Genomic DNA, 72,089 nt, shown 5'->3' on the forward strand with positions numbered 1-72,089 from the left:
AAATCATGAAGGATCTGACATCTATGTGTCAATCAAGTTCATCCTGTGACACCAGTCCTAAAAATAGCAAGAGTTACAATGATTCACCAGGGAAGGGTCCAGGGCAACTTCTACCACATGTTTTTTCCCAAACCTAAAATAAACTACCTATCTGAAAATCATTCACCTGCTAGTGTTCATACTCCATCAAAAGTTGATGTTGCTACAGAAATGACAGAGATGGATAACTGCACCAGAATCTCACTCCAAATAGATTTCCCTGATCTCTCTGGCTTAGCTGAGACACAGGTACAATGGAGAAGCATACATGGACAATATTTTTTAAATACAAAGAACACTATCAAATATAATTTCCAGAATCTGTTATAAATCGAAGATCATGTTTCAGGGTTGTGAGGGTCTGAAGAGCTGTTCTGAGTGCTTTAAAAATGTTCTGTTTAGACCTGACAGACTGAGACAGCAAAATAAAAATTAACCTTGAAAGAACACATACGCTTTATTACAAAATTTTATTTACATGTGCAGACATAACTAAATAAAGCTGCAATTTGAAAAAAGACAAAAAAAATCCTGGGTGTCTAGATGGCCTCTTAACCTTGAGCTTGATCAGAAAATGTAAATTCTTGCTTTAAGTCTGATAGAACACTCAAACTGTATTCTAATTGACTTAAGGTTATGAAATAAATATTTACCCACAGGGAAAAAGTCTTCACAAGAGTAAGAGAAAACAGCTGGAATTTGTATGGCATTTCAAATACACATTTATTTAATGCTTTACTTGTTTAAGAGTTGACTCTCAGCCCTTTTGAAGTGCAGGTCATATTTCCACTTGACTTTTATGAAAACTGAACCAGCACTTCAAATATCAAAGGAAAAAAAAAACTGAGGTACAAACAATGAATAAGAACAAAATCAAATTTGTAAAGTTAATGAAGCAGAAACTGAAGTTTTCTTGCACTCAAAGCAAAGGGCTATACTGCAAAATCTCAGGTAGAATGAAGCACCTCTTCTGCTTAATATATTACAGAAATTAGACATTTAGGATAGGGTTCAGTAAAATGTATTAATTTGTTCAGATTTCATGCTGCAAATGTTCAGTAAATGAGTGCTTAATATTTAAAGGAGCCATTCTGTCTCCTTTCAGGGAGGGGAAGGTACTGTTTTAGTACAAATGCAAGTAACAACATCATCAGTTAAATATATATCATGTTTTAAAAATCTGAATACCAAAATCTTTATCCTCAACTTCATGAAAGAATAAGAAAAGTTTGTGAGCTTGCATACATAATTAAATTCCAGAACTATGCATATGTATTTATTTTTATAATATGCTAGAATGCTACTTTGAATAACTCCTGCTATTTCTAATATATCTCCCTCTTTCTTTAAAAGGCGTTGCATGAGTTTACCTCACTTTGCTAAAGGAGTTTGAGGAGGTAATTTTCCCTTCAGAGAAAAAAAAAAATCAAATAGGATATCTCTGCCTCTGACACATACTGCTGTTACAAACTTTCATCCTCAAAAATTCCTACAAATGTGGGTGTGAATCCTTTTAACATAGAAGTAGGTTCAGTGTAACACTTGGTGTATGTTAGAAAGATGCCACTGCCTTCTCAATTATATAGTCCCATGATGAAACATTCACTTTGATGATCCCCAAGAGCAATACTCCCCATTTAGTTAATTTTTCTCTTTGGAATCACTTTGTTTTATTTTCTGAACCTTTCTGGTTTATGTCCTGTTGTATATATCAGCATTTAAAGTTAAAAGGAAGATATGAATCTCTGTACTTTTCAAACAATCCACCCTTACTACAAGAAAAGCTTTGGGTTTTTTTCATGTTCTCTTTCCTTTGGATTTGTCTTTTCTTGTTATTCAAAATTTACCAGTTTAAAATTTTTAAGAGCCTAACAGTAGTATTAAAATCAAAGTAAAAATTTACAAATTAAATAAATATTATGAGGCCACTTTGAGAATTCTAGTTTAAAAAAAAAGGTTTTTTATCAGGAAAAAAATATTAATAGCTTTGTCAGTAAATATATAGTTTTTGGTTTTGGTTTTGTGGGTTTTTTTTTTTTGTTTGGTTTGGTTTTTTTTTTGTTGTTGGGTTTGGGTTTTGTTGTTGTTGTTGTTGTTGTTGTTGGGGGGGGGGGGGGTGGGGTGGGGGGGGGTGGGTGGTTCTCCAGAACCCTACCTGATGCTCTTCTGCATCTTTTAAAAGCAGGTATAATTATTTGCTTACTTAGAAAAATGCAGACAATTCTTGTTCAAGTATTTTAAAGATCACTGGATTGTTCAAAAAAAGTAACATTACATCTTTACAAATTTGTCCAGTCAGTTTATCAGAAATAGTAAGAGTCAATTGTTGTCTTCCATTTTTCCTAACTCAGTAACAGAAAAACAGTCATTATCTCAGTAAGCGACAGGGATAAACAATGTTTTTCTGTTCAAGCATTACAGTCCTGAAATATTTTTTTCAAAACCCAGCCAAACCTGCAGCACTGAGACCCTACTCCTGCATGGAGTTGGATCCACTGAACTGGCTCCTCATGCCTGATTCACACAAACTACCTTTTCTTTTAGCTGAAGGGGGGAAGAAAAAAAAAAAACCTCAGCATTTTAGCTGAGCTACAGCCAACTGTTCTCCACTTTATCAAATTCAAATAGCAGTACTCTACACTGCACTGGTGCGGCTCCACCTCCAGTACTGTGTGCAGTTTTGGGCACCTCAATATAAGGACTTCATACTATTAGAGTGTGCCCAGAGGAGGGCAACCAAGATGGTGAAAGGCCTTGAGGGCAAGACTTAAAAGGAGCAGCTGAGGTCACTTGTTTGTTCAGCTTGGAGAAGAGAAGGCTGAGGGGTGCCCTCATCGCAGCCTGCACCTTCCTCAAGGGCAGCAGCAGAGGTGCTGATCTCCTCTCTCTGATGACCAGTGACAGGACACAAGGAAATGGAATGAAGCTATGTCAGAAGTTCAGATTGCACATTAGGAAAAGGTTCTTCTCCGAGAGGGTGGTCGGTCAGCGGAACAGGCTCCCCAGGGAAGTGGTCATGGCACCAAGCCTTTCAAGAGTTCAAGGAGAGCCTGGACAACACTCTTAGTCATATGGTTTAGTTTTAGGTAGTCCTGTGAGGAGCAGGGAGTTGGACTTGATGGTCCTTATGGGTCCCTTCCAACTGGAGATATTCTGTGACTCTCTACTCTTCATAGCTTTTTTGCAGTTCACCAGTTAGCGCGCTCTGACCAAAGCTCTGGATAGTGGTAATGAGTTCCTGAACCATCAGACTGCATGGTAACATATACAATACAGAAGCTGAAATAAAAGTGATTTGGTGTGGGGTTTTTGTTTTGGTTTAGTTTTTTGTGGTTTTTTCTTTTTTCTTTTAAAACTAGTCTTACTTGCAACATTTCTCAAATTCTAAACCACTGAAACTTTAAATCTTTACTATATAAGGAATTTTACAAAGAACATGCTTTCACAGTTAAACCACTTCAGAAACTAACTGTAATTTTCAACACATAAATCTCAGATTTTCCAATATTCTTCTTCAAGGAAGTGAAGTGATCAGAAATACTTAGGCATTTAGAACAATGAGACATAGGCACCTACCCAGTGCTGTAATGAACTTAAATCCTACCATGCACACTTCTTCATTTTCAGTTCTACTCTTCTCCCTCGACCTTTTTTACAGTGGTTGTTATCTCCAATGCCTTTATTCTTTAATACCCTATTAGGTTTGTTAAGTGTCTTTTTAGCTATTAAGAGATGAACCCCCCCATTAAAATAAGACCACCAAAACAGATAAGCAAATTAAGAAGCACCCTGATACTGCAATAATCCATGTGGAAGCTGATTTATTAAATGTTTCCTCTGCGATCTGCTGTGCAGCCTGCACATACCTTCAGCTACTTAAGAAAATGAGTTAGTTCAGGAACACTCTGCCTGAAGCAGCATGGACTTCTGCAAGACAGTTTCTCGGACTACTTGGCACAGCTCTGCAACCTGAACTGCGGACACAAAGCTTTGAGCCGTTTTGTTCAACTGATAATTGATCAAAGGATACACTATTATAAAATAATTTAATCACTGGCCAGACAATTTTACATGAGTACCTGTACAAGGCAGTCACCAACGGGGCAATAAAGACACACACAGGAAGCATCCAAGTAACAAAACTTGCCATACAAAGGACAAGACAAGCACAATGGTCTGCGAATAGGCAGCATATCCACCTAGAGACAAAAGATGACTAATAGGAGGAAAGAAAACAGGATATGCAGCATATAGGCAAAGCAGAGGAGACTCCCATCCCCTTTTGGAGGGGGACAACAGCATAAAAACAGAAGACACTAGCGTAGATTATCCAAGAAGAAAGATGAGAAGACCACTGCAGTGCTGCCTTCTCTCAAACAGTTCTCAAGCCTGTCACCTTAACCTCAGCAGCTACGAACCATTAAAGACCATAAGCCATCAGCACTAACTATACAGGAGCTCCCAATCATTAGCTCCATCATACAGTATACTCGCAGCTAACTTAGAATGCAATTATTAAAACACTTATGTACATTGTGATGATGATTAATATAAAGAATTGACTACTAGCAAGATGTACTATTAATTAATAAATTTAAAAGTGGCCCAATTTGTCAGTCTTCTGAACATTCCCATCACAACAATTTCCAGTTCCCTGATATTGATATATGTATGTGTGGTACGTGTATTTTATATGTGCAAATATCTATCTATCTGCATAAGTTATCCCATATATTCAGGTACAACAGCAACATGGTGCTCTTCAAAATCCTGAACAAATGGATATCCTGCTTAATCATGAAAAGACCAGAAAGCAGAGACACACCTCACAGCAGAGAGGTCAGCAGTAAATGGGAACTTGATTAAAAAACAGTTCGAGTTAAATGCATCTGTTTCCAGGTATGAACTTTGCTGGACTCCCTCTCTCTTCACTGCAAAGCCCTTGATCTTTAGATGGTCCTCTGATTACTTTCTTCAACTTATCATCATAATAAGCCTCAGCTGGAGAATGCTCTCTCAATCCTTCTCCCATGAGTGGGAAGGTGTAGAGTAACCAGCTATCAAGCTACTGACAACCAGAATCTCTCCTTTAGGCAATGAAAGCATATCATTTGCACTGGCATTCACATTTTATGATCATTTTAGTCCTTGAACAATAGTTTTAGTGAAGCTCACAAGACCAGAGATATAGGCAAAAGTGTGGCAAATTTTCCTTTATTCTCTAAGCTATTTCATAACTTAGTATTTAAATTTTAAGAACATCCCAGAGTAATTAATTACTATTGGAGAGATAATTTGCATGCATCATCATATTTACACATCAAAAATAAAACCTAATTTGCTAAAGGAAGTCTTATACAGTGCATTTTGCAACATTACAGGCACTAGAATTAATTAGATCTTGTTTAAAATCCTCAGAGTCTTTTCCTTCACACCTTTTTGAAAAAAAGTTATGCTATTTTTTGTTTTGTCTTCCACTGGGATGAGGAAAACGCTTCAGCACTCTACAATCATTTTGTAGAGTATAAACTAGCAATAAGTGTCAAATGATGATCTGAATATTTATGATGTGATGTATAGAGAGCAATTTAGAACATTTACATTGCAAATATTTGAAAATAGAAGTCAAAATAGAAATTATGCTATCTAATTAGACAGGTCTTACAATTAATTCAAACTTTGCTTAGCAGTCTGGGAGTCCTCTTTCAAGGTACCTTGATCAGGTTAATTGGATTCTGAAGAACATGACAGAAACCCCTTGGTAAAACCAGTGTTTGAAAGTTTAAAAGTTGAGACATTGTTATAGGACTGGTGAGCAAAGTGGCCACTAAAGCATACTCCGCAGAGATGGAGCAGTTCAAAACATTCTGCCTAAGCAAAGTTCTTGTTTTGCTTAATAATATTGAGTACAGATTCAAATTTGTTTATCAGTATTACGACTATTTGGTGGTTTTGGCACATGTTTCAAGACAATTGTTCAAAGCACCACTAAAATATATCAGCTCAGTACTACTGCAGCTTACCTAAGATTTGTGTATGCAAAACTGGGAAAGCTTAAATTAATTGAGAAGTTGTGACCATTGTAACTCTTTCTTGTTAAGCCACTGTGAATTTTTAACATAAATGCCTTTAGAGTTATTGAAATGATTGTTTAAATTAGCTCTGTTTGTGCTGGAAAATTACAACAGCTTTTGGCTATTGCAAGAAAGTCACCATCATGTCCCAGAACAGCCGAGTTATATAGAAGGCTACAATTACTGTTTGTCATACCTATTTCAGTCAGAAGCCCTATCCAGGCATGGAGGACTTTTTCTATGTGCTTTAGGGTTAAGGAAAATAAAACTCTACAGGCCTTGCAAGGGAGCACAAGTAAACAAGAGGAAGAGCCAAATCTGTAACATCTTGAAGATCTTCCGCAAAGCGTACCCCCATACTTCCTTCCCTACTTTATTTCTTGTCTTTGGCCTTAGCTCACAATCCCACCACCTATTATTCATTGCTTGCTGAGGATGTTCATAAGCAAAGTTGCAGGAGACCTTAGCACGTGTGGCTGAGTGGCAGGTGGGCACAAGCCCTGGACAATGCACAGTATACATTGATGACCACAGAACTCATAGAAGATAGAAAATGGGGGACCTTGAGAAAGCCCTTTCTGTGCCATTACGTTGAGGAAGAAACCATATCTGTAATGTCCCCGAGAGTTGCTTTTTTGTTTGTCACTCCACCTGCGTTTCAAATTTTCCAGTAATTAAAACTACACGTCTATCCTCACTAATACATGAAGAAAAGAAAGACTGAAATGTTGCAGTTCTTCTGTGGCAGGTGCATGTTGCTTGGCACAATGAAGGTGATGGCAAAATGTGGTTTTACAGTCCCTAAAAAACCAAACAAATACATCCCCTCCCCCCTAAACAAACCAAAAAAGAACTGTAAGCTGTACTTATTTCCCTCCTTTCAGCCCCATTCTGTTTTCATTTAAGTGTATTGTTCTTTCAGAGCTACTTTCAGTAGCCTGGGCCGCCTTTCTGTATGCTTTCAAGCTTTGCCCTCACAAAAACTGGATATTGGTACACTTCTCTTTGAACATGGAACAGGATGCCAAGTTACTTAGACACCTTTGAAAAATTTACTCAACATTTTTTTTAAACTTCCTATAATTATACATGATTTGTTTTTATCTGCAAGAATCAAAGCTCCCTCTAACTCAAGCATGGCACACACTCCTCCCTGCTCCCACCTTGCTTTCTATCCAGAGCTGCATTCAGCACAAAATTAATGGATTGTCTTCTTGTTTTCACTTTGATTCATCTTTATAAAAATCATTAACAATAATTTACAGGGGAATTTAAATTGCAGTAATTGAAAACTGGGTATGGAAACCCGAAAAGTGTAAGACTCCAATACTTTTCCCCTTTTTCCTTTTTATTTTTTTTTTTTTTTTTAAAAAAAACCAACTTTTTTTACCCTCATGGCATGTTCACACTGGAGAGTTATAAAATAAATAATAAGGAATTTACCAAAATGTAAGTAGGCTTCCTAAAATCATCTCAAGTTAATACAATTTAAAAAAAAAAAAAAAATCACAGGCATATATTTATAAACACTTTAAATCACTCAGATATTCTGTTTTCCTTTCGTAGTGTTAGTCACAGCTAAATACTGCATTAAATAATTACATGGTTTGGGAAAAAAAGAATTTGACACAATCACCAGTGCATATATTAATATTCTAATTTTCCAGTTTTGTTTAGGGTATATGTAGTATTACAGTTATAAATTAATTATGCAATGGTTCATCCTTTGTGTGTTAACTACCTTCACAAGTAATCAGCCAAGAAAAGAGAAAAAAAACATTATCCAAAAAATTCATTTCACCACACTATTCTTTGATCTCTTTAATATGTGTTGCACATTCATTAACTCTTCATTATATTTTCATGATTATATTCTGTGTGTAGCTGAAAACAAATCCAGCTTCCTTCAGGCAAACATTTGCAATCTAAGAAAGTCAATTTCTATAAACATAATCAATCTTATGCATGAAATTTTAACACACGCCCTCCCCTAAAAAACAGTAAAAATCCACAATCCAAACTCCATAATGTAACATAAATTACAGGCTATTTCATTGTTAATTGTTATTCCATTCTAACTGACAACAGAAAATAATTAAGGGTTTCCACTAGATAGCACAATAGCTGAAATTTCTTTTCATATCTTGGGCAGACTGGACCAACTTCTTCAAGGAAAGTAGTACTGGGCGAAGCTGCCTTTGTATCTCTATGAAACTGCTCAAATTAGGTTTGTGTAGAATTTTTTTATTATTTTAGAATATTTAAGCATCTTCCAGATATAAAGCCATGTGAGGTTTGGGGTTTTTTTTGTTTTGGTTTGGTTTTTTTTTTTTTTTTTTTTTTTTTTTTTTTCTATTAGCTTTTTATTTTGGAAAGGTTTGCCTACACAAAGTTTAGGTATTAGAGAAATTTCCTCTCGCATACATATTTATTTGCAGTAATTGTGCACAATGAGAATAAGTGCTCTAAGAAGATTAAGTTATAAAAGAACATCAGACCTTGCAAGAATTTACCCCCTTAAAAAAAACCAAACAAACAAAAAACACCCAAAGCAACAAAAAACCATACAGAATTTTTAAACAACTGAATGTTAAATCCCAACCATCCAAACTACCATACACACTTGCGTAAACTTTACTCTTTACTTGAGCTAATGCACTAAAATCAGAGGTATCTTGCAGCATTTTTTTTTTTGCACAGAGGATGAAGGTAGCACCTCTAAGGAGTAATCCTATCAAGGAGATAAGAGTTTGTCACAAATAGTTTTCTCATGTGGCTGTTACTGTTAGAAACAAATTAGAGGTCAGTCTTTTCATGCAGCAAGTTAACGTCCAACAAATAAAGGACCAAAGAAAAGTCTCAGTGTTTCTTGTATGCCTTGTACTGCCAGAGTTATAAACTGAACTATGTGGCATCTGGACTGAGCTCTCGCAGAGATTCTCTCATTCACATTATGCATAACTGTACTGCAGCCACCTTCCAGAAGGAGGAGAGCAAACAGCACACCCTTCCGTATGTCAGCATATAGGCTGCTACTAGATCTAGGGTGTGGTGTGCCTAAGAGGATGGACAGTGAAATCCTAATTTACGTAACAACTTGAATGAACATTCTGCTGATGTATTCTGTCAAAACTGTATTTCACATATGATTGACAATTATTAGCCATTATCTACCCCAAGCATTGTTTTATCTAAAGATTCTGAAGTTAATTGGACAAAATGTAGATCCTGTAATCCATACTATTCACCTCATTAGTGCTAATCCTTTCCCCAGTCCTCCGATTTAATTGCAAATGTTTGGTTCAGTGAAGCTAATATCCTTTTTGTCATTGTTGTTCAGTTAAAATCAACACAACTCTGAAAGATATAGATTACCAATAAAGGTTTATCCTTTTATAATTACTTTAAAGCTCAGAGCAGGCAAACAAAAGTCATTATTATGCAGGCTAAACAAAATGACAAAGGATCTTCTGATGCCAAATATTCAACAAATCAATGCAGGTAAGTTGTCTTCATAAACACATTACAAGAGTTTATAATTTTAAGGCATTTTAGAGCAGCATTTAGATGTTTCTGGCGTTCAGAATATTGCTCAAGTGCAAATGTGATCAGCTTTTGAAAACCTTATAGCTCAATACATGTTTCCAACTTTTTCAAAAGCCATTGTTTTCAAAGAGACTAAGCCAAAATTAAAATTTTAACTTCTGAACCTATGACATCTTTTGAATTTCTATTTATGATCTTAATAAACCTTGTAACAGTTTTACAGATACAATATTTAATACTTTCACTTCTTAATCTGACTTGTGATACTCTGAACATGTAAAATCACAGAATTAACTCAACTGCTCAAGCAATCCATTATAAAAGCTGCTCCCATTAGGTGAACTGTACTGGGAATAAGAGACTGCACTAGTAGTAAAATTAATCACCTACAGATAATTTTCGTGAAAATGTTACGGCTCTAACCATATATCTTCATACTATTAAGTCCTGAAATGAATACAAAGCAAAAAAATATTATATTTATATACCATTTATTTATTATACGGTCCCATGTACTGCCAGCATGAAAATGAAATGTACATTGATACATGAGAGGTAATGAAATTATTATTCATTTCAAGCCACTACTCAAGGATGTTTACAATGGAAAGCAAATAACATTATGGATTCCAGTTTTCTCTTAGGTTATTGATATTTTACTGACAGTAGCTATTTCTATGACAATTTTTTTTTTTTTTTTTTTAAGTTTCCTTCGAACACTATGGATTGAATACTGCACAAAAACCTCAGGACCTTATTTTTTAAATCTGCAGATACTATTATTGTACTCTCAGCAAGTAGCACAACTTGTGCTGAGGTAAGAATATCCTTGCTGGCCAAGAAGCTTGTTGTTTTCCAAATGCTATCAAAGAAAGAGCAACAAGTTCACAACAATACTTAAGACTAAGTATCAGTCTTAGTGATTGCTTTATTAATCTCATTTTACATGATGCTGTAAAGCATGTAAAGGGTGCTTGGCCCAGTAAAACATACTTAATACTGAAAACTATAGATACGCCCATCCATTTAGCCTATCCTCAAAACTCAACACCGCCACAAAAATTAATTTTCAGGATCACATGGTACTCTGCTCTCTGCTCACTTTTCTCAAGATAAATACTAGCACACAGCTGAGGATGTGAGAATTTACTCTGATACCTTGTGTGATAAAAAACATGTTACTACGGGAAGGGAGAGAGAAATGAAATCAAAAGGGTCTTGTGAAATAAAAAGCAGAGAGGAGCCAGTGCTAAAAAATATACCACTACCTTAAATATATGGTCAAAGAGCATTGTACAAAAAACAAAAATTGGACAGACTACCCTATTCAGATGTGAAGTAAACAACTGAAAAGAGCCACAGCTCAGAGGGGATCACACTTCCATAACCCCCTGGTGGTACAGTATTTATTGGTCCGTTCAAGGTCATTTAAATTGCTTCTCATAGGTAATGTGACTTGAACAGACATAAGTCCAGGAAAGGTGAGATCGTATAGCATTTTGCCAGTAGAACGCTAGAGATACTTTACAGCCGTGTTAGTATTTGAACTCCAGAAGCAAACCTCAAATGTCAAATGATGTCTTCAGGGTGATTACTCCAAGCACATACTACGCTAAAGTTTCTATTCAGACATGACTCCCACGCCAACTCCAAAGGACATGTCTACCAAGTGAGGACACAGGTTCTCATTCTACACAGTTGAGGAACTTCACATGCATGAGCAATGTAGTGAATGCAAAGAGACTGTTCCCAAATATACAGTGACTCAGGCACTCCACAGCATTACAACAGTTGCTTGCAATTGTGAATGATAAAGCCACCACACTTTAGCAAAACCTCAAAATACCTTAAGTTTTGTTTTGTTAGCATAGTAAATGTCACACCAAGCACAGATTTTGCTGTGAAGAGCTAAACAAGGGAGCTAACAAAATACAGCCAGCACACTTGGGCTGACACTGCAATTCCAGAGGAGCTACACAAGGTACTAGTAAAACGAAATATGCAGTCATTATTTTCATGTGTATATCAATATAGAGAATCTTTTTGCAACTTATAGTGAGACAAGTATGTTCTGAAGCATCTGAGCTTCCAGAGCAAATGTAAAATCTTGGTATTTTTCTTTGATTTACTGAATTCAATTTGCTCATATTCAGTTGAATATTCTTGATAAACAAAGGAGTTTCCACTTAATCGCTGTTGAAACATACTTGAACTTAGCAAACCACATTCACAGGACAGAAGTTAAAAAAAATTCAAAATAAAAGATAAAACTTTCCACTAGATACGTGAAAAAATTTATCTTGAGAGTTAATAGCAAACAAACCGCAACATTACCATCAGAATAGTACTTTGATAATATATGTATATTGGTGTCATGATTTAACCCCAGCTGGCAACTAAGCCCCACCCAGCCGCTTGCTCACTGCCCCCTGGTGGGATGGGGGAGAGAATCAGAAGAGTAAAAGTGAAAAAACTCATGGGCTGAGATAAAGACAGTTTAATAGGCAAAGCAAAGGCTGCACACGCAAGCAAAGCAAAACAAGGAATTTGTGCCCTACTTCCCACTGGCAGGCAGGTGTTCAGCCATCTCCAGGAAAGCAGGGCTCCTTCACACGTAATGGTTACTTGGGAAGACAAATGCCATTGCTCTGAACATCCCCCCCTTCCTTCTTCCCCCAGCTTTATGTGCTGAGCATGACATCATATGGTGTGGAATAGCCCTCTGGTCAGTTGGGGTCAGCTGTCCCAGCTGTGTCCCCTCCCAGCTTCTTGTGCACCCCCAGCCTGCTCACTGGTGGGGTGGGGTGAGAAGCAGAAAAGGCCTTGACTCTGTGTAAGCACTGCTCAGCAGTAACGAAAACATTCCTGTATTATCAACACTGTTTCCAGCGCAAATCCAAAACATAGCTCCATACTGGCTACTAGGAAGAAAATTAACTCTGTCCCAGCCAAAACCAGCACAACTGGAAATTATGCAGTCTTGTCAGAACAGCTACTGTACTTTGAAAAGCATTTTAATGCTTAAATCAGCCCAGCTTAACCATTATCCAGAAATCTATGCCTTGAATGTTCTTGTTGAACAAAAGGGACAGAGCACTAAGTCAGCTCCAGTACCTGCAATCTCAGGACTTCACACCTGATCACTTGCACCATCTGACTTCATCAGAGAAGTCCTCAGTGGGGAAAGCGATATTTGATTCCTCAGAAGCACTTCCAGAGAAGAACTGGGCAAAGTCCCAGCCTGCTACATTCTCTGCTGCAGTCTTGTCACATTCACTTCCCTAGTCTGACCTCTTCCTTTCCACGTGCGGGGTAACTGCCAAAAGAGAGAAGGTAGTGTTTGTTGCACTGACACTCAAGGATAGTCTCTTTGATTCAAAAAAAAAAAAAAAAAAGTTCTTGCCAAAGGATAACCATGACATCAGGGATCAGATCACTTGAACAATACATTCAGCTGCTGTGTGTGGATGGTGATGGGAGTCTCCATCACAAAAGACCTTGCAAAGGCTAAGTGGAGTGAGATGCCCTAAACTGCTGTTCTGCTCACCTCTGTAGGTAGCTGATGGTCCTCAGAACCACTCCAGCACATGTGCAATACAGCACTATTGAACATCCTAAACTACATGCAAACCCTCTCCTGTCTTAGCTACACACAAAAGATTGCCCTAGACCACTTCTGCATCTACAGTAACAGTTTCTACTGATTCAAGTACCCTGAGTACAGCTTGACTTATTTTGCAGTAGGAACTGCCTACGGTAGTCTCTGCAAAGCACCAGATTCTCCATCCACAATATTAATCAACACACTGAAAACATGGGCATTGGTCTAGACACTGCAGAAGCTGCCTGTGGGAATCTTCAGGACAGTCCAAAAGTCCCACCTGGAGACTGCTTGCAACAATTAGTCAAATACCTAATTGTGAAGGAGGCAGGGCTCAGTCATCGCCTTCTCTCAAGTCAGTCCATTACCTCCTTCTGTGTATAGCTGGGGAGTTCCTGCACTGCCCAGGGAGTTAGTGACCAGGGCACTGGCTGCGTACACTGCCACAATCCTGACAACCAGCTACACCACAATTATAAGTCAAGCTTGAGTTTCATACTTCTTGAGTTCCATAGCTCTTGCCATATGTCGTCTTCTGCTCCTCTATACCACAAATTTGTTCAGCAGATCAGAAAATCTCGCCTGCAGTCTTCTGAGTTGCACAATGCAGAAAAGTTTTGTATGCTGCCTTTGGACATGCCACCAACTGCTTGCCAAGGAGGCCATGCTACAAAAGCCCCAGTAACATGAATCTCTCCCGAATGGGTTTTTGGGGGGTCTTTTTTTGTTTGTTTTGGTTTTAGCAGTACTTGTGAAATGCAAGAATAGTCTTGTTTCAGAGTTCTTGTTACAGAGTGGCATTGAGGAAAATTCTTTTGACAAAACACAGCTGCCATAGCCATGTCTCAAAGAGATTTAAGTGAAAGTGGTGTGATAGATAGTATATGACAGTTACAAACCATGCAATCTCAAGGACACCCTCTCTCTATATTCTTTAAAAGTGTTACTTATCCCCCATATCCCTGAGACACCATAGCTTTTCTGACCCATAAATTTGGACTACTTTACAGAGATTGTGTGTTTGCTGGAGAAAGTTTACAGTTTAGATATTGGCTGTACTTCTTTTAAGGAGACTTTTTATTACATTTTAAGTGACAGATAATGGCAAAGAACTTATTTAATTAAACTAAGAAAGAGCTTTTAGTATATGTTAGCATATGTAATCATGGCTGATTAAACTGACGTCTTGATTTTGCATCTGTTTGGTTGAGAAAACAACACGAATTATGAAGTACTGAGCTTTTAGGCATCACACTGACTCTCTTACTTCTAAGTTTCAAATAAGTCTCAAGGGATTTAGTGCACTCCAGCTAAGGTCAAACTAGCTGGCACTGTTTGGAAGTACAATGAAATCTACTCTATGGGTTATATAATGAGATCTTTCGTAAATATTTTTCCTGTGCCAGTCAGAAAACCGATTTTTTTTTTCCCCCATAAGCAATCTAACAGAAAAATCTCCCTTTGAAATACTTTGACTGAAAATAAACCCTATCGGGAGAGACAAAAATATTTTGTTAAAAAAAAAATTTCAGAGCAATTATTTCATTTTTCAAATGAAATCTGCATGTTATTTCATTTAGCATTTGACTACAACTTATCACACGACACCTGCCACTTTTAAATCCAACCTCTGTGTCATGTGCTATGTGCTGTCCTCTGCACTCAAAGGAACAACCGGATGACCCTGATGACAACTGGCATTGCAGACGTCACTGGCCCAGAGAAAGCTATCGACAACCTCAACAACTGAATTACAAGGTTTCTTATTCCCCTCTAAAGATGCGCTAGTCAATGGAAAATAAATTCTCTATAAGGAGTGGTCAAGTAGAACAGGTTGGACTTTTCTGGTCACTGCTTATAGTAAAAAAAGTACACCTGTCACACAACCACCTCGCAGGTATCTTCCAACACTCACCAAAACACATTACAACCTTGCTCCACACGATCAGCAGTACGCAACCTCAGTGTGCTGGAACTAACGTTCCATTCACACAGCAGATCCATGCCCAGCCACTCCCTAGGGGCAGAGCTACGCAGCCTTCCGAAGAATTCCAACAGCCTATGACTTGTGCTCCCAGCTAAGATGCAGGTGAATCTCAAACACTAGAGTGGGCTGATGGGACTTTGAACAATACACAGAAATACATAGAAAAATCCTCCGACACATGATGAAATGTTACTTTCTAGATACTTTTCCCCCAGTTTGTTGTTCATTAGATGTTATTCATTTGACACTGAACCACCTGTTTCTCAAGGGTGCCATAGTTGCTCCTTGTTACTTTGCAAGTTGAACATGACATTTTGTTTTGCCTTACATCTCAATTTCATTGTCACTCAGACCTTTAGAAATGGTTGATGTAATACTGTAATCTATTCTCTTAGTGATATTTAAATACTATGTACTTCATTCAGATCACTCTGATAGTTCCCTTGAAACTCCTTGTCAATAGGGATTATCAGTCATATTTTGTTTCCTATTAATGAGCTCCTATTTCTCCATATCATTCTGTAATATAACTAATTGTTCGTCCTGCCTCACTGTAACAGGACATAATTTAAACATGTATCTTTAAAAAAAAAATCAGTCTGCCTTAATTCTGCACTTTTTTGCTTTTATTAAAGCAGAATTGCTGTTGCAGTAGCTATTAGATTTATTTATACACAACTATTTCAGTTCAGCTTTCTTGTTTGTCAGTTACTTAATGAGATCAAACAAAGGGTTTACTGAAGACATTCTGTATTAACAAAAGCATCCCAAAAAATTAATCAAACCACAGTGAATAACATAAGAAACATAAGGAAAAAAAAAAAATCAATAAATTAGCTTAAAGTTACAAATCAAGTTTCTACTCATGGTTTGCCTGAAAGCTGTAGACATTCCAATTACAAAGGGTAACAGAAAAAAGTTTCAGTAGTCAAAGTTCGTAACGTGTCTTAATGTAGCACGTTAGCCAGTGTTGATGGTTCATTTTGCTTTATTTTAACAACAATAATACAATTACAAAACACTTTAAGGTAAAAAGCTTATAAATTGCTAATAAATAAGTAACATATGAACTTGTTGCTATCAGTGGCAACAATAATGCTTTTAAGCTGGTGGGGATCTCAACCATAGAGCTTATCCATTATCAATAGTATTGATACTACTATATTTAGTTGTGCAGGAAAACAAAAAAAATTGCCATTAATTTGCAAGAGATTTTATAACTTCCTCCTACAGGCCTCATTTCATGCTCTGTCTGAATTGCCAAATGCTCATCTCCACAACCTTGAAGTTAAGCAGTGAAATACCTGCCAAAGGCTGGTGCACATGTAAATGAAAGCAGAACTCTGTAACAAGTTTTCTCACTATAAAAAAAATGGGTCAGGGAGTGAAGCACACAGTTATACAGTCAATCCTTACAGCTCATCTCAGGAATGAAATCACAAGTCAACACTGTCTGAAGATTTCTTACATGCTGTCTTTTGCACTCTGCCTGAGCTGCTGCATGGTCATTCTCTGCAAGCTCAGGCAGCCATAAAAATTGCAACAGAGGACTACTGTGCAGATACAGCACACTTCTTGTTCCAGTACGTTCCACTAGTGGGCTTGGTGCTACCACATGTGTCATCCATGCTTAGCCCAAGATGAAAATTACACTCAGAAGATTTTACAAAGGATTATAAAGCACTGGAGGAGATAGACCTCACTATCCCCAAGTTAAGAGCCAACCCTGGAGGACACCAAAGAAAACAAACAAACAAATCAACCAACCATCAGAAGCACATTCATAAGCACGGATTATCCCACACAAGTTGTTTCTCTCTAGGTAACAATCTGCAAAAAACATTTAGGAATACATTGATTATTAGTATTACCATTATTTACACAGAAGCTCTTCGTAAAAAGTCAGGACTGAAGAAGAGAACAAAAGTATCATCAGTATGAAACTTAGGAAATTGCAGACACGAACAGTAACAGAGCTGTTTATTTCCATGCTTAACTTTGTTTAGAACTTATTTCTATCGGTTTTCATGGTGAAGATAGCACTGAATGCAAAAATCACCTTTCCTGATAAATATTTATTACATTTCATGTGTTTAAGAAAAGTCGGAACAACATTATCTACAGTTCATACTCAGCCCAACCCTTAAAAGAGTCCTACATTGTGCACCAGTGGTCACTCCCGCATTCCCTCCAAAGATGAACCTGAGCAAAAAGAAAAAAAATGAAACAAATGTATTTTGTAAAATATCTTAGTGGGTGTTTTGTTGCCGCACACTATGTAGTAGATTATGTACTCTCATTACTTCCATCTAGATGACGGATTATTATTTTCAGAAATATAGTATTACTGCATTAGCACAGTGAGGCATTGCAGGGCAGTCAGAAAAGCCCCCACACAAAACAGAAAATGTGATTTGGTTTTTTTTTTTTTTTTTTTTCCTAGAAAGATGACCACAGTATAGGCTTCTGGGCTGCTTTAAATATTTGTCAGACAAGTCAGAGAACTTTCTTTCCTACAAGGAAGTGGAATACTTGGGTTAATTTACTAATACAATGGATATGATATAACACATTTAACTCTGGTTCCCCAAAACTTATTAATTCATTCCCCAAATTTAAATTCAATTTTTAAATCAAAATGGACACTGTAAACATCATAAAATGGAAGAGCGAAGGAAAAAACCCATGCGCCTGTCATTTACTGTTCACACTGAAGACTGCAAAATTGTTTCCTTAGGATTCAAATTCTCATGGCAAATAACTGTACTGTCATTTCTAGTGCTATAGTACGTCATACTGAATACATTGCAAAGCAGACAGTAGTTGATCATATACTCAATCAAAAGCACCTGACATGAAAAGAAAACACAAGAAGCTACTGATTTCTCAAGTCACCAGCATTTTTCAGTAGTGCTCCTATTAGGTACAATTTTACATTTTCAGAAACATGGTATAAACTAAAGGATTTTTCTCACACATTTTCCTTGTGCTCTGGCATCCCAAATCTAAAGGAATTTTAAACATGCTATTGAAGGCTTTCCATCAGAAGGATACATGTCTGATAAGATACCTGGCAGTACTTTCTGTTCAGCACTACTAAAAAGACATGGTTGACAAGTTGAATGTGGAAGACAGAAGAAAAGTCGGCTGGGAAAGGAGCAGTTTTACAGGGTTATACAGTGCTTCCTCTAATATTTTATTAGATATCTTAATCTATGTAACTGTGCTTTTAAATACCATTCCTTGGCATTTATATACCAGGTTGAGAGATACAGATAGGAATGTGCAACTGGTTCAACCAGTTGTCCCTCTTTTCCTTTTGGAACAAATAACCACTGGAGCATGATTTATATGTTTTCAGTCATGCAAGATTCAGCCAATGTCACCTGGATCAGGAACAAGTGGACAGACAGACTGCCAAGAAACAAGTCTCAAACTGGTATAAGCTACAACAGCTTTGGGGAGGAGTGGAAAGACATCAGGATTTTGGCACTTGATCCAACAAGGTCCCTTAATAAACCAAGGGATTATTTTTTTAGACTCTCCTGATCATGGGTACAGAAGACTTTTTTTTTTTTTTTTTTAACCAAGCACAGGATATGCTTTATCTCTGGGTAGATATAATACAGTTTAATTGAAAATTGTAGCTAGTTATTCAATTGGATCATTTCAACCTTTCCCCTGTATCAGACTCAATGCCAAAAGTATATCAGTACTTGCTAAATGAGTTTATGAAATACAGATACACACTACCAGGTTAAAAAAAAAAAAAAGATAAATAATCCTAATACAAAGCATTTAGAGCCAGATTGTTAACCTCATTCAGACTGAGTGATATCTTAATTCAGATGTGCTCCCTTTATCTGTACTGTTTGACACAATTTAATCAATCAGTCCACAGAAATCCCATTCTAATATTATGTTAGTACTTGCCAATTACTAAGTGGCCACTAACGTCAGCGTCCTTCAGAGCGTTGACTGAAAACTTGCAAAAACATTGTCAAAGTAACAGTTCAGAAGACAACTGCTCCACCAAGCAACACAGAACAATCTGCATGGCTGGCCCAAAGCAGCTGCTTTGTAGATTGAGATAAAAATGCCTCTTCTACATTGGATGAATTCTTGGCTCATGCAATATGAAGTCTACAGCATGGAACAGCTATCTAACTGTTACTGAAACAATGCCAAAGCACATTTATTACCATGGACAACACTAGGACACCCAGTTTGAACAGTTACAGCTTAACTCAGAGAAGCCAAAACAGTGTATTTAGAGTGGCTGCAATGTATAAGAAATGTTCACCATTTGTGGCCATCTTTCTTGATTTTATCACAAGAACTTTGTGGTACTCAGTATTCACCTCAGATTCATGGCCTCCAGAGGCACGTGATTACATCAGGTATCTTTCCTGAGATAAAATAAACTTTAAAATATGATCCAGTTTTCATATAGACTTTCAAACCAAAAGACAAAGGAAACTAAAAAACAAACTCTCTGAACTGATAATATTAGCAGCATTCATGTGTGCCAGTTTGTACAGGCACTAATCAGAGGACTGGGAGAAGAGGATTTCAGTTTTGGTTAGCACCTGTCTTAATAGCTGTCCATTTATGAAACTGTAATTTATTTTCAATTATTTCAGTGAACAAGCTTTCATAAAGTCTGTTGATCCTTTAGGATATTTAATTAACGAATAATAAGGGATGTTACAAGCAATCAAACAGATAAACACATTTCTTCAACAATTTATCACTTGGATTAATGCTCAGCTTCTTTGAAATATTTGCATGATTCACCAGGCTTCATCTTTTACTCAAATCCTGCACAAAGCCACACCTTTTCTGAAATCTGATATTTTAGCTTCAGCTTCAAAATTTCCATCTTTCCCAGAATAAACTCACAAAGAGAGCAAAACAGTGAAGAGAAGAGCAGTGAAACTGCTGGGAACTCCGCAACTGAAAAACTCCAATTCCCAAACTGATTTGTAAACAACCATAATGCAAAGCAGACATAAATTTATTGGTGCACTGTAAATTTCTGGCTAATTTATCAGCCCAGGCACTGTGCTGTGCAGAAAGCACTTGGAAGGAAAGAGTCAGAGAGAGGTCACTGCCTGAGCTGCAGCTCATTTCCACTGCACAGTCCGAGGCTCCACGCAACCACAAGCTCTAACCAAAGCACATCAGACACTCTGAAAAGCATTCCCCACGTGTGCCTTTCCCAGCCAAATGTGACAAACAACAGGCATTAATACAGATTTGAAAAGCCTTATAACTAATCTATTAGTTCAACTAATTCACAATATTTGATTAGATTGTAAATTGTTTTCTGCGGCATCTGCAGACCCGAACCATCACCATTGCTGTTGTCACGCAAGAGAAAAATCCACTCATTCAACTCTTTGTCGGCATCTTTGTTGGGAGCACTTACAGGCACCTGAGTGTTTTTTGTCAGTTTTGCAGGCATGGTGCTCCTTTAATTCCTTCAGTTTCTGAAAATTGTGATCAAAATAGGTCCCTCAGGGACAACAGATATTTTGCCATTTCAAACCAGACACGAGGGAAGGAGGGCATTGTGATACAGTGTGGAGGAGAGGGTATTGAGACTTCAGTCACCGTGCTCTCCCCAATGCTTTCTCTGCAACCCTCTCCATCCAGCACCACTGTTCAAACAGCAGCCGCTTGGCAATACAGGCCAACCAAACTCCTTGCTGTACTTCATCTGAACGCCTGCAAGACTTCAGTACAACTTGTTCAGGGTCCTTCAGCTACCAAAATTTGAGTAGACCTCCCAACACAGCCAGTGCGATTGGTGGGGAAACCCATTCCCTGTGTTCCTCGGGTTCCTGTACATTCTGCAGCAAGCAGCAAGAGCCCCGTCCCCTCAACTCCCAGACTGGCACACCAAGGTTGGAGCTGTTCTCTTGATCAACATTTTACTTAAGCAACAAAATTCTTAACATAATACTATTAATATAGCCTAAGGACTATATATGACAATCAATTGTCTCAAAAATATTAAATCTACACAGGCATGGGAGAAAAAGACAACAGAAAATGGACGGGCTTTTAAAAGAATTTTCCTGACCTGAAGATGGCAAGACCATCTTCTTCACTTTAATTTCTGCTCTCCTTGTCCTTTTTGCTACACTACTGCAATCAAATGACTTGCTAGATTCTCTCTTCAACAAATCTATTGTAACAGGTACATTTTTTGCAATTAGAAAAGCTGCAAACCTAGTATTCTCTTAACCCAGCAAGTTTGTTTCTCAGGACAAAGACAAGTGCCCATTTCCCAGCTTTGGGAAAAATTTCCTTCTCTCTTTTGATGAAAAAAAGTATTTTCCATGACCCTCAGAGGTTGCATGGCTAACAGAAGCTATTTTTGCTCAATCAAGTAGCACAACAGGTTCCCATTGTGGAGAAAAGACGACTAGGGAAGTTGAAATGGCATTTACAGCTGCCTCGAGCAGGCACACAAAGGGCATCTGTAGGAACCTCCACGCTGGCTTTATGCCTCAAGTCCTCAGAAGGTGAAGGGCAAAGTGAGATAGGAGGCTGTACCAGGGTGCCACACAGAGTGTCCTCCCCACAATCCCAGCCCAATGGCATCAGCTAGCATTACTTTTCTGTGCTTAAACATTTGAGCAGAAAGATCAATAGAATTTTTTCAGCTGATGAATGTGATCATGATTTCTCAACAGAAAATTTAGATCCATGACTTCTTAAAAGTATAGAATATACTTTTTTTCCCTAGCTTATAGTGTTGCTTTGGACTCACCTCATTAAGACACAAAGAACACATTACCAGGAAGCCAGATGAAAGAGTTTTGATAGTCCCAAATCTGTTTCTACATCAGTGTCATGGATTAAAAAAAAAAAAAAAAAAAGTTATTCATATTTGTAAACTTATTAAATTGAAGTTAATTTTCTTTTTAGAAGAGCAGTGTATGTTATATAGCCTGTAAGATGACAAAAAAAGAAATACGTACATTTTTGACCCAGGGTTTAATTTTATGTATTTAAGCACAATTTGCTAGCTTACAACACTAGTTGGGCTAGAGCAAATATTGCATTTTAAAACTTTATGGAACTAATTTATAGTATAGGGCAGGCACAGACTTGATCTCCTGGCAGCAAAATTTTATGTTTCCATTTCAGCAATACTGCCTAACACAATAATATCAGGCCAACAAATCTTAAATATAAGTTAAGCTAACATGATCCATTGCCTTATAAAGCAAGAGTACCCTGTGGAGTCATGCTGAATATGCCAAGTGATTTTTCAAAATTTAATCATCCTAAATGTCAGATAAAGGTGCTTTTGCTGTCATTCTTTAAAATCAGGAAAAAAAAAAAAATCTGAGTGTGCCTTCAAGTTATACAGAAAACTGTTCAAAAATAGCTATGTTAAAATATCAATCTGCTGTTTGCTAAATGTAAGGAAGGAGATATTGAAGTGTTTTATTGCAAAATAAAGAATTGCATATTTTTCCAATAAAGATCACCAGTTTTCATATCAATATAGATATGACTGTTTCCTTCCAAGATCTATTTATCTTTCAATGTCGCCTCTACAGTAGATGTTGTACAATGACAGCAATGACATTCTGATAAAAAATTTTAGTACGCTTCAAATCAAACTTTTGTTGACTTTAACTCTTGAGTTGATCGAATAAACAGGTTGGAATATTTCATAAGCATGCTCTTTACCAGCCCCACTCATGAAATGGGATTGATATGAAGACTGTTCACTAGAAGGTTGCACAAGGATATATATGCACAAGCTCCACGGGGCTGAGTAGACAGTAGGAACTGAATTATACTGATGAATTTGAATATTTGTAAAATAAATTATAACAGGTATTTAAAACACCTCCCCTAAAGGCTAACTTATTTTGGGTGGCGTTGGGGGTGTTTCCCAATTATTTTTTACAATTTCACCTTTAAAAAGGCTGAATATCATTATACAAAATTAAGTGAGATAAATAACTAGCATATCATAACTATTGACACTAGAACAGCTCAGAAAGAAAAGAAAAAGAAACGTTACAGCTAAGTAAATGATTACGTTAACAACTTGTTTAGACTGTGAAGAATAGGTATGGCCTATGAACTGTGGATGGTGTCTATGGATTTCAATCCACCCATTCTCCTTCCTATTTATACTAACATCATATATAAAATAATTCTCCACATTTACAGTTTGTACACTACCACATGGACCAAACTGTTTTCAAAGTGTCATATGTCCCGCAACACATACAACTTAATTTTAGGAGGATGTCGGGCTTGCAGTGAGCTTAGAACTATAATCTGATCTTTTAAAATCTGTAACCTTACTCAGCAATTTACACACACAAATGAAATGTCATACTGAGACATGGTCAAATTCAGGCAGCACTCCTATAAATAAGGCTGTTATGGAAAACCACAGCAGACATCAGGATTGCTGTATGCTGTTTAGCACACACTATCTTGCATTCAGGAGCAACAGAATGTTGGGGGGGGGGAACAACCCACCCACAAACAAAACAAAACAAAACAACCACCCAAAACAAAACAAGAAATCCCACACACACCAAAAAACAACATCCCCAAAAACAAACATAAAAAAACCCCAACAAACACTTAAAAGAAAAGAGACAATACCAAAACCCTGAAAGGTGCTCAGAACACCTATCACTCTGCATGTTGCAATACAAGTTGAAGAGGTGCCAAGAACACTGCAAAAAAGATATTCCTAGAAATTATCAGTAGAAAACCCACAATTCTAGGAAGACAGAAATACCTTTTTGTACTTTGAGAACATCAAAACCAAACATAAGTCTCACTAATTTCACCAGCCTGAAGTCAACACACCTGTAAAACAGACTGGCCCGGTTATTGTAAAGATTTTCTCTGTTTTCATGAGTAATGAATCTGACCCGCATCACTAAACCTGTAGAGGAAATACAGTAGAAGCATAATGCCCATGCCTGCTGTGAATGAATGTCCCATCTTCATTTTGCTTACCAGTTAAACAACAAAACAATTTTCTTTTGGTCCATTTGCCAATTCTATTTTAATTTTGTTCATGATCATTGCAATCCACCAATATCAAATATAGATACCATACTTCCAGGACCACTGTGATGGAGAACATGAAAGTTTTTCCTAGGTCATTAAAATGCACTTTTCTCCCTCACACAAACAGTTTTCCGCATGTGTGATGCAGCCATACTTTCTAGGCATAAGGCTTATCATTTTTATAGCAAGTCACTGGTTATTTAAATCTTTTTTATTTTTATATATTTTATTCTTTGCCTCAAGTGACATAAATGATGCTTATGACAAGGCCTAAAATAGGGTTATAAACATGTGAAGACTAACATCTCGTCAATGAAACTCAACCACAAGAGGCCTCCAGTGAGCAACTAATGAAACCACTGCCATTATTCATCATCTCTATATTCAATGACTATGAGAAAGTCATAAAAGGCAGCTCTAGAAACTTGGTGTCATACACTCTAGACAATCTTTTACTCATCTTGAAAGAAGAGAGACTCCAAGCTGTCAAATGAACAGCAGCAGGACTAGCCATTTAATCATATTTACTATTTCCCATAACTTAGCTAAGTAGCAAGTTGTGCCTTTGAAGCATTCTGCTACTGCATTATTACTTCAATGGCTCTAGGGAAGGGATCAGAGAAACAGCATAGCCTAGCATAAAAAGCCAAGGAGAGGTACAGATTCCACTCTACATATTTCAGATACTTTGTCTATTTAATCAAACTACTTTAATAACCTGGTCTGTATACAACAAATACTATCCCAAAAATGACTTCACTCTTTCTTAAGTGTTATGCTGCATGTATGTTTTAATGTGTTAATTCAAACTTTGTTTGACTGCGATATGGTACGTACTAATTTGTAAGGTGAAACATTCATGATCAGTTTACAGCAGCTACTATAACTATAGGGGGAACCACTCTCTCATATATGCTGGACCAGAGAGCTCGGAGCCTGGGCAGGATACAGCAACAGTGCTCGGGCAGTGCTGGTTGCTGGAACAGCAGCCAGCACAAGTTTTGAGTACCGTATTCCAACCTCCTGTAGAAGGGCTAACAATCCATGAAAGAAGTAAATAATACACCAACCTGAACATAGTTCGTGCTCTTTTCTTATCCATTTTTCTTATTTTTCTTTTTCTTCTTTTTCAAAGATAACTAGAATATTCCCTGACATGCCTAAACCCATTCCCTTTGGTCAATACCCTGTCTTACACACATATGCTCTACGTTGAAAGCACTGCAATAACATTAAGAAAATTATTTCTGCATCTTAATAAAACATAAGATAGTTATTTCTGTATTTTCTTTAGCAAAAATATGTAAAAGTATATAATTGTCATGTTTAAAAGTCACTGCCTTTTTGATAATTCAGCAAGGGAATATAAAAGTCCAGAAGATGAAAAACATCAAGCAACAGACACTTAGAGCCTGTCAATTGTCAGAATAAGCATTTTACTCTGCATGGGAAAAAGAGTTTATGCTTGACTGCCTTTTCTACTGAACCTACAAATTACTTGTCAGTTTATCTTTCTTAAAATTACATTGTTAATTTATTTTATTGCAGCTACACCACTTTTAAAATTAATTTACTTGTCCTTGTGTCCATATAGCTCATCATCTCCATCAATTATATTTTTGTTCTGTTGAAATTCCTCTCATATTTTGTTTAAGACAAGAGAAATCAGAAACATAAAATGGATTAAATACATGTGCATTATGCATCCACATCTCAGTCATTTTGACTTAAAATTTCCAATGTCACAATTCTATTATTTAGTGTTTCATTCACATTTGGCCAGTCAGTCCGTGCTACTCATTTGGTTTTGGTGACCACCAAACTCTGATCCACAAGTTTCTCATTCTTGTTTGATTATTGTAAGGTAACACATGAGCTCACAAGATAGCAAGCCTATGCAATTACTATTTGTAAGGAAAACGCTCCTACCAGCCACACACACACACACAAAAAAAAATTCAGTTCCCAGCTGACCAGCAACAGGTTTAAAAGCATTAAACACATAAGAGCAGTCTCAATTTAGATACAAATGATGGCACAAGTGAGCAAGATCAAATAATTTCTACAGTTAAATAATTTTTTACCAATATATACTGGAGATAGAAAGAATAGGAAACATTTCTGAAAAAATATTTGTATTATTAACTCATCCTGCCAGACACTACCCAAGTTTTACCCGGCCTTTGCCTTAAGTTTTGCAGTACAAGTCTGTGAGCTAAGCAACAGGACACTGAATAAATAATACTGAACAAGACTGCAAATGAGTGTCAGTCATTTAGACCCAACCAAGTAAAAGAAAAGGTGAGAGCCTCTAAAGATGGACCACAAAGAAATGCAGGAGGAAAACACTCTAGGAATGCAAGAAACAGAAAACAATTATTAAAAACATTGAAACAATCACATACTTTTGTTCTCTTTTGAGGGTAGAAAGGATGTAAAGTACGATTACGTTTCAAATTTGTTAAGAAGCGGACCATAAATCAACAGTGATGCTGGACCCTAATTTTTACCAGAAATTCAAAGCAAGGCAAAACGTTAATGAAGGACTGGCAAGAACTTGCCCCACATACACAAAACCCAACATACACGTTAAGTACCTCCTTTACCTTAAAACATAAACCAAACTTATGTTTTCCAAAAGGCTAGTGAGAAGGTCTTAAAAAAAAAAATACAAAAATTAAAAAATAAAATAAACAGGAATGACATGTACCAGAAAGAATAAGTCATGCCTCATATTTTGATCATCTCTAATGTAAGGAAGAACTAAGAAAAATAAATACTTAGAAAACCTCTAAAGGTTCACAAAAGCGACTATGATTTGAGATTTTGCTTATATTAAGAACACACAGTTTTCCTTAAACCATGGTATAAAACTTAATTGCTAGAAATTTCATTTTTCTTAGCTCAAAGGACTTGTTCATAAGACAGGTCAATCAGCTTCCTTGATTGATGCAATCTGCAGCTCAAAGCCAGGGAGAATCATTCCCTCTGGGCTAGGTGATCACATTCACTACTTCATCAAGAAACTTCAGATACCCCAGGGCTTTCCAGCTTATAAACCATTCAGAATTCACAGCCAGGTAACCTTCTGGGATTTCTTACTTATAGCTTAATCAGTGGAATGAAGTCTGTGATGCCACGGTATAGCTTCACCTGGGACAAATTCCTACAATATTGCAACAAGTGCTTTAGACAGCCAACTAATGCACTTCAGGAATTTTTTTTTTTTTTTTTTTTTTTTAAGTATGTACTACTGTTATTGCTGCCAAAGAGAATGTAAGTAAAAATTTGTATTTGTGGGTTGTTTTTTTTTTTCCTTAAAGTCAGATAACAAGCCAAGTCAAATAAACAAACTACAAGTAACAGAAAATAGAGAAGTTGTAGAGTCTCTCTCCTTGCAGATATTCAAAAGCTGTACTCTTGGTGGTCCTGCTTGAGCAGGGGGGTTGAACAAGATGACCTCCAGAAGTCCCTTCCAACCTCAACCATCCTGTGAGTCTGTGAAAACGTATTATGGAAGACTTTAGAAATTATTGTGTCTAGTTTCTCGGTTCTTAGTTTTGTCAGGCTCCACTTCAATGACACCACATATAACATGAGTAAAATATTTTTTTCTTTTTGTTTCATCATGGAATCCTCATACCTCTTTGTAACTGAATTTCTAACTGGTGAACTCCAAAGAAGATAATAATACAAGAATAAACTTAGAGCTGCTGAGATTATAGTCCTTCATTTCTTTCTGATTTGAGTTTTAGGTAAATGCAATATAATAGAATCATATTGCTCTTTTGTCTCTACCATACTGCAGTCATCTGCATGACCCTTTTAGCACTGATGCTGTATCATAAACTATTCCATGACCTTTCCTGAATTTTCTTGACACTCCCCAAGACAAAGCTTTTCTCAGCCATTGGAGCTCAGAGACCCCCCAGACCGAAGGAGACTGAACAGCAGGTTCTGAACAGCTACACTCAGCCTGCAGTCCCTCCAGCTGGTACTGATTCTACAGAAAAAAAGAGGAGTTTGCCCCTAAATACCTATCTGTTAATATCTTTCAGTGTTGATTTTGTTGGTGTTTTTTTTTTTTTTTTCCTTAGGTTTATACAATTATGCTTATTAGAACCAGGAGACAGCTTTCCCATTAAAAAGTAACTTTTTCCCAAATATTGACATATTCCTCCACCACCACCCCTTTTTTTTTTCTCATGTTTTCATAAAGATTCATACATTTCATCTAAAAAAGAACAGTTTTTTCAATAAACAATTACCGTAAAAGATCTCTCACAACATTTTTCTGTTGAAATCAAGACATAACATGTTTAGTTTTGACTACTTTCACTTTTTCCACATCGCTGGTAAATACAACAGATAATATCTGGCACATTTTGAAGAGCAGCTCAGGAGTTAATGGTCAGAGAGTCAAGAGAAGACATAAAATTGAAAGTCCTTACATACTGGGCAATCTGGGCCATTGAAACTCATGACCATCTTTTCTGAAGGTTAAAAGCAAGCATCTCAACCTCCTGTATTTAAATAATTTTCTAAATAGATTTAACTTGATTCTCCCCCCTTGCTAGCCCCAAAAGTGCTTTTGAAATCTTTCAGGGTGGGAAGTTAAATAACAGCCTAAAACCATACAAAGAGAATTTCAGGGGTTAGAGGCAACTCGAAAATCAAATGAGAACTCCAAGCCGCATGTAGCACTCCAGGACAGAATTGACAGTGAAAAATACAGTAACAATGTCCGTAATGGTCAAGAAAGGAGGTATAAACAAGGGTTTGGGTAGAGTTTAAATGTTCTCCTTTAGGCATTTTGTACTGAATGCTAGGGACATGTCAGAAAGACAGGTTCTCCAAACTTAATGTGATATTAGGGACTTGCAATAGAGTTTTACCCTCAGTTTTGGTCTACTAGAGATATGTTTCATTCACAGAACTGCTGAAAAATTATTGCTTTTGTTTTCATTATTTCAGAAATATAGGTATTTTAGAAAAATTGCGAAACCATATTCACACTGGATGTTAGTCTATGATAGACCAAAAATCTGTCTTCCCCAGAAGACATGCTTTTGTCATAATAAAGAACTATTTAGGTATTACATATGGAATGCCTCATAATCATATGCTTGTTGATAAACTGGAAGATATAGGATTTTAGATCCTATGGAAGGTACTGCAATATTGCTTTTTGGTAATATATTTATTTTCACAGCCACTTGGCTCCATGGTTCAGCAAATAATCTGGGTACAGTTTGCAGTCTTATCATCTAGCCTGTTAAACAGATGTAATATTAAGCACTGCAGGAGGCTGTCAAATTGGCAATCATTACAAGTAAATCTCATAATGGAAAATAATTCTTTAGAAGTCTATTAATTTGTATTAAATATCAGTGTGTATGTATTGTACCATTCTACAAAATATGTATGTAACAGAAGAAGCATATATAACCCCTTCTTCCCTCTCTCTCAAATCTTCCCTGGGTTGGGGGGGGGAGAGAGAAAAAAGAAAAAGAAAGCTGGAGTAGATGCTGAAGATGACACACTTTATGTATCAGCTTTGTGTCCGTCTCTCTAGTTTTGCCATAGCAACTAAGCTAAATCTTCCTCACTTGGCACCATTAGCTTGATGATTTGGCTGGAGAGAAAAGAAATTGTGATTTGAGAGGGTTTTGAAGGCATGAGATTCACCTTCAAATTGGAATCTGTAGTGAAATTCTTAGCTTGGGGTCAGCGTAACCATCTCTGGCATGCAGTAGGCATACTCCTTTCAGGCACCAAACATAGGCTGGCCTACCTCCAAACTCTAAATTTCAGGGCTCTGCTAGGCTCTCTGCACTTTTACAATCAGCAATCTACCTATACAAGAAATAAAGGATTAAGCTTATCCTTCCACCCAGGCTAGCATGCCTGCCACACATAGAAACAAGCTCCCGTACCTGGCCGGGATGACGGTGCTGGAAGCAGTGTGGTCCCAGTCCAGGAGCAGGGGTTGGATCTTCGGTTCGCTGAGGTTGGACACTCTCCACAGGGCAGAGAGCAGACCAGATCTAGAAGAGACTTATAACATGAGCTGTCACAAGCCCAGGTTATTCTCCTGCTAGGATCCTTTTTCCCTTCCAGCAGAGGATATATTCTGTCATAGCAGCCGTACAGGCTGGACAAGGATTTCTCAAGGCAGAGCAATGCAAAAACTAGTACTTGGACCGCTGAGTACCACTCTGAATTTAGCCATGGTGATTAAACTAGATAAAGACTGCTATCCAATTTTACTCATCTTCTGCCCTAGATTGGAATTGAAAGTCAGGGCAGCTTTATCTTAACTTTTAGCTAAATTCCAATACTTTCAATAAATTCTATCCACAAATATTTTAAGCATAATATGCCAAACATCTTATATAGATCAAAACAATTTCCCCTAAGAATAGCTGTTCTTCATTCACCCAGAAAAAAAGAGCAAGATTATTTGTTAAAGATGATTAAAAAGGAACATCATATTAACTGAAATAAACAGAAACCTCATATTTAACTCAAAATAGTTATGATTTCTGCCAACATCAATAACACTAAGTGCAGCTTTAAACAATTCAATAAAAATTATGCTGGTTTTAGAAAGCAGTATTTGAGAGAGGAAAGCCACATACTAAACAATAAGATTACACCATTTCCACAAATAACTTCTGCATTTCTGTCATCATAGAAATAATGTCATGCATCAATGTGTATAAGCCATAAAAGCAGGATGATGAAGCAGTCCTAATAACAGAAGATAAGACAAACTTGTTAGCCATCTATTGGCAATTTTATCTCAAATAGCCCATTTCACATTCTGACTTCTGTCTATATTTCCATTAATGAATATCATATTCACTACAAGACAGAAATGCAACTTCTTGCAAGGGCAAGAATTATCTATAAAAGTGTCACTTGTTTATATGAAGCATGTCATCCATTTTCAAATGAAAAATTGTGGAAATGCCAGCAATTTTATATAATTCCAAGATAAAATTTCACAACTTTTCACTTTCAAATAGCATTTTAATGTCAAATTTAACTTTATAAAAATTAAAGGGTTAAAAAGAATTCTTTTCAGTCAAGTATTTTTGAAATTTTTTCCCCGAAGTGTTATTACTCAAAGTGCCTCTAAAAAAAAAAAAAACCTATTTCAAATTGATTCATTTTTCTTAATTTCTTCTTACTTTCCTTTTGTTTCAGCAGTCAAGCAAAAAAATCCATTATTTGCCCAGTTCTGCTCTGCTACACCTAACATTTTTATGGTGCTCTCAGGAACTGAATACAGGACAGCATACAAATCACTGTTTGCCACACACTGAATAGTTTGCATGTTTAAGTCAGTGGGACCTCAGGTTGCTCCCTGGTTCATAGAAGCCACTGACCCACAGTCAAGACTGTGCTGCATGCTAAGCATTCATAGTAGCAATCCTTCTCAAAGGTATAAACTATGTCTAATTGTGAGTGTAGCTATATTCAGAACGCAGTGTAATATATACCAGATCATCAAGGGTTTTCAGTGGAAGTTGTTTGCATTATTCTTGGTATTCAACCTTTTTGCCAAGTTTTGCCTTATTCTGTCCATAAGCACTGAGATTCTGCAGATAGCGGTGAGTACTTATGCCCTACATTCAAAATATTTTGACTTCCTATTTGATCCACCTGTCATGCGCAGATGATTTTACTGATGGGCTCACACTAAATGATTCCAATAACACTGCTAAGCACTTTTTCCCCATCTCTATACTTGATTGACTTTTTAGCTTAGGTATTGCACTAGATTCCTTGGTTTTGCAGAGACTTGGCTTAAACTACAGACCCATCATTTCATCTTGCATGTTTTCAACTGAGGACTTCCTCCTTGTCATCCTAGGGCAACAGCTGATTAGTTGTACCGCACCTTGGGGAACAATAAGGATCACAATTTGGAATATTTGGAATAACAATGTGGAATATTGCTTCTATGCTCAGCACATATTGAGACTATTTCAAGGTTGGACAATAAATCTTCATATTGTAATCTACTGCCATCCGTTTGTAAACTAGCTCTCCTCATCCCAAATTTTATAGCAATATAAATAGAATCAGAGAATTGTTTAGGTCGGAAAAGACCTTTAAGATCATCAAGTCCAACCGTTAACCTAGCACTGCCAACTCCACCACTAAACCATGTCCCTAAGCACCACAGCTGCCCGTCTTTTAAATACCTCCAGGGATGGGGACTCGGCCACTTCCCTGGGCAGCCTGTTCCAGGGCCTGACTACCCTTTCAGGGAAGAAGTCTTTCCTAATATCTAACCTAAACCTCCCCCAGAGCAACTTGAGGCCATTTCCTCTCATCCTATCACTTGTTACTAGGGAGAAGAGACTGACACCCACCTCGCTACAGCCTCCTTTCAGGTAGTTGTAGAGAGCAATAAGGTCTCCCCTCAGCCTCCTCTTCTCCAGGCTAAACAACCCCAGTTCCCTCAGCCACTCCTCATAAGACTTGTGCTCTAGACCTTTCACCAGCTTTGTTGCCCTTCTTTGGATGTGCTCCAGCACCTCAATGTCCTCATACAATTGGCCTCAGCCCATCAATTGATCTGGAGCCTGTCCAGATCCCTCTGTAGAGCCTTCCTACTCTCCAGCAGATCAACACTCCCACCCAATTTGGCATTGTCTGCAAACTTACTGAGGGTGCACTCAATGTATAAATAAATCTTTTGTTAATTAAATATCTATAAAGAACAACATCCTTTAAATTTGACCATTAATATTCAGAAAGGAGCAACATCGCAAGATGTAATTTAAATCAACAGTATTCCATAAAAAAATATTTCATTTTTAAAAAGTCAACCTCCATCATGATGATAGCAAATGCAGCACCATGAGTCCCACGAAAATCTTGGAAAGATTTGCTCAAAGGAATCATGGTTTCACCTTTTTCTGCCTTTTCTTTGTTGTCCTTATTTTCTGTCTGACCTTATCCAATTCCTTAATCTCACCTTTGAAAATGTATTATATATGTAAGATGCAAATAATACACAATGACAATTCACTTTTTAGTTCTTACTTCAACTCCTCCTCAGCTCAAATTATTTATTACAGTTCAGATTCAATTATGCATTAAAAAGTTTTAAGTAGAAAACCCATTACTTGCTTAGACCTGAATGCTAGCATCTAATTCAGCTTTTTCTCACAAATATAGTAGCCATTAATCATCACACAAAGCACGTTTTTGTTCACTGTAGGCAAAATGATTCTGTAGCACCATCTAGTGAGATGACATCACTATCTGTGATGGAATTTTCAACTCCCAATCAATATTAATCACTTTCACTTTTGGAGAACATAACAGGTTTCAAGATTGTCATTTAAAGCCAAACAACCAGTTCATAATATGCAGTGATGCAAGGCGTCACAGGAACCCTTTTTTTGCAAGGCCCATCTTCTACGCTCAGAATGGAACAGGTCCATTGCCCACACAGAGAGGGAAGAGTGCCTTGACCCTCTCCTTCCCCTCTCCTTGAGATGTGTGTTTGGAAGACACAGTAGTACCCGCTAGTTCCTCAGCAGTCCACCAAAGCAGCAGTGTTATCTCACTGGATGCGATGACTGGTATCATGGAGGAAGCAGAGGAGCAGCTTCTCAAACACCTACACAATCTTGCCTGGCACAGCTAGTCCAAAAAGGTATGCTTATAGAAGCATTTGGAAGGCTGGTATTGCTTCCTGTGTTGCCACACAATCAGAGTGCTCAGACTAAACTGAATAAAAATTCAGTTTAAGGTTGTTTATTGTAGATTTTACTCATGCAACTTTGTGCAGGTTTACAATAAAATTTAAAAAGCCACCTACAGGAATCTTAAATTTGCGTACAGAATGAGTACATACAGTATTCCACTTCTACCTCTTTGCTGCAGGTTCTTGGCATAACTCATTAAAAGACATAGATACATTCTGAACTTCCTTCACTACGAAAGAACGTAAAAATAAATTGAACAAAGGCCTGAACATTCCATCCTATTACTCTGAACAAGTAAAGGACATGAGAAAGAGGGTCCAAGACTTGTTTAATTAGACCCTTCAATTCCAGAAGCTTTCAGCTATTAGCAACCTAACACACAAGGTCTACAAGGAAACTGAAGAACAGTAAGTTCTTTAGTGCTTAAATCTGAAGAAAAATTTCTCCTGAACTCCTATGGTGATCAGCTTATTGCACGAAATATGAAATTTGATTATCCTTCTCTTAGCTTCCATAACTACAAAGTTTTATCGATAGCCTGGAAATCTTATTTTAATGGAGGTAGGTTTGTTCCAATCACCCTCCAACTAAGCCAGTGAAAAAAGACTTAGGCATGAGCTGATTTTTAATTGCTTAAGATAGGCACAATAGGCATACACCTGTTTAGGGAAGGCATTTAGTAAAAAAGGTAAACAACATAAAACACTCCAAACATTTCAACGACTCTAATTACCAAGGAGCGAGTTCCTTGAGAGATCCACGAAAGGAAAACTACTGGAACACACCAGGAGAACCTGTAGTGATGTGTCTTTCTCAGGCTGCTTACCAACTAAGAGACACATATCTGTGATAAACAATGAAATAGGTGTCGAGGGAGGCAGTGGAATAGCGATCCTCGGAGATATTCGTAACTTGACTGTCCCTGAGCAACCTGACCTAACCTGAAACTTGGCCATACTTCAAGCAGGGGGCTGGGACCTGATGAACTCCAGCCTAACAAAAATAGGTACACACTGGTATTCAGTTTCCTCCTTTTCTTTCCCAGTCCCAAAACATCAAAGCAGCAGTCCCTGGGAGAGGTAGGGTAACAGAAACAGGAAGAGATTATTATGAATGTAGAAAACAAAGTATTATCAGAATTCATATCCATCTTTTAATTTTTGAAAGCCAGATATGACTTCAGCCCAAAGCAGCATCATGCTTAAACCAAATGCTAATGGTGGCAGAAAGCAGGCTGCATGCTTTGTACGAGTCATTCAGTATCTCTCAGGGAAATGAACTATCCAGTATACAAAATTTAAAGAATCCAGGCCACGCCTCTCCTTTATGTATTACAATCAGTTCTTTAATCAACCACTTCTGCTACTGTATTTTCAACAACTTATCACACACCTTTAAATGAGTTAATTTTGCTTACAGGCTGAGCATGCATATGGACACCAATCATAAAAAGAACACCGTGATCAATTCATGCTTATATTCGTATCGCGTTTGGATATTTTCTGCGCTGCTTCTCATTCGAGACCACACATGCCTAGTGTAAACCTTTGCTTTCTTTTTGATGTATTTCTGACATTCTGCTCATTAGTCTATTATCCAGCTGCTTATCAGTCACCTTCTCAAGCTCCCTGTACTCCCACTGCACAGCTACATAAACCACCAGACTACTTTCAGGCCTTCAGCTACACAAACAATACAGCCTGCACAGCCTGCTCACCCATCAGCACTGTATTGATTCATTACTATTAAGAAGACCCGGTCAATAAAAGGCTCCATAACATGGTACTTCCTAACTGTATATTAAAGCCTAAACATTACACGTCAGTAAGAATCTTTTCTAGGAAAATGAATAAAATATCTATTCAAGAGGGAAAGGAGGATGTGAGTTGGTATTTTGGAAGCAGCTAAGTTATCTTTCTCCAATTTTTCTTCCATCTGCTTAAGAACGAGCAGTTTCTAGAAGGATATTTGCCCCATATTTAATACTCCTCTTTTCATTTTCAATATTTCATGTCATTCTTTCCATTTCTATATCATTGTATAGCATCATTCTCTGTTACAGCTGTATGTGTATCTGTATCCATCCAAACATATTAAACATTTCCAGCACAAAGGATTTGGCTACACTTCAATACAATAACAGGCTAACATTTTCATGTCTTTGAAATGCTGGTCCATCCATTTACTTGAAATATTTGAAAAGAATGAGAACGTTTGCATTCCTTTGTCCCTATTATTATAGAGTTTTTAAGTTAATGTAATGTCTAATTATTTTATTAGCGAAGCTAGTCTCTACTAGCACTGTGATGTTGAAAGTGATCTAGTAAAACACACAAACTGATAGTTACCTTGACATCAGATAACTCTTAGCCAGTGTAAATAGCCCTAATGCTATTGTCTCCTCCCTCCCTGAAAACAGGGAGCATATATACATGACAGTGAAGGACCATGAAAAGTCAAAAAAATTGTCAGAGAAAGGGACTGAAAAGTATCTGGGAGGTGATTTTTTTGATCTTGGAAAACTGAAAAAGTTGTTCAGATTTTCAGTCTTCCTGTTAAAGCAGTTTACTGGATGCTGGGAGAGTATGAGGAAAACACTCCGCAGAAAGTGTCCAGGATAACACACTAGATAACATCTCCTGATGCCACTCCTGGAGACAGCACACTGGAGCACAGGAGTTTACTGGTCTGACCCAGGACAAATTTCCTATGTTCTTAAAAACCTATGATTGTACCATGGTAATTATTTCCTGTGAAACAGATAGATGAACCAAATGACTACTGTAATGGCATCCACCTTCTGTACTTTTCATTAAATACATGGACTCCATTTAGTTAAAGTTCCAGCCCTTACCGAAGCAAAGCACATCTTTTAGTTCATGTATACAGATTGCAGTTAAATTAACACAGAATTTGAATTGAAATTGTGTGGACATAGTAAACATAGGAACATCTTTTATGCTTTTTATTTAATGTTCTAAAAGTTAGTCCAATGTGGAAAGAAGAAATATAATCTATCAGTCCACGCTAAATAGTGAGAGGGTCACATTTTTGTGTATATTCCTGAAAATAATAGCTAGAAGACTATAAAATGAATAGAGATATGCACTAAAAGTTGGCATTATGTATGGCGTGAAACTCTGATACGGAACTACAGTGATATTTCCTCTGGGAAAATCCCCGAACTCTCTACGTAAACTTATTTCAGACAAAAGTATGTAAATCTTGCTTCGTTTTCTAAAAGAAACCTGAATTCTTTCAAAAATTGCATTTTACAATTCACACAGTAAGTGGTTTGGAAGTGACCCTGGGTTGCAAGTGGTTTATTATAAGCTCTGACTTATATCAACTACTACAATGAAATTTATGTTTTCCATATGGCTCACAATTTTTTAAATGGAAAGAGCTGAAGCTTTGAAAGCAAAGGCTGATAGCTGCTGATATTCTTGAGCCATACACTATACAATAGAATCTAATCAGGTCAAATTTTGCCTATCTATCCCATGCTTTTATTTTAGATGGCTGTTTGCTTTCTATTTTCCTTTTTGTTTCATGAACAGTAAGAAAAGCCTAAGATATCCATTGAAAAATTCAACACTCTTATTTTCAGATTTTAGCTAAGGTTGGAGTGACTAAGCACAGAAAATAAATGTTTTTGCCAAGCTCTGTCCGTACTTTCAGATCGCCTAAGTTTTACCAGACTGTGCTTTAGGTTATTCCTTTTTTTAGAAACCTTGTTCAACTTTTAAGTGCTAGAAATATAGAGGTTGAAAACAAAATTTTAAATCACATTTAGTAGGTCCAAAAAGATCAAATTCCACCAGTGCATAAACCTTCTGGCTGACGTTTTCATAATTACAATTTACGAGCATTTAATTAGGTTTATAAAGCAGTCTAAAAGAAAATAAACATCCCTCAACAATGCAGTGAGCATTGGGTAGGCAAAGAATCAGGTACAGGCATATCAGAGTTATATACACAGTCACTCAGAAACAAGCACAGGCCATCCAGTTTATGGTTCCTCATATATATTCATGACTACATGGTTGCTGAAACACAGTACTGAAGTCAGTAAGCATCATGTATCTTAACTTTGGCAGATTAATAAAAAATGTTTTATTTACAAAACAAAAATATAATTTTATTTTAAGCTTTAACAGCTGTACCTTGACCACCCAAAGCAAATGACTTTACAGCAATAGAGCACAGCAGAGAAGGAAGGAGGTTAGTCAGCCATGCTTACAGCACACAGTCCCATCAATGCCAAATCAGCACTGCTTTGTGTCATTTTTAAGCTGCTGGATTCTATCATTCTGAGCATGCTAAGCAGTTCCTTCCACCAAATCAATGACACAACCACCACAACCCCAAATCAGCAATTTAAGTAACAATGCAAAATCTAGATCGTTCTAAAAGACGGGCATTATTTTGGGCATTGTCTTCCAGTACCTCCAGTCACCTTATCTGACACCACCTCAAATTATTTTGTGCTGGGGGAACAGGTTGGTCTTTTAAGCAGCGCCTGGTACTTAATTCTATTAAAAGCTAGTGCCTTAAGCTTCCTAAGTGGTTTTAAGACTTTGCACATTTACTTTGAACAGGCTTCCTTTTCATTATTGCTCTTTGAATCACCAGAGAAGAGTATTTGTCTAGACAAGAGTACACATATTGTTATCCTACTACATGAAGTATACACTCTGATAGTTTACAAGATACTTTCTCATTTGCATAAACAGACAGATAGCAGAGTAATACCTGGAAGTTTTCCAAATGGATACATTGGCTATGCCTTCAAAAAGCATGATTTTGGGTCAAAGGATGGAAGACTTTGCTTTCACTAGCCTACTTGCTGCTGTAACAAACAAGGACTGACTTGAGACAAATGTTTTGGCACCCCTCAGAAGCCCAAATGCCAGCTAGTAAGAACCCTTTAGAAAAGGGTCCCAGCTTATTACGCCTGCCTGGTCAAGTCTTTAGGAACAATTTAAGAGCAGTATCAAGATTTTACCTTAGGAAAGGAAAAAACACCTGGTTCTGCCAAGCACACACATCTCCTGCAACAAGAGCAGATGAGTGAGGGAAATGGCAGGGTATCATCAGCTATGTGACAACCTTCTCATTTTCTTCTTGGAGGACAGCTGTGTGAGACAACCCTCAGAGCTGGCTGCAAGGCCAAGTGTGGATTGTGGGGCAGTCGTCCTCCTCCTGCATATCTGCCCAAAACGTGGCCTGGCTTGCACTGGGAGCTGGGCTTAAAGTCTGGCCACTCCTGAGCAGAGGAAGTTATTCGGTACTATACATCTATTACTAATAATTCACTAAGTGCCAAAATCAAACACAAACAATAACCAAAGCTGCCTGAGAGTGCGATCAGATAAGCAGCTTTGAAGGTATTTGAAATGCAACTGACTGTGTCTTGTATTGATAAAACAATTATCACCTTCTTCCAGCAATAACTCATGAGCAAAATTGATCATTTTAGAAAGTTCAGCATATTTTGCTCAAGAAAGTCCAAAAATAAAAACATGGATTGACAGAAAAAGGCAGTCTAGTCAGATACCTCACTGACTGCCAGAGCGAAAATTAACCTCAGGTGAATGCACATAAATTTCATGTGTTAAAATCAAAAATAAGGTGTCATTTCAGCACCATCCTCTTTGAGAGAGTTATGACAATTATGTCACTAGTGCAGGACCTAGAGATAATTGCTGTGCCCATGGATAACTCACATGTAACTGTATGATTAACCAGCCTGCACACACAGATGACATGCACGCGACCAGACAAGTTCTGCAAGGACAGCAGAATGCTATTTACCCTGCTGTCCACCTCACCTGCAGAGATAAAGGCTGCTTCACAAGGCCTACATAGTTTGAACCAATCCCAGCAATTCCAGGACACTCTACTCCCTTTACTTTTTTGGTTATTAACTACCCAAATGCATCACAGCAAAACCCAGTACACCTCCACCTTTTGTTCCCGAGAAGCACAACGATTCCATCACTCATTCCACCCCATAAGGAAACAGAAGAGAAGCAACTATCTATTCACTTTTCCTCAGCAATTCTAACCTCGCTGCTGGCACTGCTGCCATTGCCATTAATTACGTCCCTTTTCAAAATATTTTAAGCATCCTTACAATGAGGTTTGAACCTTACAACCAGGTTCTTCTCCATTAACCCATTTTCTTCTTCCCCAGTGGAAAAGGAACCTGTGAAAATCTGTCCACAGAGAAAACAGCAAAGCATAACTAATAAGAGTGAGACTCCCAAATCCTGATCACTGTCTACGGAGTAATTTTGCTTTATCAATTGAACTATATTTTTCAAAAAAAAAAAAAAAAAATCTCAACTATCTGATGATATATGTGGAATTTACCATCAGGCTCAAGGCAGTGCCTAGCAACAAAGTGCTCAGAGTGCAATAATCACTACTAGTATTTTGTAATAATATCAGAAGAAAAAGCAAGAATCAAGTGGATTTCATGCTTCACTGTAGTGTCAAAACACTTTGGCACAGCAGTCAGGGACTCAGTTATATTTAAGTCCCATGCCATACACAGTTTCTGTGCTAAGTCTCTAGTGCAGATTATCCTATCTTAAACATTTTAATAACATTACATTGACTTCACATGATCAGAAACGCCCAGACCACCTCACGATCCATTCGTTAGCCCCACTCTACCAAATTATTCTGCAAACATTCTTTCCCTGATCAGCATCATCTTCCTTTAAATTAACTCATTGTAATGCAGGATGTATTGCCTATGTAGTTGGTAACATGTAGTATTTGGAAAATAACTGCTGCTTAAATGACATTCAAGTTCTGCAATTGAAATAAATGATATGAATAAAATGTCAATTAAATGTTGGTAATAAGAGACTTATTATAATTTTCTTTCCAAAGGATCAGAAATCAAGTCACAGTGGTAATGCAAGGCAAGTTTGGAAAAGACCATAAACCACCATAAACTCTAATTAATCTGAAACACTTCACATAGAAAAAATAATAAAGGGCGATTAGAATAAGTACAGATCACAGAAAATGATAGAGTCCATAAAACTCGGGTACAAAGTCCAGTGCCTACATGTGCCATACCAAGTCAAGCCGTGGGAGCCATTTCTCTCATCTACATGAAGCAAGCTTTTCTGTCTTGTTGACACTACTGTCATAATGATTCCCAAAAGGGTTCAACAACAAGACGTTACTCTCTGTATCTCAAGCTGTTGTGTTTTGGGTGCCTTTTGAATTTGTTTCTTTTTTGGTTTGGGGATTTTTTATTTTTTTTTTAAACAATCACCATTACTTTTAAATTCCAGCTTCTGATTCTCCTCTCTCCCACATCTCCACAGAACAGTTTCTACTGACTACTTAATATTATTTATGTTCAGTCTGGTCAATTCTAGGCAGTTCCTGCTGCAGAGAAATCACTAGAACTGCCAGATTCTCCACCCAGGATGTTAATCAACATATTTAAGCACAGAAACAGTTCTTATCAATTAGGCAATGCACAGCAGGAGCTGCCCAAGGGAGTCTCTGAGACTGTCCAATATTTTCATCTGGAAAGCTCCTGCATACATTAGTCAAATGCTTTGTTGTGAAACTGGCTAGAAGTTGTGAACCACCTCCAGTCAGTCCACCATCCTATCCATGCAGAGAGCCATGTAACTGATTATTAAGCACAGAGCCCTGATACTCACCTACATCAGAATTACAGCTATAGGGCAAATTTGAAATTTGTGCTTATATAAGATTAAATAACACAGATTTTGTCATATCTGACTCTCTGCAATTTCTTTGTAAAATTCAGATATTATTGCCCATCTCTTGGAGGTTCTTGAATACATTCAATTAACAGTACAATTACATGGTACTAGTATGCTGCGCACACTTGTATCTTAAATGACAAAAGCAGCCATAATTTAGACATTAAGTTAGTGAATGTAGCCTTGAATAAGGCTACTGTTCAACAGAGTTTTCCTGAGCATTTCACACCTTTCTTTTCTACTCAGAGAAGTTACACCCATAAGTCCAAAGATTTTCAACTCTCATCTGGGACTTCCAAGCATGACAGCACTAGAATCTACTGCAGGTTTCTCCAAATGGGCTTCTGCACATCCAAAAGTGCTGGACATGGCCAGAAAGCAGATAAAGCGTGCGACAGAGGCACTACAGCATATGGTATATCTCAGAAATGTCAGTTCTTGGCTTTTGTTTTTAAAGTAGGAATACTTTATCTTTCTTTCTATTGAAGTAATCTGTAAGAAAAGCGTAGGTAGTAGCACTACAGCTACACTGACATTTGATTTCCAAGTTAGGAATGTTAGTTTACAACATTCACGATAAAAAGATTCTACTTTATGCAAAACAAGGGCAAAAATCCTTTAGTGGCACAACTAAATTTTTTACTGAAATATGTAGACTCTGCTGCTGCAGTCTAGCATTACTGCTTGAAGCCCTTCCAACTAGACATTCTTCCACATGGGCTTACCATTTCCTCCCTGAGGTAAACCAGCATTAAAAGATGTAGTGCACTGCTTTTCCTAGTATGAGGCAGGAGGATGCCAAATAAAGAGCTGCTATTTCTTCTTGCTCTACCATGTAACTCTTAGCTGGAGGACAGGCCAGACTTTCAGATTTTTCACAGGTGATGCTCAGTAAAGCTCTGACAGGGACAGGCCCCAATGTCTCCAATGAAAGAGCTACCCAGCGCACCTCCTCTCCCCTCCTTTGCAAGGCAACTTCATTCTGGTGCTTCGTTTTCCCTAGTAAAGTTTGAATCTAAATCATAGAATCATACAGTGTCCTGAGTTGGAAGGGACCTACAAGGATCATTGAGTCCAACTCCTGTCTCTGCATAGGACAACCCCAAAATTCACACCATATGTCTGAGGGCGTTGTCTAAATGCTTCTTAAATATTGTCAGGCTTGGCGCCATGACTACCTCCCGGGGGGAGCCTGTTCCAGTGCTCCACCACCCTCTGGGTGAAGAGCCTTTTCCTAATGTCCAACCTAAACCTCCCCTGGCATATCCTCCCGCCGTTCCCTCGGGTTCTGTCATTGGTCATCAGGGAGAAGAGATCAGTGCCTGCCCCTCCTCCTTCCCTTGGGAGGAAGCTGTAGACCACGATGAGGTCTAAACTCAAAGCTGTGATCAGGGCCCCATTCTGCTGAGCTCTTCAGTTTCATTCCAGGATCACTTGACCATGCAGCCCAGTGCCTTGCCAAATAAAAGCAGGTATGAGTTTGAGTGAAACTAAATGACATGCTCCATAGTGACCACTATGACAGTGAGAAAAGACAATGGGAGATAAACGAAAGACCAACTCTTTCACATTGCTGAAGCAAGTGGAATTTTACAAAACAGACAGGTTACATGGACAGAAGCTGCTGTTTACAGATTGCTTTACAAATTCCAAATGGCAATGGGTAAATGAGCTATCAACTCCTGTGACACTGCTGAAGTTAAACGAAATGCCACTCCGTAGAACACTGTAGACAGCGTCTCTTAAGTTTTGCTCTGGCTCTTTAACTTAACGTTGCTGTCCTAGAGAAAAATTGTTGACCATCAGTAAAACAAAAGTGGGGGGACACCCAGTAAGTTGTCAATTAACTAAAGCCAATGTTCTTATGATCAGATGTACAATGCACTGTCTAGAAATCAGTTTTCATTATTAATGTCTGACTTAAGTATCATCTATTACTTTAGAGCTGGGTAAGTTTTCTGTATTAATTGGAAACAAATACCCAGTGTGAAATGTCATTATTCACTTTTTATGCTCAATTTGCTTACAGTTTAGTAAAAGTATAATTTCTTCCTATTATAAACTTACATACTGTTTATTAAAATCATTCTGCTGTGGAGTCTTGAAACTGAGATACTGATGGATTTGCATTGAATACCTACTCAAGCCTCCCAACCCAGTGTTTTTGCACATTGAGTTCTTCTCAGCTTAGCTGCCTAATGATTTTAGAATATGTATAAAAAGCTCCACAACAACAACTTTCCCACATAAATATTTTGATTTCTATTTAAAAGAGGGAGGGATTTGTTTTTCTGTGTTCATAATTACTGCATCACTTGACTTATTTTTCAAGCACCTACTTAACAAGGCCAAACTTAATTGAATTGCTCATTAGAAGACAGCTGAACTGCAAACTACAAGCATTTTTATTCTTTCATATTGTACTGTTCATTTTCACACTTCACATCTTGTGAACCATACCTATTTTTACAAGGTTTTACGCTATAACTGCATGAACACTGCAAATTGCTTGTTATTCTAAATAAAGATTAAGATTTTTCAAGATTGCTTCATGGCAATGCATGGGAATCAGACTTCTGTCACAGGAAGACCACCTGCCCTCTGAAAAAACAGACAGCTTCAAGGTTTCCTCAGATTATTACTAAGTTATATACTATTACTAAAGGTGAGGTGAAAGGTGAGAAATAAGAGTTCTTTTTAAGTACTTCTTGTAAGTTCTTTTGAGTTCTTCTCGTATTTTAAAAGCAGAAAATTAATTCAAATTAACTGTTCAGGGTTTGGTCTCATTTATATCTATTTTTTAAAGTAAGATTAGAACATAAACCAGTCTGAATAAACAATAACACCAATAACAGTCTATCCAAACTCTATCCTGAGCTCAGAGTGTTCATGTAAACCATTTAGCCAGCATCCTTCACAGTATTACATAGTCCTATATATAGGTACTGATGGTATAGAGATTACATGATTTAAAAAATAGATATAGAAATAAAGGGATCCAAGTAATTCTTTTCCATGTACCATTTGAGGTTAGCAGGTATGATGTCATTGGTTTTCTATGAAGCATTCTTCAAATTAATTATTTCTGTCCAGCACCTATTAACTAGCTAATATACACTCCCCCTCTGGTGTCCTTCTGTCAATTTCTTAATTCACATGGGTGAAGAAGCATTTAATTGTCTTCCCAGAAGAATGAAGTCATCCGTTCAACTAATATGGGTAGGAAAATTTGAAGTTTGACCAGCCAGGTCCATCAATGTTTAGAGATCCCCCTTTCTGTAGTCTCCAATTAGCTTAGAGAATGACCCTCATGAGAGTTTGCCATGTTATTTAAGGACAGGCAATTCTAACATAACTACAAAGAGAATGAAAAGAATCCAAGTTTAAGTAGTAACAGTTGGGAGCGGAAGACTACATATGCATATACACGTATTTATACTTATGCGTACACACGCTCAAAGATACTACAAGTCTTTTGGGCACAGAAATGTAAACAACATGACAAATTCTAGTTTTACATGTGCAACTGCTTCCTAATGATGTCTCTCTCACCTAGAATAGTTTTGAGGGAAGCAGCTAGAAACCACTGCACTAACAGGCTGGGACAGAGCTAAGATCCCATTCAGAAAACTACGATGTACATCTTGTGATTAAGATGTTCTGAGCTTTGAGTCTTTGCTTTCCTTCTGTGAAAAATAAAGAAAGAGAGCTTTATGAAAGACATTGCTATAGGCAGCTGTCAAGGAAAAAAAACAATCTTTGTTTTTTAATCTTTCCCGCTCATTTTTTTACGGGAAATTAAGGGTACTACTTTTCAAAGTGGGTTCGGACAGACAGCCTTACTGGAAATAAAAGACAACACAGAGGATAGGAGTAATGGAGTCACTCTCTGACTTCTATCTAAAATACCATGTTAGTGTGATTATTGCAGTAAACATCTCTATAAAGGTCAATCTAGAAAGCTGCAGAATCCAAACCTCGCCCAACCATAGGCAGCTGGCATTCTTACTTAACTGTAGAACCAAATTTCAAATCTCAGCAATACGTCATTAAGGCAGAAGAGATTGACTGTCACCTGATACAAGAGTAAAAATCTTGTTAAAATTAATAGTGTCAAGCTAATGTTAAATGAGGCCCCCCCCAAAAAAAAAAAAAAAAAAAACACAAAAACAAAAAAAACACCGTCCTTTTGTGACTAAATGATGGAGGATAAAGTTTTTCTGTGACAGGATGTTTAAAAATAAAAGCAGATTTAAAGAAGTCAAATTCACACAACTGTAACACTAACACATCGTGCTAAAATGCACTGTGGTTTAAAAAAGGAGTGCACACACACACACACGTTGGGTTTTAGCAAAGAGAAAGTGTTTACAGATTTAAAAAAAAAAAAAAAAAAAACCCAAACAAAACAGAAAACTGTACTTCATCATCTGTAGCCTGAATCAGAGATCTATCAGTCAAGCTACATACTGCAGAATGATGATCAGTAACTTCCCAGATGATGACCTTTCAGAAAGGATGGCACTTTTTATGGAAGAGGAGGGAAACAATTAGGTGGGGAGGACAAAAAAAAAAAAAAAAAAAAAAAGAGAAAAAGAAGAAAAAAAAAAAAAGGCAATTAGAGTGATCTCTCTGGCTTATCTAATTCCAGACCAACTGCTCCTGAAATGAAAACTAACATTTGAGACCCTACTGCTAAGATCTGAAGCATCTATCTAGCAGCAAAATCAAAGGAGATACTGAGAGAGAATGAAACCTCAGAGGATATAATAACTTGCCATTAAGGTTTGTTCTTACTTTGTCAAAAGTCAACACCTTAAATAACAAAACTCCCCACCATTATTTAAGGAAATTGTCTTAATCCCTTTTCCACTCTTCATATATACTTTTATTAGATTGACTACATTTACAGGACAAATAAATTTTAAATTCACATTAAATTCTCAGTTGCCTCCAATCCAAATATCTAATATTTCTAACAAATTATTATTCATATACCCTCTTGGCATACCTACTTCAGCTATACCAGTAGCAGAAATTAGATGCACACAGGATTCCCCATTTTCAGTATTAGACCATAAGAACAAGTCTCCTGCGCTGGAGCACTAATACACACAAGTGTAAAGAAAGAATCTCAAACAGTCACAGCTTTCATCTTTTAATGAAAGAGTAGGACAGCGTTTTAAGCCAGTGAAGCTACTCTGATTTACACAGCCAAGAATATATTCACATGTTTCTAGCCCTGTTTCTCACACATTCTACAAAAGGAAAACAAAGAGGTATGCTAAAAGAAACAAAAGTGGACTCCACTTTAAGGAAAAAAAAAAAAAAAAATAGTACATTTGCAAGAGCCCCTTTGAAATACTTATCCAGATCAGTGCTAGTGGCATACTTTGGAGAGAAATCATTTTTCAGGGCCACTCACAAGGCCAGCTCAGCTGTAATGAATCTCAAAACTAAAACTCATTAAATCAGCAGAGATCACGGTCTCTTACAGAATTACAGATTCTTACAGAATCTTGGTCCTGCAATCATTAATCAGGAACAATTCCCTTAAAGGTTTGCTTGAGTAATGATTCAGAGATAATGACTAATTACAGTCCTCTTCAACTCAGATGCCAAAAAGCATATTATTTGGTTGTGATAATACATGATTTTAGGGTAAGAATCAACTCAGGATATTTTTTAACACTGAAACATGGGTGTCTACTCTAGGTTTATTATGTACGTATCTCCATAGTCAAGAAAGATAAGTGCCTCCAGAGAGAAACTCACTCCATCCTAAAACAGGTCTTTTGTAAGGGATGAACTGCCCTGTGGAGCTGCTTGCCCCCTCTACTGATTAGAGAAAGAGCCTCGAGTAGTGGCTCAATTTTTCAGTGAGCAAGATGATTGAGATGGAAGTCCCTTGTATCAGAGCATTCAGTTTATTAAAAAAATTGACTTGGCAGTTAGACCTGACAATGGTGACTACTTTCTCCAACTGTATTACAAAAGACAGCAAGAGACAATTTCCATGTTTAGATCATTTTGAGAAAGTTAATTTCAAATACTCAAACATGGCTACTTCTTGTGAAAAGTTCAAATAAATTTCAACAAACTCCAGCTATAGAGAGACTGAAAAACTACTATTAGGATAATTATTCATGTAGACTTTGCGCTTTAGGAGGAGGAAAACTGAACAGAACAGGTATGTAATCTTTGTAAAAATTGTTGCTTCTGCTTTTAAGTCTTAAATAAAAACTTCCACCTATCAGGGTCTCAGAAGAAAGTTGGGGGGAATCATTTTTGACAAAGAGACAAATAAGTAGCAGGTAAAAAGTGTGGGATGATAGAGATACTAAAAACCTTCTCCTCTCTGGTGACAGAGAACCATTTCTCTAAATTTTTGAAGAATAAGTGAAATGCAGAAATAGATGCTACTCGTACGATGCCTGAATAATAATAATTGTACCTGGCACTTCTATAGGCTACAGTGAATTTCATCAGAGAACTGCAAAACACTTTGAGTGCATTTCTCTTTCCAGAATAGTAGGATCTTGCAAGGTATTGAGTGCTTTAAGCAATAGAAATTGAGGGTGTACAGCACAACAGAAGAGGTACTTAGCAGCTTGGAGAATCAAGTCCTTTAGCCTTATTACAACCTTATAAGCAAAATAACATAGTGAAGTAAACAGACTTTTCAACAGCAAGAACACAGTATAAATGCAGAGACAGACACCTAGCGAGAGATTCAAGGGGATGTGTTGAAATGGCATAGATCTGACACTGACTTATATGAGCTTATTCTTCTTGTATCACTACTCCTATCGTAACTAACCAAACTGCATTATCCTGAACTCCTCATTGCAAGAACTCAAGAAATTGGCTATTTGGGACTCTCCAGTGAAGCTCATCTGATCTAATAAAAGAAATGTCTAAAGCCAGTTGAAACATTGTCTTTTTAAAACCTGATAACTTTGAGACTTGTAGGGCCATAAACGAGAACGTTTTGTCAATGTGAAACAGCATCTCCATGGTCAGATTCTTCAGCTACGTAACTGAAGAAGTTGAAGTCGTGTTATTTTAATTTTATTTCTTTATTTTTGAAGTGCTGAACAATTAGTTTACGTGGCCTAGTGATAGCTATTTAACGCTGTACATTTACAGAATTAACAAGAATCCAAACAATTTTGTCTGTAATTATTTAATACTCTTAGTCTCATACCAATATCACTGCCATAAGCAGGACACATAACAGTTTATGACTTGTGAAAAATGCAACCATCTCAGACTATTTTACATCACCACCTAGACTCCATTAAATCTAAACAAAAATGAAAGGTACGTGGTAGCCGAAAGTAATGGAAAGCCAGTCCCCAGGGGAAAGGAATCACAACAGTCCTGAAGCCACACAGGAAAATGAATTCAAAACAACACGGAGAAAAAGAGAGCAAGGGAAAGAAGATATCACATGGTATGAACCCTGTATCTGCTCTTAATAATCTCATATTTGGGTCAGACCTGTACGCCTCTATTAATGTTACAACATCTGTGGCTGTATTTCTTCCCTCCTATTCATCTCCACTGCCTAGGGACCACATGGTCTTGTTCTCCAGTGGCTCGTGTCCTCTCCTGCTCTTTGACTGCCACCTTTCTCTTCTGTATTTAAAGCATTACATAATAAAACCATATGATGAAGAGGAGTTAAATGCCTGGCTTGGCTCATCCTCATGAAAGTTATTTCTGTTATATAGGGCTTTCTCCTTTCCTCCCCAGATCCTGGCAAATTCAAAATGACTTGACATTTTCCATTGTGATTCTGCATGAGCAAATGGTAGTTTCTCAACAGTGAGCCAGAAAGAAGTGAAATAGTTTTTTAGATAAAGGCACTAGTTGTGATGTAGCACCTGTGAAAAACAGCAGCAAATGAGCTGCAGTCAGCAGTATTACACCACTAGCTAGCACAGCAAGCGCAGCCAGGCTGCAGGCCACTGCTCCGAGCCAACCGCTGATGATGATCAAGGAATGGGAAACAAAGCAGAATCAGGAACAGATAATGCCACAGAGGGGCAGGGTGCTGGGCAGGGCTCACAGCTTGGCTAAGCCCAGGCATGTTGCTCCGTATTTCGTTTCACAGTTCCAGGGACCCCCAGAATAGCAGAAATACAGGTTCAGCACAGGGTAGAACTTAGCTCTTACTCTTTAGTCATTATTTACTCCTTATTTAGTCATTTTAGTCACTATTTTTCCTTCTGTCAAATTTAAATAAAAGAGGCATTTTTGCCTTGATAGCGTGGCAGCCGCTCTATGTTTGTAGGGATCAGATGGCAGCAGCACGAGTGCCCCTACTCTTCCTTCTCTATGTCCTTCCTGCATAGGAGGAAGGCATCTGCCCCCGTTCGCAGTCAGATGTTAACATCTCTGCTGGAAGAGCCATCAACAGCTTTTGTCACTTGCAACATGGAAAAATTCTTCTCTGTGAAGCAAACCGAAGCCATTAACTCATTTCACACAGGCCAGCGAAGCCATCACAGACAAATGACTTTTGATCTATGGCAAATCGGACAGCCTTCCGTCAAATGACCTAAAGGTTAAAGTCTCTGTATGCTATTATCTCTCCTGAAGTCAAAGCATCCCACTTGTTAGGAGCTAACTCAGTTGTACATAGACCTGAAACACTGAATTTTCTATTCAATAGAAGTAGTTCAACACTACTTAAGTAGAATTTGCAAAGACTTAGCTAGTTTAGCCGTTTCTGAAAGCAGGATCTTTATATATATTTGGAAAAAAAAAAAAATCAGGATTCTTTAGCCAAGATTCAAAAATATTACCCTTTAGCAAGAAAATAAATAAATTAGGTTTACTCTGAAAAAAAACAGCATACCAGCATGTCCTTGATGTGACCAAAGTGCTACTTACCTGTAGTTCCCTCTTAACTTACAAGGAGCTGAGGTGCGTGGCACACCATGGAGCATCCCTTTAGCATCCCTTGCGAAGTTATTCAGCTCCTGAGTTAGAAAAGAGCAGTTTTACTTTAGCACTCATTCAAACATCAAAGGTAACTCAGAGCTGTATTAAATACAGCTCTACCAGGATAAAATTAGTATGCAAAACATACAGACTGAATCAACCAGGTATGTCTATGCATAATTTGACTCACAATTCTCAAATATTAAAAAGACATCACTAAAGAAGCCACCCTAAGAAAGCTGTTTAAAGCCCATTCTTGGTTTTAAAAAGTATATGAGCAGTGAACTTTTCAAACATACCAGAAATACTTCCCAGCTAGAACTATGAGAAACATTCACATGGAAACTTGAAGGTATAGCAAACTTTTTATCCTGTTCAGAGTCTTAAAACATGCTTATCAGTGCAGAATTTGCAAAAAAAATTTCCTGACTTTTCATTTCAGTACAAACTTGCAACTCTTGAACCTTAGTAGGTTGACTAGAGTTTACGAAACTTTGTGAGAATACACTAAACCAGAGTATAATTGCACGGATGAAGCACAATGGTAAGATAGTGCAACATGTGCTTGATTGCACAGACTCTTGAAATGTTACCCCTTTTGATTTCACACTTCCAGTTAAAATCTTGAAAAACATTCTCCGATTCTCTTTTATTCTAATATCATAATTCAAATGTGAAATTTAGTGAAACAATCCTAACCAAAACACTTTAGTCAGTTTTTCCAGTTCTTAGCTACAATCTGCATTCATTCCTATTAAGTGGTATCCGTAACCTGACTACAATAAAAGCAGTATCTGGGTCTAGCAAAGAAAATGCTCTGTGCAAGTACAGGAGGCCCCCCACAGGAGGGCATCAGCCTGGTTTCCTCACACAAAATTATATTATTAAAAAAAGAAAAAAAAATTGTAAGGAAAAATTCATAGCATTTTGTCAAGCACTTCCATTTCTATACAGGTCTGAGAAAATACATACACTGTAAACAGAGTTATGTCCTAGCTCCCTGAGGAACAAAGTAATAAAGCAAATTAGAAAATGAAACTGGAAAGGCCTGTTACTATCTGGCTTTTTAAGGAACATTAGTGTTAGCATCCAGGACTTCCCAGTCACGTGGTACCACGAAACAGCACACAAACTTCAAGACTACAGAGAAGTGGAATAGCCAAAGCTACCTTGCTCTGTTATTTTCTTTAATGAATAAAAGCATCAAAGCCAGAAAAATGACAGCAGATGACAGTGTGGGTGGTGATAAAGAAAAACATGAAGAAAAGTATTCTAAGTCTTCCCCCTCCCCCCGCAATGTCCTATAAAACACATCCATATACTACATTTATTTAAAGGCTGGTGATCAAAATTAGTCAACATTGTAGCTCCCTACAACCTAACTAGGATATTTATAGAGAGTGGTTCCCTGAAGAGAGCAAAAACCTCTCCTTGTGCCTTTGCCTTATTGTTAGACTGCAAAAGTTCTGAGCAGTGTTTAATCAAAACCAATTAGGATAATACAGCTTACTGCCCAGTGCCTTGGTGGATGCATTACCAACACGTAATGGAAAATGAATGAAGAGATAGAACAAGCACAACAGTGAAACAAGATAAGTCCTGCAATTCTGCAGGCTGTCACTGAGGTCTCCTGACCTCAGGCGGTCCAGTGATGGGTAGCGTGAATTTACCGCTTGCTGTGGTGCGCTGCATGACATTGCATAACAACAGTAATAAACCATCATCTAATATAACAACCATGCAAGTGCTCAGACTCCCATCCCCACTGGAATACTCACCCCATAACACTGCATGCTGACCCCAAAGTATTCCTGCCTATTTCTCCATGCATCCTTCTTTACCTTGTGGATTTTGGGGAGGAAAAAGGAGAAGAAATGGGCTTAAACCTTCAATGTTGGCACTGAACTGGTCCACAGTGGAAGCCCCCTTCCAGTTTCTTTCTTCTACACAGATTTCGGCTCTTTACCCATCTCTAGAATCTTTGTGCCTCCACCTACTGTAGCTACTTCAATAACCCAGGAGTTAGCAACTGATGGTGCAATGCCCAAAAGTAAGATTTCTAACCTTGCCAATAATACATGGGGAAGTGCTGTTGCTCATAACCAATACCTTAATTTTTTTTTCCTCCAAAAGACATTTCATGTACATACAAGAGAACAAGGAAATGCCTGTGCAGCCTCAGCTTTGCCCTCTCATGAATATGTATTGTGACACAGTTAAAATTTGCTCATGAGATAATCACATTCTGTTGTGCCCTACAAGTCCCCTGTCTCATTCCTTGAGATACCAGCACCAAGGTATAATGAAGAACAAATGTTACATTGACAAATGTAGCTATTCCCACAACTGTTCATGTGTGTGCGAGTAAACGCATAAACATACACACACACGCACACAACAGCAATTCTGAACCACAGTCGGAAAAGTTGAGCCTTAGCAAGAATTATTGCATCTTGAAAGTCATAGATTCATTATTTTTTAATATCACTGACTTCTCAACAATTCATGAAATACTTATCAAAATTTGATATGTTCTTCGTGAATCTCTAAATTTAATACTTTTTTTTTATAAAGGTTGGCAATAAATACTGACTCCTTTAGAAGAACCTGGTGCTGTGTACACTGAATACAAGGATATTACAGCTGTTTCGGGATTAAGGTCTACAAGTGGTAGGAGCTAACATGCAGGCACAGCAGGCATTCAAAATCAGAAAACTTTGTCCTAAAGCATTTTGCTATGTGCAAGCAACAATCAAGTTCAGTTATCATCACTGCTTACAGAGCAAGCTTCCCATAGCTAAGTAAAGTCATGACTTGCTAACAGAAATATAAAATGGCAACAAGTAGTTGCCAACAACGCTCTCGCCTACCAGCTACCACGTGAACAACTTCCACTTCTCAACAGGAAAATCCTATTTGCTCCGTCCTGTCCACCCATGTGTTCTCCAACAAAGGCAGCTTACACCTACATCACTTGTACTTCCAATAATCTCTTTCAAACCATACCATCTACACTGCAACTTGACCCACATAAAAATAATCGCTAATATATTTTCAGACCACTTTTGCTTAAGTTTGATTCCTAGAACTTTTGCACTGTATAAAAGGTATCTCAGTATGAAAGATCACATTTGCAATCTTATTTTTGACAACATGAAACATTTCAATTGCGTTCACACACAAAAAAAATATCTGTGATAACTATAGCAATTCCCTACTTGGAAAAGTAATATTAGAAAAAAGAAACAAAAAACAAAAAAAAAAAAACCACAAAAAACACCACATTCAGAACACTTATCCTTCAATTCAGCTTAGCAGCTATATTTTCACCATGTAATCTACCCACATCATATGCATCACCATCGAATGGACAGCCGGTGGCCTGCAAAACTATAAATAAGAATAGCTCTTTCAGAACACTTATTTAGAAACTATGAAACAACGTGATTATATGCAACGACGTATTTCTTGTGCTAAAGATTGCTTTCTGAAAGCTGTACCAGCTTAAATAGTCAAGGACAAAGCAAGAATCTGAGAGAACTCCGCAGCTAGAGCCAATATCTTCAACACTCCATTCTATTTTGAACTTTGCTTTTCTTCTTCAAATTAAGTCCTCTGTTTATAAACAAGATCTAAATCCCTCCTGGGGTTAATCAAATAAGCACAAAATACAAACCCAAAAAAGAGAAAGCACCTTCAAAGCTGATATTTGCTCAAAACCTGGAGCAGTTGCCATGGAAATCATATTCTTTTGATCCATAAATATCGTCAAAATAGCATGAGTATTTGAACCAGGTCCAGCTAGTTTGAAATCACAAAATAAGAGGGAAATGAAAATGACAGAAGGAAAAAAGGTGATAAAAATCTCTCAAAAAGTTACATTTACCTCTTCTTTTCAAACTTTCTTCCTAAGTCTGTGTTTTACTAAAAATTTGTTTTTAATCATTGTTTAATGAAAATTTAAAGTGCTGAAGAGGCAGAAGATTTAAACAAAGAGACTAAATTAAGGGCAAGATTGTTAAATATTGCATAACATAACTATACTAGCAGTGTGAACACTGTAGTTATTAGTTGTACATAGTTAAGCAAACATTATTGTACTTGAACATATCTGCATTTGAACTTATGAATAGATAATTTAATTCAAAAGGATTACTTATCCATCTAAGTACTCAAGAATCTTTGCCATAAAGTGAAGGTTACATCAAACTGTACCCTTACAGATCTACTGTATCTACTACACTCAACACCAGTAAGATATTTTTTCTATATGCTTAGATTCTACCTGCAGTCTTGAAACACTTCCCCTCCCTATCCCATTTTGCACTTCCACTGGCTTAATTGACCAATGATCCAGTTTAAGAATTGGCCTTTTTTTTTTTTTTAATCTAAATAAGATAACAACTGAGAAAAGGCAGTTTAAGCGTATCAGTGCTACGTACGCTACACTTCCCATGAGTAGCTGTAGAACATTCCTCCATAGCCTTAAGGCATAGCAATGACTGCATCTATGCCTCAGGGTGGTGGGGGGAAGCACTGTAGCAGCCCTCATGCCTTCATCTGTGCTTCGTCTCATCCTTACCAAGAGGCAGGAGCACTTGCAAATTGGGAGGGCTGACTAAGTTTAGCTTTGTTCTAGGCTCAGTTCTCCATAGCTTTCGCAGATAAAACAAGTCCAGGAGACCTAGACTTGCCTTCATGGTAAGTCTCATTCCTTACTGTTTTCCTTCAAGAACAGAAACAGCTAAGCTTAGATTTCCTCTCTCTGGATGGTAGAGAGATGGCTCAAAAGAAGCAAATTTTATGGTGTCAGCTTATTTGGAAATACATAAACTTTTACCTTGTCTTCCTCTTTCACCTCCCTGCACTACAGCTTGCTGCACAGGAGGAGATTGAGGACACCTTCAGAGTTTCCTGGGTGCGTTCCTGGAGATCACACTGCGGAACATCTACGGCAGCTTCTCCTCCAAGCAAAGTCTGGAGGCAGGAGAATTTCTTTTCTCTACTTTAAAATGATGCTTAGAAAAACCCTGTTCTGTGAGCTACTTCATCCTGCAATCTCCCAAGTTTGCTCAGGCAGCTCATGCAAAACAACTTTGGGAATGAGAAAGTTATCTTTCATTCATTGAACTGGCAGTAGATATTGTTCCTTTTCTGAAGAAAACTGCTGCTTACTAGTCCTTATTTTATCTTGCAAAATGGTGCTTCATCGGGGTGAAGTAAGATCAGTAATTGCTGCCTTACAACACAACCTACCAGAGGAGGAAGGGAGTTTTGGAAAGCAAATACTTTTATCTGTGCTATACTAGAAAAGATCTCTAAAAAAAGCCCTTACTTCCCATTTTATTATTTCTTTCCTTAAAGATACTGCTTCCAGTGCCAAACAGCTATGGTGATGAACACAGTCAAACCAGGAAAGGAAAAAAAAAAAAAAAAAAAAAAAACAAACAAACAAACAAAAAAAAAAACTTACATTGACATGTAAGTTCAAATTGCTAAACTGACCAGTCAGAGGGGTAAAACAAGTAAGCAAACAGAAAACCCACACCACATGCTCACCTACAGAATGACCCCACAAAAAATATGATAAAACAAGAATTTATAAATATCAACATGAATTAAAATGGAGAAAAAAAAAGAAACAAACCTGGGAATTGAACCAAAATGTAATGTAACTATTGTATTGATGTTGTTGTAATGCAATGGTCAAGTTGCTTAAAATCTACTGGACTTCATGAAATATTTTAAATAGTGTTTTTCAGATAAAGGGGTGGAGGGGTGGGGGGGCAGGGAGAAAAAGTCAGCCTTCCAAGATAGATTTGTCAGAAAACACTTACTGGTTCTATAACAATTCTTTCACAATATCATCTACTGTTTCTCTTATACCCGAGGTCAGTACAACTAGAAAACTTCATTACTATTACCTCTAAATAAATTACATACGTAGAAGTAAAGACATCATCATATGGTATTGCACAACATCTACATTACAAAACAGTTCACATGCTCCAGTGGAGGCCCAAGTATGTTAGACACTATGAAATGTTTATGAAGATGTATTCCCCTGGCCAAGACCTGAAGAAGGAATGAAAACTACAATCACCTATACAGGCTGCTTTCCTATTTGTATACCTTTGAAAACTTCCTTTCAGGCAGTCACAAAGATTCAATGGGACTTCCTGCTTCTTGCGTCACCAACAGCTACCCAACAGCCTTTCAAGGCAGCGCAGACAAGGTAAAGCTGGACAGGTTTGAAGAGGACGATAGGTACTGGGCTTATGGCTCAGTTGGAGAGCCCCATGTACGGACTGGCTCAAGGGCTCCTTGTCAGCAGATGACAACAACCCGTCACTGCCCATAGAATGGAGGAAAGGGAAGGCAGGCAGCCACGCTCTACAAGGAACCATCAGAGTGCCATAAACAGAAGACTCAACCAATAGCAAAGAATAATACCAGAAATCAATGACTATATCTCTGTGTATGAACTTCGTACTTTACAAGGCAGCTGAGATACATGATAAGTGATTTGTAGTCACTGATTTGGAGCAAAGGTCTTCCAGAGGTTTTCTTAGCATACACAGTTAGATTTCTGCTTATGCTAAAATTATATTGGACATCAGGGAGGAAAAGAAGGAGGAAAAAAAGACAGGGTTCATACAAAATATTATTTCAGGATTACTCAAAAGAAACATCTAAGTACAAATCTAGTGTGATCAAGGACCAGAATTATTGCCTATGTCCATCAGAGGATGAGATCCAGCAACTCAAAAATAGCTGGACAGTGACTGAAGATACATTTAAAACAAGTACATGTTTTTCCCATTAGTTACACGTGTCAGAATTTTTCTAAACTTCTGAGACCAGCTGTCCCCAGATCAATAAAGACACACATACTTGAGTCACAATCCTGCAATCCAATATATGTAAGAGCATATATATGGGAACACATTTTGTGTACAAGTGTTTGCACATCAGGATCCTTATTTTCCATTTTTATGCCTCTCCTCGGTTATTTTCACTTTCAAAACTTATGTACTAGTATTCTAGGCATTAATTATGTCTTTTTTTGACTGGAAGGCACTATGTGTAAATATATTGTAAATAAAATCCGTTTGGTGCATTAGTGACAGCTCCCTGTTGGCTTTTTGTATTTTGACACTTCTTTTCAAAAAGAAATGCAGAAATAAAATATTTTCAAAGGTACGTGCCTCACAGAGTTCCTTGAGGCATGTGTTATCTTACTGCTACATATTCCTTGGCATATGTTTTTTTTAAATAAAAAGTTCCTGAACAAACACTATCTTTTGTTCAGCAGAGGAAAAACAAACTATTCCCATTCCATTTACGCTGTGTGATTATTATGTAGAAAATCAGACTACAGCTTTCTTTCTAAAGAGAGGTAGGCCCAAAAGCACATCTTTAAGCAAGCTGATTTGTTGTGCTAAGGAACATTATAGGTGGGAGTAACTTAGTCACAAAATGGTCGCAGATGGTAAGGAAGTGCAGCTTATAAGAACTCATACACTACAACCAAAAATGATGCGTAAGAGTATACAAGGAACACAACTAGAAAAAGGACAGTATAAATTAAAGGTGGTCCTTGCTCTTTGCTTGCAGCTTTCTCAAATACACCTACAGCTTCCCCAGCAACCACAATCACAATACATGGCTGGAGAAGTCTTGGAGCAAAGCACTTAAGAGACACCATTCAGCTGGCCTCCACAAACTCCTCCTCCAAAACTTGACAATCCTTGTACACTTCCATCCTTTGAGCCCAGACCACCTCTTCCTCTAACGGCCACACTAGGGCCAGGAGGAAGAATTCTCACCGTCCCCAATACAAGCTGCTGTGTCAGAAAGTTTTGTTCCACGAGAAATACTAACTTGAGTAAACTAGCCTATTTTTGAGTTTTGGGAAGAATTGAGAACTCCATTCATTCCCTCTAACAGCCTGCAGCCTACTGAAACTTCTCCAGGCTAACAGGGAGCTCCTCAAATCTCTTTTTGAACACTTACCTGTACAGTTGTTCACTACCTTCCTCTCTACACCTTTCAGGCATAGGTCACCACTATATCCTTCCTCCCATCTGCTTTACATAAATCCTGATGCTATTTCTTCCTAGTAGCTACAAAATTCACCCTTCCCTTTCTACCTGTACATCAAATCACTGGTTCACAACTGCACCATTAATTACTGAAACCTCATTCTCTACAGGTTTCTTCAGAATTAGCTGTCGTCTCCTGCTAGTTCAAAGTGTCTTTACAAAAAACATCTTTTTAGCAACTAAATTTGAGTTATTGTCTTTGCTCATTTCTCTTCCAAAACTGTGCTAAGATTTTGCTCTTGGCGCTCCCCATACAATAGACCTCAAACATCATTGCTTGCAAGATGTGTATGGAAGCACTGTTTTTACAAGATCTTTTGAGACAGATACACACATGGTCTAAATTGTTCCTGGGATGTTATCTGTGGTCCTGCTTTATTCTCACTTCACTTTGCTCTTACCCACTCAGTATTTTATTTCAGATCCTAGATGATGAACTCTGCAGGGAAAGCTGCTGCTTCCCTCTGTTTTGTAAAAGTGTCAAGCATCCCTTTACATAATATATATGTAAGAATACACAAATGGCATATACTCCGAAAGTACACAGGAAAAGGTGTTTGACAATTCATATTTCATCACATAAAATCTGGGGAACAGTGTGTGGCCATCAAGGTACATAGGAATAGAATTGCACTCCCAAGGAGCAGCACCAGGGGTGACAAGTACTGTGGATTCCCTGGCTCACCCCATAGGATCACAACACAATAACCAAGGCTGGCAGGGACCTCAGCCCAGCCTTCCGCTCAAAGTGTAACATAGATCGCATGGTCTTCCCAACAACTGAAACATATGCCTTGACAACACAAAAACTCCAACCACACTGTCTCCTGCAGAAGACAACACATGCAAACTTCTGCACAGTTCTGACATTTTCTTTTATTCATTAATTTATTTATGAAGATGGGGAGTATTTGAAAATATTCCAGGCCAAATTCTTCTTTAATTTCTATTCCCTGCAAGCCTAATGATTTCACTGTTGAATTTCCTGTAATTGTAATACTGATAATTACAGACTTTTCCCTTTGAAAAAATCTGACACTTCAACCAGGATTATGAAAAGAAATTAAACCATAAAAAATTTCAAACACAGCACCAGCATACCAAAGCAATAAATGCACTCATCATGTGAGCTGGCATCCCTCCCTCTCTAAACTGTATTCAGATTGTGGCCCTAGAAAAATACACTGTGTGTTAATAGCATTTGCCCTGAGAAAAGACTGAAGATACATACCTTTTAATTACAGGAAAAGAGGCATCCTCCCGATTAAGTGCATAATCTTATAGAATTTTTTAAAAATCTGATTCCAGATTTTCAGAATTACAAATTTTGGTCTGTCAGAAGTTATTCAACTGGACAGTATCAGTTTGAAACAGCAGCATTTTGAAACAGATCATTCAGTCCTATAATTTGGTTCTTTGGAGTCCTGTTTAGCAATACAGAAAAGAGAAAAATTCTAAGTAGAAAACATGAATTTAAACATCAAAATCAGCTCTCATATAGTGAATGAATCATACAATCATAGAAATGTTTGTTGGAAGGCACCCCAAGAGGTCACCTAGTCCAACCTCCCACTTTAAGCTAGAGGATAACCACCACTAAATCAGATCAGTCACAAATTTACACAGCAAAATCTTTAAAATCTCTAAGTACACAGACCCCAGAATGTCTGGGCAACCTCTTCTGGTACTGCACTACTCTCTTAGTCTCTCCCCACCCCCCACCCTCCCCCAAAGTTCTCCCCAAACATCTCAAACCACAGTTTATGGTCATCACTCAACCCTGGTGAGATTGCACCTGGAGTACAGTGCCTACTGGGTGGCCTAGTTCAAAAAGAGATGCTCAGAAGCTTGAGAAGGTACACTGAAGGACTATTGCTGTGGTGGTAGCACATGATCTAGAAGGAAAGGCTGAGGGAGCTGAGTTTATTTAGTCTGGTTGAGAAGAGTCTAAGGGAAAATCCAAAAGTGCCTCCAAGTTTTGATGGATAGCATCAAAGATGGAGCCAAACTCTTCCAGACAATGTAACAAACATCTCTTGCAACCAACGTTTCTATGATGCTACAACTTTACAGGAAAAAAAAGAAAAAAAAAAAATGGCCTCCATATTAACTCCTGGTGCACTCTGCTCATTATTGGCCACCAACCCTTTGAGCCCACAGACAGTTTTCAGCCGACCATTTATCCAGCCCATACTTCCTGTTTCTACCCAAGAACACTGCAAAATGTGTCAATGCCATGCCAAGGTCAGTGAAGCTGTAATATGGTTTGATCTCCTCTCATCCACATTGCCAGGCACTTTTAAACAAAATAAAAAAAAAAAAAAAAAAACACAAAAACAACACACCACAAGTTAAGGCTGGCAAAACACAGCTTTCTTTTGGTAAATCAATGCTGACTGCTTCTGATTGCATGCTTGTTCTTTATGTGCCTGCAACTGGCACTCCAAAGATGTTTACCATGACCTTTCTAGGGATTGAAGTAAGTCCGACCAAGTTATAGTTCCCCAGGTCCTCCTTTTATTGTTTATTTATTTAAGATGGGTATAAATGTTAGCTTTTCTCCAGTTGTCAGGGGCCTCCCTTAATAACTGTGATTTTTCAGCCTTGCAATCGCATGGGCAATCTCTTTAACCACCACTGAGTGAATCACATCTAGCCCATGGCTTTGAACACAGAAGAGCAGGAAGGCACATTACCTTCAAAAGTGAACCTGCCTTATTATACCCTGCTTTGGAATAGGCATAGAGAAAGATTCTGCTGTATAGAATACCAGGGATGTAAAGCTCATTTAAGTTAACCCTCATAGTAGTAGTTTATTCCTGTAATACATAAATACACACAAGGAGAGTCTTATTCTGAAGTTAAGGAATTGGAAGAATTTCCTACAAGTCCCAACAGATGAATTAGTACGACATCTCTGCCATCACAAATGTAGCAATGTAATGACAAGAAACAAGCAATGTAAACAGGCATGATTTATTTAAAAGCTGTGAGCTTTTGCAAACCATATTTAAAAAAAAATTCCTTGTGCTTGATCAACCTTGCTTTATTATGCCTCATTGTAGAATAGTTACAACATCCCTTCGCATTATGCAAATCCTAAAAGAACTTAAATAGGTCACTTGCCATAACAATTTCCAAGTTATGTCATAGGAAAAATATCAGTCACACCAACTGCTGGGGTTTTTTTGTTGTTTTTTTTGTTTTGTTTTTGTTTGTTTTGTTTTTTTAATATGCATGGAATGGTGAGAAGGCTTGTTTACTTCTTCTGGGCATTCCAGGAAGGCTTTTGTCAAAATAAGAGATTTAAACTTGTTTAGTAAATCCATTTTGACTGTCTGAGCATTGTTAAATGATTTATCATATTGGCAGTAAACATTTGCAGCACACAATACAATGGTTCCACGGGACTTTATAGTGGGATATGCTGAGAATACATATGAGGAATATCAACCGAGAAAAAAAAAAAAAAAAAAAATCACATTAGCTTAACCAGTTGCTAAGCCAAAACAGAAGCACTTTTTTTCTGTGTTGACATCATTCATTTAAATTTCTTCTAGAAGCTAAGCAACTGCATCACAAACATTTTCTTTAAACAAACAAATATCTAACAGCAAGCAAATTCAGATATTTGGAAGCAGATCTCCGCACATCGCATCTGTTATTCCTCAGTATGGATGCAGGCTTCAAATTTGGGATGATATCTCATGCTGTACCTAATGAAAAACCATGAGTCACAGATGGAGCTTCCTTGTCTGAACTCTCTATTCCCCTTTGATTTCTGGTCAGCATTTTCAGCATAAAGGGGAATGGATGAACTTTGTGGGCTCTGAAGTTCTGCAGACTGTGCACCTTTGTGTGAGCAAGGGAGGCAGAGGGGAATATGCTAGGGACTACAACAGTCCATAAAACTAACTTCATCATAGGAATTATTTTTAATCTGGCACTATATTCTTACTTCATCTTTCACCTGAGCATCCCAAGGACAATATGAAAGGGCTGGTCCTATATTCAATGTATCTTTCTGATCCAAAGTTCTTTTTTGCTATGTTTGTGTGGATAGCGGTTTGTTGTTGTCATTCATTGGCTGGGGCTTTGTTTTGTTTACACAGATGAAATCAATAACACTGCTGTTCTCACATCCTTCTTTTCCCCCCTGTGATGTTCCTTAGTGTAATGAGTACTTGATAACATTAGAACTGAATAAACTTTTGAATCCATAAGTGACTTCAAAACAAAGTATAAGAGTTTGTTCCCTAATAGGGAAATGTGTAGACTGCTACCAAAAGCAAAAGGAAATTCTCAGGAGTCCCTTGATAAAGTTTGCTGAACAGTAGATTTCTTGTTCTGCTTATTTTGCATCTCTCAGGTACTGGGTTAATTCCTGGGACAAGTAATGCTTTTTTTGCCAGAGGAATTCCCCAACAACAGAGAACTATCCAGGAAGGTACACTAATCTTTTGCTCCAGTGACCCTAAGCATGTATTTTAAGGAAAGGATTAGAAACAATTGACAACAAGTAGGTGAAGCAGAAGGCTGCTGCTTATTTGTTGTTTATGCCATCGATTACAGTGGTTCCAAAGGTTTCATGCACATTTCTGCTCCTCCCAGACTGAAAAGATAAAACACACACTAAAACTGATCTTACAGATTGCAGGGTCACACCAGAAACTAATTTCATCTCCATTTGGACATCAAAAAGTTATCCTCCCATATAACAAAGTCAAAGTTCAATCAAGATTCATCAATGTATTTTAAACACTAATCATCTGCAAGCCATTCATGGCTCAAGAGCAACAACCAGGATGAATGCAAAAGATAAATTTAAACAATAAAGCACACCTGAGAAGACACAGTACACTTTCATAGAAGATTTGTTAATAGGAAGAGAGAAGAAATTCATCATAGAGATTATCCACTATAAATTACTTGCTTGACTGTTTAACTTCTCAGAAGCACAACAGCTTGCATTCAAACCTCAGCCAGTTACACTTTATTAATATGTATGGACACACATTTATCTTGAATGTATCATCTTCTATTTCTTTCCCTAAGATACATGAACTTCTGGCCTTTCACACATAATACTCTTAGATAGCCGAAAGGTATAGAAGAGCTGCCATTCATACACAGCACGTGAAAAACCACACCATGTACATGAAGGTTGTTTGATATCCCTTCAGGAGGCTATGGAGGGAAAGTGGGGGAGAAATAAGACCTAAATCCTTTGAACAGCAGTTCACACACAGATACAATCCCACAGAAACGTAAAACAGAAAAAAAGAAACCAGAAGTTCTCTATTCTAAGGTCTATGAGATTAAAAAAGATGTTCTTTTCAAACCAGGTGAAGAGATTCAATGTCCTGCAAAATGCAGCTTCACAGAGAGAAGTCCAATGACATGTTTTAAGAAACCAAACCCTATTATTTCAATAAGCACTGTAAAAGCAGTCCTTGAACCAACAGACTTGTTTTAATTCTTATTTCCAGCATTGGCAAGCATCAAAAAATACCATGCAAGCAGCTGGGAGTCCAGCACCAAGAACATACTCAGAGCTAAAAATCCATCTCTTCTGAATAAAAAAAAAAAGTACCAATAAGCATAAAAAGTTGTACAAAGTATACTTGTATACTTTTGTTGGTATGCAGATGCTAGCAGTTGGTCGGTCAGTCTTTGGAAAGGAGCATTTGTCAAAGAAACACATTTTGCATACTGCATACTCACCTAGTGAAGGCTCTTTTGCTTAGTTTTGCGCTAATGCAACCACTTGCTCTTCACATATGGAGGTAGTATACCACAGGTATACAGGAAAAAGTGACCAACAGGGAGAAATGACTGCCTTCGTTGTCTTTACAACCGAACTCTGTGTTCCCTAACAGTTGTATTTTGAAGCGCAGATATCTAAAGTAACAAGAAGCACTGTTGCTTTTTAGAGTCATTCAAGTACAATCTATGGCACAACTAACAGAAACACTACTTACTGACATAACAGAATTTACAAATACTTCATTTATATATTTAAATATAACCAAACTTCAAACTCCTGGGTATCACTTTAGTGCAATTCTTCTAGTTGAAGAGTTTTGCCTATCCAGAGCTACACTAGGGATCAAATATTCATTCCAAGCTGAATAATATTCTAGTTAGCATATTTGCATTTTCTCATAAATAAAGCATGAATTATTCTTCAACTGACAGGGGACTTAATTGCTCCATTTTGCTTGAAACCACATGTTTCAGTGTCTGAAATAAAAGTTCTTTCAAGCCTTAATTTAGTATAAAAAGCTATTATCTTTTTCTTTCTTCAATATATCTAAGTTATAGAAAACAAACTTCTGAACACAGTACTATTTTTTTCACAAAATGGGTACTGAATTGACATAAGCAACAAGAGTTTTATTAAAGCATATAAAAACATGATAGAACTAAGAGGAGATCACCCTATAGTTAATCCTAGCTAGGTTAAAGACAGAATTACATAGGTACTTACTTTATATTTAGAACTTTAATGCTCATACTGCTTTTAGCACCAAGACATAGTCTTTCAGCTTTACGGACAGAGTAGCAGATATGCGAGTCATTCTGTGTGCCCTGCCTATCTGTGTGCCAGAAAGTACATTGAAATTAGTCCTTTAACAATACAGCCATCGGGTTTTCAGACTCAAGCCCAAAACAACTTTTGTGGTAATATGGCATTAAAAAAAAAAAATATGAAGAAACATACAGAAGCACAGGTTACTTCCATAAGTGTCAGCTTTGAAGTCAACAGCAATAAAGTCCGCATCTCAGAAGCAGTGAAAATGCAGTGCCTTGAGCATTTGCTCTCATTTTTAAACACTTCGCACATTTCATTTAACATCTTGAACAAATAGTTTGCATTTCTGACTCTCTCCCACACATCTTGCAACTGATTTACATGAAAAGTCAGAACATTGCAGCTGTGTGTTCTTTAAAAAGTTTCAAGGACACTAAGACATCTTATAGAAATCCAGAACAATTAAAAGAAAACCAATTTGGGTGATCAGGTTTTTATTAGAGGATGAAGAACCTTCTACTGCTCCTGAACTGCTGCATTCCAGCAGAGGAGACAATGGCAGGTTTTGTGCATATTTTTTTCCTACCAGTTTTTGAATGCTAGGAATATTAAAATAGACTGATGCTTCTAAAGGCTTTCAAGTGACCTTACTTCTGGAAGTATAAACCTCTGAAAATTGAGAGTCATAAGCCAACTGAATTTTTACACAATCAGTTACTGCTTTTGAAACTACTACAACTTTCTGCAAAGTACTCAAATACATTCTGATGTTTGGCCTGAAAAATAATTATTTCCCTATCAGTAAATTACAGGATGAAGAAGCAATCAAGTAATAACACAAAAATTAAAAATTTTTAAGGCAGTTAACATTCAATCAGAGAGAATCCAATGTAGTGATCTTCTGTTATCCTAGTTGGAAATGTAATTAGCTGAATCAAAACAAAATAATCATGGTCATTTGCAAAGTGTAGATAGATATTTAAGCCAATTTTGTTTCAAATGTTCCAAATTGTTTCAATCCTCCCCCCATTCTTCTCTTTTTTTATGGTTCGAGTGCAAACCCAGATGCTTCAGATTTGGTATAAGAAAATTAGTTCAGCTTAAAATATGTAACAAATAAGTTTGTTGTCTATGGCATCTAAATAGAAGGTTACCCTAGGCTTGATACACAGCAGATGGAGAAATACAAGCAACCCCCAGAGGAAGTCCAAGCGCAGGCTGAGTGAACCACTTCCTGCGGCAGCTGCTGCTTCATTTACCATTGCCAGCTCAAGTTAACTTTAAGTTAAATGCAGCTCTAAAAAAAAAAAAACATGCCCTAGATCACCACTCAAAATTAGGAGGCAATAGCTAGTTCTTTACATGTATGCATCTACACACAGACACTGAATATATAGTATCATCGGCATGCAACATGTAAACCAGGCCAGTATATGGCTTCTAGCTGCAGCCTCCATGAAGAATGAAAAGCTTATTGCATTTGTGGCCTCAAAAATGGAAGCACCAAGAATTGAATTAGAACAGAAGGCAAAAAAGGGAACGCAGAAAAATTGTTCAATGTTAGGAAAGATAAGAGCAACGTACTCTAAAATAAACAATTTCGCAGAAGAATTTCTTGAAGCCAAACAGAAAACTGCAGGGCTCACAGTCCTGCCATCAGAGAACACCTTCAAGAGTAACAATTTAGAAGCATATATCAAGGACACTTTTGGTTACAGAAGACCAGCCCCAGCCTGATGAGTCACACACAATGACCTCACCAGGTTCCATAAAATTAAAAACAAAACCCAGGTACAAACCAGAAAGAAAAGTTCAGCCTTTGCCAGTAAAGTTTCTGTGCACCAGTGAAACTAGTAGAAAATGAACCGCATTGAATCTGGTACCTGGTAGTCTCCGCATCTTTTGCTGCTGTACCTGCACACACATTCAATAACAGCCATCCTTCCCCATGCATACGGCTGCTTGTTGCACCAGTCCTGCTTGTACTTATCCATGACAGATCAATCTGGATCCATATCTGGACTTTTTTTCCCCCCAAAGATTCTTCCACCGGGAGTGGCTCTCTTCTGGACAGCATTCTAGTGTGCTGTGGAACAGCTACAATTCCCTCAGCTCAGTTGCAAGCAGCTTTGTCAGCCAGAGACTGTGCTCCCAGAGAGTTTTGGACAGCCTCATGAAAAAGGATTCAAAGGCAACAAAAATAGAGGCTTGGCAGTTTTAGCACATAAAACCTTGAGCGCCAAGTAGAATATGCCTGAAAAACTCATTAATGGTAGCTTGTTTGATTTACCTTATTCTGTGTGTACTTCCAATGCTGTACATAGTTTAAACAGACAGTACTGAATACGCCGCTACACAACTGATTCATCAGGTAGGCATTATTTTCTGCCTGCACGCCCTAACAAGTAGGAAATCAAATGTACAAAAAAAAAAATAAAATATGTATATATGCTGCCATGTATTTCTAACATCTCTCCCCCATCACTCAGTATTAGAAGTCCTGCAACACTGATGTGCTTTTGTTAAGTTCCATATCAAAAAAGAATGGATTTTTTTTTTTTTAAATAATTCTGGCCTCTAAGATCTCAAGAGCTGAATCCCTTTGAAAATCCAGATGCTTTTTAAAGATGACATAAATATGGCTTTTCGTACTATAACTTCAGAATTTTATTATAAAGGTCATTATTTTCAAAAAATAGATCAAAGGGAAGAGAGTTAAGTTTTCCCTGTTCTCTTGGAAGGCGTTTCAGAGGCTGGTCCTGCAAGAGCTTCTGCCCTTACCCACACAGATGGAATAAAGTTTTGCAAACTAAATTGGACTTGTGTCCTTTGTTGAAAATGGGCTGCACTGCACTTTACAGTATTACTGAATAGTATTTGCCCCCTCAAAACTGAGTTTAGAGATATAATTTTAACTTGCATAGACTTTTTTTCTAGCACCTCTACCTATATGTATTGTTGAACCAATTTAAACACTTGAAGTTTTAACTCAAAGATATGCAGTGTTACTTTCTGGTAGTACATAAAACATTGATCAAGCTATAGATAATGAGCAAAATCCTACCCTGTATATATTTAATTGATCAAGTAGTCTTTTCAAACTATAATCTGCGTTCTGCAGATCTTACTGAACAAATCACCTAAAGCACAGGCCTGCAATGTACAGTTTTCTGGAGTAAGTTTATTTGTTCATTTTTGTTAATTTTGAGATTTTTCCCAATGGTGAACTGCAGGAAAAAAGCTTGATGTACATAGATCATAGTAATATTGTTTTAATTAGACTTTCTGCATAGTCTGCATACACATTTATTCATTTTCAATATTAGTATCCTGTTCCTCCCCAAAACTTAAATACAGTCTAAACAGCATAAGCAACTACTTCAATCTTTCAGTTAGCTCATTCATAATCAAAAATATTGCTCCATTCTGTGCAATTAAATTAGGATCAGTAACCTCCCAGGATCATAATTGGGAGAGGGCAGAAAAAATAGCTTCTGGTTAAAATAAATGTTTGTAATTGTTTCTGTTTCCAGTCATGATCTGGAAACTTATATAGAGTAGACTGGTTGTGGATAATTTTGCATTCAAATGTTTTTAATCATCTGAAGACCAAATCTTTACTGACTGCTGATTCCAATAAGACAAAAATTGTATCTGAGTTAAGAAAAAGAGGACATTTTGAACAGATAAGTATGGCTCCAGAAGACACTGAAAGAGAGTTGGGGGGGGGGGGGGGAGAGGGAGGGAGATTCTTTTATTTTGGGGTAAAAGGAGGAATAAAAACAATCTTGGAAAGGTCATCCACAAAGCACATGGTCAGAGTCTAAGCAGGTAACCTGTAGCCATGCGGCTGACTTTTGCAGGGCCACTGCAGCCCTGTCGTGGGGATCTAGAGTCTCCCAGAACCCTAGGAAGCCTAGAAAGATACAGGAGATCCTTAACAGCCACAGACCTGCTTCTCAACAGAAGATTAATGGTGTATGTGAAGAATGAAGATGCTGCGCTACCTCACAACAGGGAAAAGAGCACTCTCAAATGACAGAACAGTAATTCATTGTCAACAGGCAAGATATTATTCAGAACCTAGGAAGGAAGTTTTTTCTGCTCCTGAAGCAGCAGTCACAGGTAGTTATGAAAATGAGTAATGTTAACAAGGTAAAAAAAAAAAAAAGGTGAAAGCATAGCTAACAGCAGTTGAAAGAAATATTAGAAAGTTTTCTACAAGCAATATTTTTCTCTTCAAAGGGCCAAATCATTCTAGCCTCTCTCTTAATCCACTGGAAGTTGCCTAATGCACATTTGAAGCATCAAATTGTTTTCAGTAATTATGCAAGATGAACAAATAACAACACCTGTAATTGCAAATACATTTACAAAATTTAAGTTGTACAGTTGCATTCAATAAGCATCTACCAAAATAAAATAAATTAGTAGCAGTGTTGTACAACATGAAAAGTTTCCATTACTAAAGACGGGAGTCTAACAGTATTGTGAAAATACGAATAAAGAACTTCAAACATACATCTGTCAACAGCTACCATTTTATAATTATTTTATTGCAATCAATTAAGTACCTCAAACTCCCACAGAATAAGAAAAGGACGCTTAAACCCTTACTAAGGTGAGAAACATGACATTCCCAAGTAGCATCTTTTTGTTTTCATATGTTCCTTAAATATTCTATAAATAGCAAGAAAAAAAAACACTTAAGACACCAGCTGACATTGTTCAGAAGGGCTAAATATTATGATCCCTCCTCAGCTATTACACAATTGTTATTAATACAAGTTTTCAATCAACTTTTTTAAAGATTCTCATTTTATGAAATAGCACCATAGTTTTTTGAATTTTAAAACTAGTAAAAAAGTCTATATCTGGAAATCCCAACATATAATAGACGACATTTAATCGGTTGTTATAATTTTTATTTAAATTAATGCTTACACTTATTACCCAGCTCTCAGGCATTCCTACACTAGGTCCTTTATAACAATTTCACCAGCTGTTTACAAGGAGATGGGCATGCAACAACTCAGGCTGAGCATACGAAAGGGCACATAGGAAAGTTACAATTTCTTATGTGGCAATGTTGATTTTTACTTTTCCAATGCATTACAACCAGATACTTTCATCTTGATAACATTATCTTAACAATAAACAACCCATACTTGCTTTTGTCTTCATGATACTGTTCTTTTAAACCTCCTTCACATTAGACATGTACATACAGACATAAGTGCACCTACAGCAAAGCTGAGATCCTAACGACCTAACAAAAAGCATGCCACTGCCATCAGGCAACTAGATGCCTGATCCTACTCCCAGATGTGCCACCCAGTGTCACTGTTCAAGCCCCAAAGCAAGTGTTAAGAAGCCACCTGCAACAGAGCTACTTCGAAAAGCAGTGCTCTAGTGCACACACCACATCAGCATAGACAAGTTCACTGACTCTGATGGCCAGACAGACGAAGCATAAGCTATGAGCTAGCTGTCTGCGAAATATACTGAATTCCTAAGTGTGGTATGGATGCTTCAAGCCTAAGTTACAGCCAAGTTAAGGCCGCTAATGTGGATGGGAAGAACATTAGTCATTCTGATTAGCACTCCTAGATGGGTCCTATGCAAGAAGCTTCAAAGAAAAGAGGGAGCTACAGGTGAGAGACGCCAAGCCTTTTTAAATACTTGTACTCTGAAATTATATTAGTCCTTCTTACCCAAACTGAAAACTACTTATTGCAATTTTAGTTTTATTACCAGGCAGCCTGCAGTAGGTGGTACATAAGTGAGCATGCTATTGATGACTGTGGTTAGGGTGGCAACGTCACAATCAGATTTGCCCATCAGTCTTACTGTGAGTCGAGTGGTTTGGGCAGTTATGCAAAACCTCTGATGCAATGCTTTGTTTAGCCTGACTGCACAGGAACATAGCAAACAATTATTAGAAAGTCATGTCCTCTGGATGAATAGCATATTGGAGAACATAGTCAAGCAATTACCAAAAACTGGAGAAGCAATAGATGTTGTTAAGTTATTAAATTAAATTTGCAAGAGAATGTCTATGTATTTAATTAGCATCTGACAAAAGTGCTTAAGCAAGGAAGTTACAGCTTTTCAAAATATCAATTAGTATTTTAGTAATAAATTGTTACCTTATTATCTTGCTTTAGTAGTTTTGTTAAATGCCACTTAAAAGATTGCCATCTTTATAACCAGGATAACACTAGCAGCCCATTTGGAGAAAAAGCAGCCTCCTTCTACACCCACATTTAAGATCCAGTCATTTCTTTAATTGTAGCACACCTGCTGCTGCAACTGCAATCACAGCTTACCTTTTTTCACACTGAATTCTTCAATTCATGAACCTTTCCTCTTCACACAAACTGAGGCAGAATATACTACTTAGACAAAATCAAGTCTCAGGTACTTGGGTAGTACTTGCTGCTGCTTTGATTACTAATTTTCCTCAAATTCTCAGGGTGGGAAATGACAGGACCAGGTGTGTCTGTTAGCCCTCTGCCTATAATTTCTCAGTCTTTAACAGAGTGCTCAGTTAACTTATAGTTGTTAAACTGACTGGCCTAAATTTGAATACCTTCTTGTCATCATTCTATTAAATATGCTTATAGCCTGAGCTCTCTTTGACACTAGCATGTACAAACATACAAGATGGAAAGGTGAGGT

This window comes from Platalea leucorodia (assembly GCF_965183815.1).
Source record: "Platalea leucorodia genome assembly, chromosome: 5".
In the NCBI taxonomy this organism is placed as follows: Eukaryota; Metazoa; Chordata; class Aves; order Pelecaniformes; family Threskiornithidae; genus Platalea; species Platalea leucorodia.